Genomic DNA, 59,401 nt, shown 5'->3' with positions numbered 1-59,401 from the left:
AGCAGAGACATCAGAGAAGGCCACGGCATGCTCTCCAGCCAGGAGTCCCACAGGCAGCCCTGGTGAATCCAGCTCTCAGGAGGCTGGGCTGAGGCTGGACTCACAGGGCTGCTAAGAAGGAGAGAGAGGCAGCTGTGTCCTGCAGGGACTCTCTCCCCCAGCTCCTCCCTTTCCCTCTAACTGGGGTGGTCCTCCTGCAGGTGCCTCAGCCCCTCCTGAGCCTGCCAGTAAGTGCGTGTGAGCCTGGTGCTGTCCTCCCCATGTCTGAACCAAGTTACCACTTCTGTGTGCTAGACGTAGGACTAATATCAGTAGTAATGGCAACCGCTAACTTGTCTCTGTCACATCATGGTTTGCTCAGCACTATCACCAACAACACAATCACATGGACCCTCCCACCAACCCTGGTGAGGTTGCTATGGTTTGTTATTAATCCTGTTTGATAGAAAAACAAATTGACGGTAGGTGGAAATTCGAGCTGGAAACCACCCTCACGCCTAACCCTACATTGCTGCTTTAATTACTCAGCATGAAAACTAGCATTTGTTGATGCTCAACGATTTAATCAAGGGCCACATGCGTGACAGGCAATGCCCAATTCAACCTTCATTTTGCAGAAGAAGAAATTGAGGCTTACTAAAATGGAAATGTGGAAATGGAAGAACTGGTACTCGAACCCCTGGAGCTTATGATTCTGGAACCTGGGATCTTGCCTTCTGTGCTCTGTCTGGGAAAAATTAGGAAATTTGTTGACACCTTCTTTTCTATATGTCTTAGGCTTAAATAGGTTTTGCTTCAGTAACAAGTAAAAGCTCAAGGTTTAATCAAACGAAGTAGGTCAGACAGCCCCTTCCATCTGGTCACTAAGCCATCAGAGACACATGGACTCCCAGGTCACTGCAGCAGGAGTTGGAGGATCATGGGACCCATTTAGATAACAGGCCTGAAAGTGGCCTATTTCTAACCACATCCTACTGGCTAGAAGCAGGAGCAGTCTGCAGAGCCCAATTTTATTGCAAGGAATACTGGGAAATGCAATCTTCTTGGGTCTCCAGGAAAACAGTGACCACAGCACGGTCTTCTCTCCATCATCTCCTTTGTGATCGCTTCCCTTCTCCCCACCCCCCAATGCCCACCATCCCCACTGACAATTCCACACATCCTTCCATTGTGTGTTCTTTCTCAAAAAGCCTTGTTCTCATCAATTTGCCAATCAGCCTCCCAGAGGAATTAATAGTTAACATTCTAGGGAACTTCTTCTCTCAAGAGCATTTGCTTTTTAATCAAAAGCTATCCAAAACTAGGCCTTAAGCAGCCAAAGGAACCAATATATAAAAGTTGAAGTAGAGACCCAATAACACAGCACCAGATTTGAGAGACCTGCCCTGGCCTGCCCCAACGAAGCTTCAGCCTAAGGGGATCCTGGTCCCCCTCTTTCTCCTTCCTACTCCTAACCCTGGTCAAGATATTGGGCTATTGGATTTAGTGAAAGGTCATTTGCCATGAGGGAAGGATGTGGAGGCTGATGAAAGGGGACTTGGCATTCAACTCAAATACCCTTCCCAGAGCTACCTAGGTAGAGCTTCCCTTCCTCTCCCTGGAGTCAGATTCCACTGTTCTTTTTAGAAGCACAGCATCAGGCATTGGCTTATTGCAGTGTCCAACGCAGGGACCTGCATGAGGCCCTGCTCCCAGGCAGCTCCCCTTCCCTGCCTTGAGGAGAATGATTACCTGACATGCTGTGATCAAGAGTTGGCTGACCCCATCTCCATCGGAGGTGGAGGGATGGACACTTCTACTGAGGACAGGTCTTTTCACCTCAAGTCCCTGAAGGCCAGCATCGCTGAGGGCCATACCAGGGCCCATTCGCCTGTGGCCAGAGACCCGCCCATGTTCAAAGGACTCATCCCTGCTGTTTCTCCACCACCCACTCCCCAGGGTCAATCTCTGTCCTCTTCTCCCAATCCTAGCACCCTCAGAAACAGTGCATTTGGAAAAACTGAAACCTCCGAAAGCCACATCCCATCGGATGCATATACAGATCCACACGTACACGCATAGGCCTCTACACAGGGGTGCTCAAGCACACAGTGACGCATGAACACACTGATCAAATGCACAGATATGCATGCACATATATACATACACAGAGATTCAAGCATGTAAGGGCACACAGCTACACAGACATGCACATTCATAGGCGCACACATACAGATATACTCATGAATACACAGGTATGAAATGTATGTGCACTCAAACAACACAAATACACATTCATGCACATTCAAATATATAGACTGACATATACAGATACATATGTCTATAAAGGGTACCTCAAATATATACCAAAATAGATATGTACACATGTACATGGGCATGCACAGAAATACTCGTACGTCTTCCCCCAGAAAACACCTTTCTCCCTTTCTCTCTCTCTCTCTCTCTCTCTCTCTCTCTCTCTCTCTCTCTCTCTCTCTCTCTCTCTCTCTCTCTCTCTCTCCCTCTCATACACACACACACACACACACACACACACACACACTCATACACACACACTACCCTCTTAATACCCAGTCTGAGCTCTTAACTTTCTGCTTCATGGACTCTAAATCCTTCTTGGAGCACAGAGTCAAGGTCAAGGATGGTGTTTGCTCGCCATGTCCCCAGGGTCTTTTTTCTCAGAAAGTGGGTGAAGGAGAGAGACTGAGCCTGGGACTGTAGAACCTGGAATGGGAACCGTGCTGCCAGCAGACACCTTGCCTCTGGCTTCAAGGCCCCACTGGTGGGGAGCAGCTCCTTCCTAAGACTGGCCCCTCTGCAGAGACCCCCTCTCCATTGGGTTCTGAAAGGGCACAGAGATGGCTGGGAGAACCGGAAATGGGAGTGATTCTCAGAGGCCAAAGAGCGTAGGACTGGAGGTGCAGGCTGCCCAAGACGAGCTACTTTCTCCCCACATCCTCGTGTGGGATCTCGATATTCCACACCAACTCCTCCATCGGCCCTTCGCCTGCATTTTGGAAAGCCGCCCCGCCCCGCAGCTCACGGTGAATCCAAGCGAGGCGGGAGAGCGCGCTCCCCACCGGCACCAAAGGCAACCTGCGGGCTGCGGGGTGCCCGGCTCCTAGAGGCAAAGCCGGCTGAGGGCGCGCCTAGTCCCCGCTCCGCCTCCAGGTGGCGCTGCCGCGCAGCAGCTCCGCACCGCCGCCCGCATCCCTGCTCCGCCATCTTTCACATCCCCGCGGAGGGGAACGCTTCCAGGATTGTCCCAAACTGTGGAGTCCCCAGAAGGAGCAATGAAGAAAGGAGACTCAGGGGATGCTGTGAGAAGTCTGGATTTATGGCCAGGAGAGGCTGGGAGCAGAGTCCAGGGCCGAGAGTGGGGCAGAGCAGCCAGCGGGGTGGTGGGACTCCAAGGCTAGTTCACTGTGCCACTGATTCAGGAGGAGCAGACGAAGGGCAGGTGCCTTTTGCACGGAGTTCGTCGCCAGTGGCCACCTGGCAGTAGAGAGCACGGTGATGTCAGCTGCCTCTGTGGGTCTGGCCTGCGCCCCAGCCCTTCCCTCTTAGGTACCTTATATGTCCCCTTCCGCAGCCATCGTCATTAGGCACTGGCCATACTAGCTCACATTTACCAAGCCATACCATGACCTGGGCTGTGTGCTAAGTGCTGTCCTGGACTGTCACGTCCAGGCCTCACCTCGGCTCCAAGAGGCAGGTGCTATCATCATCCTTGTTCCACAAAGAGGAAACTGAGGCTTGATCGAGATCAATAAGAGATCAATAACTTGCCCGTACCCGGCTAGCAAGTGGCAGAGCCGGGAATGAGACTCGTGGCCCTCTTGCACCAGCACATATGGTCTTAGCCACTATACCAAACTCCCTCACATCTGTCACGCATGCTGTTGCCCACATCTGCTGTTCGAAGCTGGCGTCTTGTCTCTCAGCCGTCTCTAATTACCACGCCCTGCCTGCTCCTTCATTCACACCTTATATTCACATCTGTTGCTCTCATTTTCACTTTGACCACTTGAATCTGTTGCCCTCTTATCAGAGGAGTTAAGGACCCCTAGCCAGCTCCCTCACACTCAGAGCATCCCTGCCACCTGGTTTTATTCAAGGGCTGCCCATATCTCAGCCCTCCTCACGGATAAGTGATAGCTCACAAGTTTGGGGAAGATGTGAGCTTGAGGAGGTGTATCCAGGCCGCTCAAAGGGACAGCATCTGAGAATCCACTTTGTCCCCCCTTCTCCTTCCCCTAGGGCCCATTCCCCTCACCTCTAGTACATAGGGCCACACAGTGGCCTCCCCCATTCCCAGGTTGCCCTGAGGCCCAGTATCCAAAATTCCAGAGGCTTCCATCAGTCCAGCAAAACCTCTTCCACAGCCACTAGAGAAAAGATAAGGTAGATCAGAGGGCCGAGGTCTGGGAAGTCAGATTCAAGTACCCAGAGAATAGCTACTGCTGCCTCCTCTCTGTGCCCACCTGGCTAGGAGCCAGATACCCTTGCAACCCACTCCTGAAGCTTTGTGGGCAATGGCAACCATTTGTCCCAGCCATCCCGCAGAGCAGGTTGTAGGCTTCTACAACCACACTGGGGGATCTTGCTAAAATTCAGATTCTGATTCAGGAGGCCTGAGGTGGGGACCAACATTCTGTATATTTAACAACCTAGCAGATCATGCTGACAACTGCTGGTCCATGGACCACACCTTGAGTACCAAATATAATGGCATTTATTTGTCTACAAATAAGCCAACCCAAAATAAGAAGATCCAATTGTAGAGATGAAGAAGTTAAAGATCCCTAAAACTCTTCAGTTAGTGAGTGACCAACCTGAACCTGATTATGCTGATAAACATTTAAAAAACCAGCTCTGGGGAAGGGTGAGAAAATGGGAAGTAGGAAGGAGCCCGGATTTGTAATATGCCATTTTTGGATCTGAAATGTCCCACAAAAGCCCATGTTCTTATGGTTTGATCACCAGCCCATAGTGTGATTGGGAGATGGTGGAACTTTTAAGAGGTGGGGCCTAAGCCAAGTGCTGGGATATATGCCTGTGGTCCCAGCGACTCAGACTGAGGCAGGAGGATCACAAGTTGAGGCCGGCCTGGACATCTTGGTGAGATACTGTCTCAAAATAAAAAATAAGAAAGGTTGGGGATGTAGCCCAATGGCAGTTCATGATTGGGTTCAATCCCCAGTCCTGCAAAAACAAGAAAACAAACAAAAAGAGGTGGACCTCATTGGAAGCAGTTTGGTCAGGGTGGGTGTGCTCTTGAAGGGGATTTGGGGACCCTGGCCCATTTCTCTCTTCTTTTCTTCCCTGCCACAATGAGGTGAACAGATCTCCTCTGCCATACATTGCTGCAATGATGTTCTGTGCTGCCATGGGTCCAAAGAAACAGGGTCACGTGACCGTGGACTGAAACCTCTGAAACCGTGAGCCAAAATAAATCTTTCTTCCTTATCAGTTGAGTCTCACAGCTATTTTGTTGTGGTAATGAAAGACTGATGAACATATGACAAATGCCAATATCCTTGGTGAAACAGATACTCCATGTCTGATTTCAAAGTCACCAGTATGGAGTTCGGGAGAGATGTGTATAATCGGTTCTTTCAAGACTGCACAAGTCAGTTCTGGCACTTCATTGCTTTGCCACTCTGAGGACACATTATCTGTGCTAGGTCAAGGCTTGGCCCCAGCAGGCGCTCCCTTAAAACAATCAAAAAGAATTTCCTGTACCTGGTAACTGGCCTCTGACTTACCCAGCCCTTGAGGATGCCTCCAATCCAGATCTGGGCCTGGTTGATCTTACTGGCTAAACAATGAACACGAGAGTTGAAATTGTAGCTGTGAATGGAGACAAGGTTGCCTTGGTAGCATTTCCTGCAGACATTCTGCAGAGAGAAGAGGGGAGGTAGGAAATTCACTCTCTTGTTTCTCAAATTCCTGACTCTCCCGTCAAGACTCTTACAACCATCTTTAGGTTAGAAATAAGGGACCTACTTGTCTCCCTCAATACTCTCTTTTGCTCCTTAATCAATTGCCAGGACATTCTTGCAGGAAAAAAATAATAATAATACTTATTTATAGTCTCTATTTACTGTTAACTATGACTATCCCAAATGCATTATCTCAGTTAACCCTCACAACTCTAAGAGATTGGTACTGTTCAGTCAGCTTTCTGTATCTGTGGGTTTCTCAGTCACAGATTTAATCCACCACAAATCAAAAATTTTAAAATTGTGTCTGTACTAAACACATACAGACTTTTTTCTTGTCATTATTCTCTAAACAATGCACTATAACAGCTATTTACTTGGGATTTTTTCTGCATTAGATATTATAAGTAATCTAGAGATGATTTCAAGTACGTGGAGGGATGTGCACAGGCTCTATGAAAGTACTTTGCCATTTTTATATAAGGGTCTTGAGCACCTGAAGATTTTGGTATCTATGGGAGGGAGGTCCTGGGAATAAATACCCTGTGCATACTGAGGAACAACTCCATGAAGATACTGAAGCTCTGAAAGATGTGGTTACTTGACAGGTAACAAACCATGAAAAGTAGAAGGTGTATCTGATACACAAGATTTTGTCCAAATTAGTGGTTCTCAAAGTCGGTCCTTAGACCAACAGTATCATCACCACCTGGGAATTTGTTTTATAAATGTAGGTTCTCAGGCCCAGCCCCAGAAATTGTGGGAGTAAAGTCCCCAAATCTGTATTTTAACAAAACCTCCTGGTGATTCTGAAACTAAGGCTTGGGGACCACCAAGGTAAACAACTAGAGAACAGAAGTTTGAATCCACTCTCTTCTCCATGCCTCTGTCCCGCTCCCCACCCCATACAGGAGCTCCCCACCACTTACCTGAGCTTTATTAAACGTCTTGGGAGTTCGAACCAGCAGATAGCGACAGGTCTTACACCCAGAATCTCCCTGAATTTGAACAGTATCCTCTTGCCTGGGGCATAGCAAGTCCTGCTCTAAGGCATTCAGGCCTGACCCCACAGCCTCCTTGTCCTCAAAGTCTTCTTGATACTCTGAAGCCTTGACTTTGTCATCCTCTTCTTGAATCACCTCTTCAGTCAGGGCCGACTGTCCCTTCTGTCCCCCTGAGCCATCTGGATCCTGAACCAGGCTTGTCTCTGTCTTTGGGCTCTCCAAAGGGGGGGCATCATTCGCTAGGAAAAAGAGATTGCCTCACATCAGGGCTCCACATCACATCAGGGCTCCCTCCTTCCAGGACCATGGACAGCTCCAACAATCCGGCTCAAGCCATCTGGAGCCAGACCAAAGAAGGTCCTCCACATTGGGTGAGGAGAGATGTTTTGGGTCAGACTCACAAATGGATGAGTCTGATCCCTGACTGACACCATAGGTGTGTATTTGGGGGTGGGAGGAAGAAGCAAGTGTGAGACTCCTGGGACAGTCACCAGCCCTTCATCTTAACAGGTGGTTGCTTGCCCCTTATGAAGGAACCCTGACAGAAAATTCAGGTCCCAGCTCTAAGTTCAGGAAAAATCTCACCAGAGATGGGCCAGTTTAACTGAGGAGGAAAGATGGGCCCTGTCCCCGTGTGAGTGAAAATAAAGGAAGCGGGGCATAAAAAGAGGAGAAAGGAGAAAGGACGGATGAGAAGGGGAAGGGAGGACTTACCCAGATGAAGAGCAGAAACTGTCCCCAGCAAGAGAAGGGCCAGGAGCAGGTGGTGTTTCATATCTACTCAGTCTGGTAGCCGGATGCAATTCCACCTTCCTCTTTGGGGTGCTCAGTGTGTCTAGCACAGCCCTTGGCACATAGTATAGCTGCAATATTTGTTTAATTAATTGATTCAAGAATACAGTAGAGAGCTTTCTCCTCCTCCATTGGACAGACCCTGAACTGAAGAATCTGGGAAGGGAATGGGGGAGGAGCAACATAGGTACGAAAGACCCCTTACCTGAAATCTTCCTCTCTGCCTCCAGACCACACTCCAGACCCTGCAAGAACAGCACTGCTGATTTCCCTCGAGCTGGGGGAGGAGTGAGGGAGGATAGTGGCCATCACTGACCACCTCAGGACAGGTCTCCGAGGTGTCTTCCATCTGAGGTCTGGCTCCCGCCCAGGCTCTGGACCCCTCCTCCCTTAGCAGTGAGGAGAGTACTCACCTCCCAATCTGGCTCCTCCACGCTCAGTGCCTCTGGCTGCTGGGCCCCATGAGCACCTTTATGCTGAACTTTTGGGGAAGTGGGAAGAGGCCAGGATGATTGCCCCAGGCCAGGGCTGGCAGCAGTGAAACTGATAACAAAGTTGGCTCAATCTTCTCACCCCCAGGCCTTGCTTTCTGACGAAATTGCAGGACCCTGTCCTGTCCAGCCTGCTGCCCTGAAGGGAGCCCACACAAGCTGGCTTGCCCAGGTGTCATGCCTATTGTCCAGACATAATTATTATTAGCATCCCTTGAAGTTCTCCATCTAAACAGTACCCCTTAACTCAGGAGCAGCCTCCTGTGATCAGTATCCCAGGAGAAGTGGGAACCCCAGAAAGTAAGGAAGAGAGGCCTTAGCTCCCCTGTGCTCTTGCTTACCTCCACCAGGAATGTTGGACTATCCGTGCTCCACCATGTGAACAATGAGATGTGGAGGAACGTAACTTGTCAAGGTTACACGGCAAGGGAAGGAGCTTGGATTTCTAAGTCTCTCTAGCTCCAACTCTTCTCTCTCCCTCTCTCCCTCTCTTTCCATATTTAGTGTGTGGAAAACCTTGCTATTCCCCCCGTACTGAAAATCTAGATCAGGGATTCCTAACCTTTACACTATTTATATTTGGGGCCAATTAATAGTTGTGGGGGGGATGGTCCTGTGCATTGTGGAAAGCTCAACATCACCACTGATGTCTACTAGATGTCAGTAGCTGCTCCCTGGAGAACAACCAAAAATGTCTGCACACGTTTCCTAATGTCCTCTAGAATATCTTGGGATCACTGATCCAGAATATGCTATTTTGTCCACCCTCAAGACTATATATATCCAGGGCTGGCAAAAAGGCAGGCGCTAGAATGACAAGCTACATACAGAGTCTTCCAGACACTTTATAGATCACGTTCCCCACCCCACGTTTACCTCTTGTCTCCTACAAGAGGCTGATCAAAGAGTCCTGAGTCAGAACTAGGATCAGCTAAGTGAGGCCCTCATCTCAGAGGCACTAAAAAATTCAGTATGCAGGATAAATAATATTTTAATACAGTCTTTCTTAAAAGTCAAAATTAATACAAAACATCCTTGAGGAAAAAATATCAGAATTTTAACCAACCAAACATCAGCCAAATTCTTAGCAGTCCAAAGAGAAGTCAGCAAATGCTGAGCCCTGGTGGCCAGATTGCTCTGCCAAGATCCAGTGGACTGTGGAGTGGAGTAGGGGGGACTCAACTCCAGGGCTCCTACTGGGAAGCACTCATTTCTTGCCCACATTCCAGCCCAGGCCTCCAAGGCAGCAGGAACAGTATCCCAAGGGCCAGGAGGCCGGGATCCCTTCCCCTCCTCTGGTCTCCCAAGGGACATACAAATGGAGAAGTAATTGAGAGGTCATTTCTGGGCCTGATTGCAGAGTAACTGCCTTGCTCTTATCTCCCTGGTCCAACGAAGCAGACCTGCTTATCTAACTGATCGTGGGAGGATTGGCCAATTCCAGGGCCCAAAAGCCTAGTCCTGGGATTTCAAGCTTGGGACCTCCCTAATAAGACAGGAGGAGGATGGACTCCCTTTCTCATCCTTCTCCCTCGCCCAGGAGCCCAGGCCAGGGCTCCATTCTGCTTGTTGGTTTGGATGGCCCATTATCTTGGCTTTCTCAGGGGCAACACCACCATAAGCTGTACATGAGTTGCTTCATCTTAGAGATTAGGAAAGAGCATCTCAGAGAGCTCAAGAGCAAACAGCAAGTCAGAGACAGCCTACACCCACCCAGCAAGACGCCCCTCCTCTCCAAGCCCATCCCCTGCCTTTTTTTTTTTTTTCACATAAACTCCAGGCAAAGACATTCTAATGACTTCAACAATCTCATCAATGACTGTAGTGATGATGCCTGAGTTAAAACCAGACATGACTTTTTTTTTTTTTTTTCGTACATGGAATTGAACCCAGGGGCAGTCTAACACTGAGCTGCCTCCCAGTCCTTTTTATTTTTAAAGACACTGTTATGGTTTGGATGTGAGATGTCCCCCCCCCCCCCGAAAAAATCTCATGTGTGAAACAATGCGAGAAGGTTCAGACAAGAAATATTTGGGTTATGAGAGCCTTGAGCCAACCAGTGAATTAATCACCTGACAAGATTAGTTGAATGACAACTGAAGGCAGGTGGGGTGTGGCTGGAGGGGGTGGGTATTGGGGGCATGTCTTTGGGGTATATATTTGTATCTGGCAAGTGGAGATTTCTCTCTCTCTCTCTCTCTCTCTCTCTCTCTCTCTCTCTCTTTCTCTTTCTCTCTCTCTGCTTCCTAGTTATCAGGTGAGCTGCTTCCCTCTGCCACACTCTTCCACCATGATGTTCAACCTCACCTCAAGCCCCAAGGCATGGAGCCTGCTGTCTATGAATTGAGACCTCCAAAACCATGAGTCCTTAAATAAACTTTTCCTCCTCTACAATTGTGGGGATCCTTTAGTCTCAGCAGCCCCAAAGCTGACTAAAATAACAGGATCTTACAAAGTTGCCCGGGCTGGCCTCAAACTTGTGATCTTCCTGCCTCAGCCTCTTGGGATGCTGGGAGTACAGGCATGTGCCACCATGCCCAGTCCAAAAATGACACTTTTGAAGGTCCATCCCAGACCAGATCCTATAACTTCATCTTTTAAAACTCATCCTACAAATTGAGTATTGCCATCTCTACTCTACATTTTTACTACAAAGTTTAGAGAGGTTAAATGACCTGAGTTCACAAACTAGTAACAAGTGGTACATAGGATCCTCGTCTGTCTGACTCCCTAGTCCTTGTTTGATACTGGAGTGTGTTACACACGGGTGGCCCGTGGCACAAACATTTTCAGCATCCTTGGAAGGCCAAATCTCCAGCTCACTGTCTGCAGTGATGGTTATAGATTTAGTTCAGCCCCATACTACACAAAGGGTGGGTCTCACCATCTTTAAAGGCATGCGGTCCAGCTACTCAGGAGGCTGAGGCAGGAGGATCACAAGTTCAAGGCCAGCCTGGGTAACTTAGTGAGACCCTGTCTCAAAAGTAAAAAAATAAAAAAGGACTGGGGAGGTGGCTCTGTGGCAGAGTACTTGCCTTCCCTGTGTGGGGCTCTGGGTTCAATCCCCAGTACAAAAAAAAAAAAACAACTAAGTGCTTGGTGTGGTGTACAGTGAAATCACAAGGCCCAGAGTCAGTCACTCTGTTGCTCTGTTCCTCAGCCAGCTCATCTGTAAGGATATGAGAGGACCTTCCTCTAATGACATCAACTGAAGCGGACTCTCAGAACAGTACCTGGTTTCGGGGCTGGGGGTGGCTCCTGTCAGGAAACCAGAATCAGAAGAGTGCCCCTGTGTTGACTGAGCTCTTCCTCTGCTATTTGCCCCATGTGAGGAACTGCAGGCGTGCCATTCTGAAGCTGTGATCTTGGTTTCCCAGAGCTCAGTGAGATTTTTGTCAGAAAGGAAGAATGCACACTCATGTATGTTGGCATGCAAGGCAATTCTCCTTATTTCATGATCTTTACTTCAAAAACAAATCTTTTTATGGACAATAACATGGAGCTGTCATGTGCACTGGAGAGTGGACTGCGCGGGGGAGCTTTACAGTGGGCACAACTGTGTAACCACACCCAGAACAACATACAGGACAGGATGGGGAGCCCTGAACCTCCCTCCTGCCTTCTTCCTGACATTATCCCCCAGAGGGAATCTCCATGGCCTGGAAGTCAACATACACCCAACCAAAGAGACTTAGGAACAAGACAAAATCCACCTACCACTCGGATGGAGCCTAGCACATAGTAAGTGCCTAGCAAATGGGAGATTTTATTTAATTTCATGTGTGCAGCGGGGGCGGGGGGTGTCTTGCCAGGGATCCAACCCACAGCCTTGTACTTGCTAAGTAAGTGCTTTACCACCAAGCTACACCTGTAGCCCCTATTATTCTTTATTATACAAGGAAACAAAGCTTTGCCACATTAGAATACAAAGTCCACACGGGCAGGAGTGAAACTCTTTCAGCTACATCCTTACGGCATCCACAACTGTGCAGAACACATAGTACATGTTTCAGAATTTTGTCATCTATAAAATCAGCGCTGACATGGAGCAGTGTCTACAATGGACCTAAGTTTGAGTGCTGTCTCTCAACTTATTAGGCCACCCTGGACAGGCAGCTTCCCCACTCTGAGTCACACTCAAAACCTACAAGTTCTTGTTTTGTATGTCTCTGAGACCCCAGTCCCATGTTCTATGAATCTGAGGATTCTTGGAGGAAAAGGCCTCAGGGCATCGACCCCTTTTACTCTGCTAGCCTCCCTAGTGGAGAAGGAGTTTAGAATACCTTTGTTCTGATAGAAGCTTCCTCATCTCCAGCTGGGTTGAGTCCTATGCCCCCAAATGAACCCAGGAGTGAGGGAGAACAGCCAATGTCTCTGGCCATGGAGTCATAATGGTTAAAGAAACCGACTTAGGAATAGCTAGAGTCAAATCCCAGCACTGGATATGCTTACATATTCAGTCTTGGGCAAATCTTTTAACAAGTCACAACTTTTCTGAGTCTGCTTCCGCAAAGTGGGAATAAGAATGATCGTTTACACGAGGACCTTATGTAAAATCCCTGCTACAGCAGGGGGGTACTTTGTGGGTGCTCAAAAAGTGGTAGTAATGAGTGGCTTATTGAGCTTATGCTATAAACAAACAGATGAGCTGGGTGTGATAATGTGCACCTGTAACTTCAGCTACTCGGAGATGGAGGTGAAAAGATCACAAGTTCAAGGCCAACCTCAGCAAGTTAGCAAGATCCTATCTCAAAATTTAAAATAAAATGGATCTGAGGTGTAGCTCAGTGATTCCTAGGTTCAATCCCTGGTATCATGGAAAAAAATATGTGTATGTGCAGGTTCCCAAAAGATAAGAAATTGTGTCTCATATTCCCGGTCTTTATTTGGAGTCTGACACATAGCAAGGTGTTTTCTATTGGACTTCCCTGAAGCAGAGACTGAGATAAGGATTTGAGTGTAGGTACTATAGTAAATTTGGAAGTGCCGAGATACCAGTAGGGAAGCAGAGAATTCATCTGGGGAAAGTCAGGCAGCCGGTTATAACTTATGTTACAAGGCCAGTCACTTAATAGGTAACTGAGAAATGGTACCCAATACATGCCATGGATCTATTCCATTTAAGGGGCAGGGGGCTGGGGTGCTTATACATCCACTCCTGAGAGTTGTTCACTGTTCCCAGGGGTGTGTCAGTTTCCAATCACATCAAGCCCACAGAAGTTCTGGGGTTGGGAGGAATGAGTAGAAAATGCCCTTGGACACAGAGATACAAGCCACTGGGAGCCCACCTGAAGCCCCGGAAGTTCTGGAAGATAAAGCTGGGGTTCCTGGCCACACCTGCTACATAGGTGCCCAGTAATTGGATCTTCTGTTATGAGAGCCACCTGAGCCCATTCTGCTGTCACTGGAAGGTCCCACAGACCCTACCCCACCCTCCATCCTTGAGAAGCAGTAACTTCTAAACCCTCCCATGAAAGGTGTGGAGTGGGTTGGGATCGTAAGGCAGAAAGTCCAAGGTGAGGCTAAGCAGCGTGGACCAATGATCTCAGAAAAAAGGAACCTGTTTTGGTATAGCAATTTTATTGCAGGGAGGTAGCAGGAAGGGTGGCAGGCAGGAGAGGGGAGGCAGCCGCCCAGGGGGAGGCCAATTCCAGCTCCTGGCTAGGACCAGCTCAGTAGGAACAGATAAAGGGAAGTCTTTTTCTACAGTGAGCTCTACGCCAGCGGCCCCCTGAGAAGGCAGAACAAGAAGGAGCCTCAGCCTCTTGTCCACCCCTCCTTATCTCCCCAAGAAGATCCCAGCCCCCTGTCACCAGCCCCATGCCTCAGTGGAGATGGTATCCAAAGACCCAGGAGGCCTCTTCCTGGAGAGCCAAACTCGCCCGCTAGAGCTGCCTCCTTGTGCACCTCCCAGAACTTCCCATCATTCAGCCCCCAGCCCATCTCACCTCGGGTACACAGGGCCACACATCTGCCACCACAGGCCCAGGGCTGGCCGGCAGCCCAGTATGCAAAGTTCCAGGAGCTGCCATCCACCCAGCGGAAGCTTTTACAGTGGCCCTGGGGAAGGTAGGAGAAGTGGCCGGCTGAGGAGGGACAGAGGGAAGTGGAGAGACGGAGCTGGTGCTGACCTTACAACTCCTCCTGCTGCCTGCAGGGCCATTGGCCCTTGGCCACAATGGACATTGTCCTAGTCAACTTCATTGTTGATCCACAGTGGTCATAGACATTGCATTCTGGGAATCCCAGTGACATAATCACCCTTATGTCGACCCCGTCCTTGAGGTAAGGACAGTTCCACAGTCTTGCCCAGTTCATGAGACAAAGGCCAAGAGGAACGTGAACCCAAACCTCCTGATTCTAAGTCCTTGGCTCTTCCCAATGCCTGGGCAGCCCCTGGGTGCCTCATCCGGGTGTCCTTCCTTCCCCAGCCCTTCAGATGCTCCTAGAGCAGAAGCACAGACACACACACCCACAGCAAGCGGGGCTCCGGCTGGGTCTGCAGGGCTGACACTCCTCTTACCCTGCCCGCGATCCTGCCTCCGATCCAGACTTGACCCTGGTTGAGCCCCCTGACAGAGAACTGGATTCGGTAGTTGACGCTGAAGCTGTGGATGGAGGCAAGGTTGCCCCGGTAGCACCTCCGACAAACCAACTGCGGGGCAGAAAGAAAGAGGGAGAATACAGTGTCCTTCATACAGGAATTCCCGAGACCACAGCCTTGGATCTCCTAGTCTCCAAAACGTATGCCCTACCTCCCCCGCCACAACTATTTTGAAGACTAAAGAACAAAATACAGCATGGTACGTGTGAAGCCCTGGGTTCAAACCCCAGTATCACCACCACCACCAAAAAAAAAAAAAAAAAAAAAAAAAAAAAAAAATTTCAAATATATAAATACCAAGAATAAGGTCACATACAAAACGCATCAGGTTTCCACACGCCCCACCCCACTCCATCCTACCCCATACCCTCTGGAGGCCTCAGCCTCTCCTGACACCCAAGAACCCTCAAAAAGGAAAATAACCAGAGCCACAGAAGCTGAAGACGTGTCTCCTGCCTCCTCCCCTGCCCAGCCTCAGCCCCAGCCACTCACCTGAGCGTTATCAAACCGCTTGGCGCTCCTCACCAGGAGGTAACCGCAGGTCTTGCATCCAGGGCTGCCCTCCAGTTTGACTATGTCCTCTTCTTTAGGACACTGAAGGTTCTTGTCCACCACATCCAGGGCTGAGTCTGACTCCACAGCCTCCTCTTCCTCGGGGTCATCTTCGCTTCCAGAGCCTCCTTCTTCCTCTTCCTTTAGTGGCATCAGCTGCCCAGCAGGGGCCTCCTCAGCTTCTGGTTCTAGCACCTCCCCATTCTGAGGCAAGGCCTCATCTTCCAAGGGGCTACTGAAGTCAGGAGTTTCTGTCCCTGGCAAGAAGAAAGACCAAGGGTCCTTCCTTCACCTCTTCCCCCAGTTCCTCCTCAGAACCATGGACACCTCCTGCCTTGCCCTAGGCACCAAAGTCTTCTCAACTCTACCTGGAAAGAGAAATCTGCAACCAAGCTTCCATGAGGAAAACCCAGCCTGCCCCTTGAAGTCAAGGTGGTTAAGAGTAAGGACTTAGAGTCAGGCTCTCATTGGGTTCAATTCCTGGCTCCATCAACTACTTTGTGAAAATGATATACAGCACTACATACCTCATGGGGACGCTATGAGGATTCAAGGAGATAATGCCTACAAAATTCTCAGTAAGCTCAGAGTAAAAGGGATTGTAAGAACCACTAGCATTATGTAGACTGGACAAAATAGGGACTGTCACAGTAGATCCAAGACTGCAGTCAAAACAGATGCCTAGAACAGAGATTCTAAAATAGGGCACGATCAGACAAGGGAGTGAGTACGTGCTTCAGGCCCATCTACTACAGAAAAGAACAAAATAGAGAAAGGAAGATGGAAGGTAAAGACTTACTCAGATGAAGAGTAGAAACTGCCCCAACCAGAAGAGTCAGAAGTAGAGGGAGTTTCATCCTGGCTTTGTCCTGCAATGGAGAAACAGTTTGTCATTGACACACACAGAGCAGCCACACAATTAGGGAACTTCGGGAGAAAGGTGGGTAAAAAGGAGTCAAGAACAGAAGTCAAGATGAACCAGAAAAACTAGCGCTGAGTGAGCCCCACCCGGATGCTCCAGGGCGCTGGGAACCTCTGAAAGAACAAAGCAGACCATGAGGGACAGCTGGGGCAGCTTCCCCGTGCACCTGGAAGTGGGAAGAACATTATGTTCATTTATTTGTATTTAATGGAGCCCTCGGCACAAGAAAGGATGGAGCAGCAAAGGGCATTGGCTTTCCAGGCAACACACATACTTAGAGAATGTGTCCCCGCTCAGAGCTCAGATGCCATACATGCCTCTCACATCGTCATCTTCTGCCTCCCCCCAGCCAGAGAAAGAAGTCCCATCCGTGCTGGCACCCACGTAACCTGAAGGCCACTAGCAGTCCCTGCCAGCCCTCGGATGCTCTCAGCCCAGGCCAGGCTGCTCGCAGGAGCTATAACTGCCATGAGCACCAGCACAAGGGAGAAAAGCACCCACCTGCCCAGGGTCTTCCCTCGTCCACCGCGGAGTGGCATTTTATAGAGAGACCTTGGAGGAAGTGCCCCTGGGGAAGGAGGGTTTGCCTCAGCTGGAGGGAGATGAGAGGCCTGATTAAAAAACGTTTCCCACTTCCTGGGGAGCCCACCCGTCAGCTGCCAGGGTCTCTCCCCAAACCCCTTTCTGGCACCTAGGGCCATTCTGGTTCTGTTCTGGGATGAGAGTTCCCACCCTGTACTGCACTTCAGAATCTCCTAAGGAGCTCTTCCAAAATTCACAGCTTTCCTGTTTTCATGGTGGAGGCTGCGAATTGCCAAAGACATTTGGGGGACACAGCTTTGAATACCTATTAGAAATAAAAATGCACACTTGGTCATTTGACCCTATTCCCTCTTTGGAGACTACCTTTAAGACATCTGTAAGGAACATGGTTATGTATGGCTTGCCTGTAGAACCACAGACAACCTGGATATCCATCAACAAGACAGAGAATAAAACGTGTCCCCTCTATTCTAGAGAATGTCATGGGGCTATTAGAAGAGCTGAACCTGTACCTGTAAACCTGAGGAGATGCAGCTACTATGTTAGGAAGTGAAAGCAAGGTGCAGAGAAAAGCATTTAGTATAACAATAGTTTTACCAAAGGGGAAAAAAAAAAAAAAAAAAAAGCAGGTGCTTATATGTAAGTTTCCTTTATATGACCATTGAAAGCGCTAGAATGCTACAAAGGATTCACACCAGCCTGCTGACCTTGCTGGCCTCCACAGGAGCAAGTGGAGCGGGAGATTGTTCTTTTCCTTCTTTTTATAACTTTGCATTTCTTCAATGGTTATGATCAATGTGTGCTAAACCTATACTAGGAGAGGCTTTATTAAAGATTTAAAAACTATACAAAACCTTCACTGGAAAATTCTGGCTGGCTAGTAGATCCAGAGGGGAGGGCAGATGTCTTGCATTTTTGAGAAGTTTCCAGCTGACTCAGATGGGAAATCGGTCTGGGAATCACTGCTCCAAGGATGTCCAAGCACACAGGAAGTGTCCCCTGGTGTGCCTAACCACTTTGCTTTGGAACCTGATCACTCAGCTGGCCTTCATATTGGTAATATTTACTGCATATTTTTAAATGTTGTTCATGGCAAATATTGGCTCATTTAAATTTTAAGGAAATGTAGTGTGAGCCAGATGACTGAATATCCCCATTTTCCAGGTAACGAAACTAAGGCTTGTGACTCCTGACCCATCTTCCTCCACTGCCCACACTGGATCAGCTTCCTCTGTGTCCTTCTTGGAGAGCCATGGATTTTTCCATATTGTAGTTAGACATTTTTAGTTGTGTGTGTGTGTGTGTGTGAGAGAGAGAGAGAGAGAGAGAGAGAGAAAGAGTGTGTGCATGTGCATGGGTTTATCTGCTCAGTGGGTCACCATCTATTCTCCTCCGTCAATAAAAAGCTCTGTGATGACAGAGGCCACATCTCTTTACTCAGTTATATCATTGGTGTTGGACACAGTGCCTGGCACATAGTAGATTCTCAATAAATATGAATGAAAATGGTTAAGTCAATAGTCCAAGTAAATAGCAGAATTCAAGTCCAGTTTTCTCTGGCACCAAACTTCTCTCCCTTCCTGTGTGCCTGCTGTGTGTCACAAATGATGCTGTGCCATCAGAGTCAAAACCAGAGTGAGGCATAATCTGTGCCCTTGATTTGTGTATGGACTGAAGGATAAGATAAGATGCATACAGGTAAAGTGAGAGGACCCAGTTCAGGAGGAAGTCCATCCACAGCAGGATGGCAGAAAGGGCTCCCTGGAAATAAGGGTCTGGCCCTTGTCCAGATGGAAATGTGGTGAATAGAAGGGAAGGAAACGGAGGCATCTCAGGGAGAGGGAATAGCAAGAACATGGGTGAGCAGGCGGGGTGACCTCGGCAGTGGCACGGGACAGTGTTACTACCATCAAAACCGAAGTTAGCAGTATATTGGGAAGGGGTTGGAAAAGCAGGAAAAGAATGCATCCTGTCTGGAACCAAGCATGGAGATATCCTTCTTCCTCTCTGTTGATTTAAAAGGACAGGAGAAGGAATCAAGGGGACACTGGACAAGAGAACAGAGAGGAGCAATAAGCTGGCTCTGAGCACCCGTCCCCAGGCACCTGTCCTGCAGGAATAATGTGCACGTGGGACAGACCTACCACATTTAGAAAGTGACCAGTTGAAGCAGGTTCTTGGGAGCCAGTTGGCTCCTCAGGCACCCTGTCCTTGAAGGACGTCTGTCTTCTGTGTCACACCTTCAGGATCTGAAATCCACAGCTTAGTGATTCTGAGATCTCATCTCTTAACATCTGTGGGGGTGCAGAGCAGTGGCTGAGAGCGTGCACCCAGGAGTCAGGTGACCCAAGTCACAGTCAACCCAGGTCTACCACGTAATAGCCGTGTGACCCTGGGTGGTTTCCTGAACCTCTTTGTCCCTCATTATCATCATTTATAAAGTGGGGAGAACAATACCTACCTCACTGGACAGCCAGAAGGAAGGAATGAGATAAAGCATACATAGTAGAGAGAGTGTGAGCTGCCCAGCTACCTCACCCCTTCCTACATCCACATGGATTCCTCCTCCTATGGATCAGGGGTGGCATGTGATTATTGAGACAAATGTCAAGTAGATTCCCAGCCTTCTTTGTAGCTAAGGTGTATGTCTAGGCTCTATTGAATGTAAATATCATTTTAAGACTTTGAACCTGGAGCTAGTGACAGAAGAAATGGGAACCAGGAAGACCTGTGTCTGGCAATGGTGCAGGAGGACAAGGTCAGGTTTCCAGGCTACGGTGCCCACAGAGCTGGAGGGCGGATCCAGGGTCCAGCCCTACAACATCCTGGGTGCCTCAGAAGCAGCCCTGAGGCCCTCCCCAGACCCGTTCTGCAGTCTGATTCTTTATGAACTCTCCTATTTCTTTTCAATAAATTTGTTTTCCTGCTCAGCTCAGCCAGGGAGTTTCTCTATGACCTGCCACTAAGAACCTTGACGGATGCAGCATTTAGCACAGGAAATGGCATTTAGTTATCGCTTAATGAGTGAATGCTACTCATATTGTTAGGCTCAGAAGTGATCAGGTTGACACGCGTTAATAAAGTCCTCCAGAGACTAACGTCTACATCAGGTGCCAATGGCTTAAGGTAGACTGAGCTACACCCACGGGGGCCTGCTTACCTGAGCCCCTGAATCAGCACATCCTCTCCCTGTATCACAAGCTGCAGTGGGAGTAATAGATATGGATTTTGAATGAAAGCAAAAGGGCTGGAAGGCTTGGGGCCCAGTGCCTTTGAACAAGGAAAGCTAGTGCCTTCACCTCTACTTCAGCCTCATTAGGCCTGCCCCCTTTTCCAGGAGGGTTGGACCCATATTTCAGGACCCCGAGCCTTAGAAATTTCATCATTGGGCTTAAGTTAGTACAGAGTTTAGGGACTCCTAAACTCTCTGTCACCCATTTGACATCTGCACTCCCACAGAGGCCTGACAGATCGCCTCAGTAATGTTTCCTATGCTCACCCTTAGGGGGTCATCCTAGTGTTAGGCTTGTGGGAAGGTTTGCTGTAGCCCCCGGTGTAGCCTGACCAGAGCAGCCGGGGCCCTGAGGGCTCTGCCCTGGTACAGCGTGGGCTGCCATGCGAGGTGTATGTACCAGGCACTGAGAAGAGGTTGCCTTGACAGCAGTGGCCAGTGCCAAGAAACTCTGGCCTTCTTCTCTCCCACAAACCCCAACGCATGGCAGCCTGAAGGTAGGGAACTCCACGGCTCCAGATCCCAGCTCACGCCTTTTCATCTCATCCCTCCCTACATCCTGCACCAGGTTTCTCAACCCGGAAACTGTGAATAAAGCTCAAGGGGCCTTAGACCCTGCAATCAAAGGTAGTGTATGGTGAAGTTCCTGGGTGAGGGTCCAAACCTCCCACGAAGTTCTATGATCTCCCAAAAGGTTGAAGAACCTCTAACTTCACTGGGTGAGTCAGGAATGACCTCCAAAGAGCCTTGGGATAGGCAGAATCCTCAGATGTCCTCTCAGACTAACCCCACCTGCAGGATCCATAAATGTGGATTTTATTCATGTGGCTGTGTTATGTTACGTGGCACAAGTGACTTTAAGGAAGAGAGAGGGTCGTGGATGTAGCTCAGTGTTCAAGTGTGTGCCTAGCATGCATAAGGCCAGGGTTTGATCCCCAGCACCACAAAAGGAGGTAGAGGAGCAGGAGGAACAAGAGGAGAGGAGGAGGAGATATCTGAGGTGAGCCTGACCTAATCAGTTGAACCCTTAAAAGACACTGGGCAATTCCCGAAGTCAGAGGTTCCAAGCATGAAGAGATTCAACCTGAAGGACATGGCCCATTTCTGGATTTGAAAATGAAGGAGACCAAGAACAAAGAATGGGTACCTTTGAGAACCTGAGAGAGGGTCCCACTGACAGTAGGTAAGGAAGCAGGGCCCTCAGTCCTACAACCACAAGGAAAAGAGTTCTGCTACCACCACATGAGGACCCTGAATTCTAGGTGAGAATACAGCCCAGCAACGCCTGGATTTAGCCTTGTGAGATGCTGATCTGAAAACCCAGCCAGGACATCCAACATTTCTGGTCTACAGAGCAGTGAGTTGATAAATGTGTGTGGTTTGCAGTTGCTGAATGTGTTGTGATATGTTGTGCAGTGGAGACTAACGCAGCCGCAAGCCCCATGTCCTTCTCAGGGTGAAATGTGTAGTTGGTAGAGTTGGTGGAAGGATCAGCCTGGAGAAGGGTCCCAAAGAAATGGGCTTGAGGGCCATTCCCAGGCCTGGGACAGCAGAGCAGGCAGGGTGGACAGAGAACAAGAGGTTCCACTCAGGCTAGAAGTGCCCCACCCCTCCCTTCGGATCTCAAGGAGCCAGGGGCCTCTTCTAGTTCTGGCTTCTGCTCAGGGGGACTCCCCCCCCTCAAAGAAGGGAAGGATTCCAGGGGCCTGACTTCTAGAGCTTATCAGCTGCCTGTGACCGGGCGTGGCCAACATCACCACGGGGCAGATAAGAGGTGGTGAAAGGGCTGTCACCTTCCCAGGGCCAGTGGTCCAGGAGATAGGGACCTGGGCCGTTGCTCTGTGAAATCGGTCTCAACAGCAGCTCCTCTGACACTTCCCCATTCAGATGCCCTGATAACTGATATAGACTGAGGTGATTGACATGCGAGAGCTGAAAGCGCCCTTAGGGATGATCCAGTCGGGTCTCATGTCTCAGATGTGGAGGGACACCCTGGATTGGACCCAGCATCCCTGTTCCCAGTTCATTGCTCCTCCTGCTCCCTCATGAGATGGCCCTCCTTCCCCTCTAGACACCTCCTCTCGAGGCTGTGAGCAAGGCGTGGAGGAGGAACATTCCTTTGTGTTCAGCGCTTCTGCTGTCCAGCCTTCCACCTTCAATATATCTGAGTGGGTCCGCTTCTGTCTGTCTCTGCTAGTACCTTGCTGACCCACGCTACCATGTTTGATAACACATATCAAAACCCACGGGCCCCAGGCTTCCCATTAATGCACTAGCAGTTAACCCAAACTCACTGTCCCCACCTACAAGGTCGTCCACTGACAGGATCTTGTCTACTGGTCCAACCTCACTAGAGTGACTGAGCCTCATCATTCTGGCCCCAGCTCCCCTGGCAATGCTAAAATCTTTGCCCTCACTCCTTTTCCTCTGCCACGTCTCAGCTCAGAGCTAACCTCTTCAGAGAAGCCTTCTCTAAGAACTTGGTCTAAAGAAGCCCACCCACCCCACTCTCGTCTCCTCTCCCATCTCTTCCCTCTAAGCATTAGCCAAACTGATACCTTCTTTCTTAACATTTCTCATTTATTGTCTATCTCCTCCAGTAGGATATAAACTTCGCAGTGACAGGGACCTTGTCTATCTTTTTCACTGTCTAGAGCTCAGGTCATAGAAGTTTTTCAATTGCCTATTGAATTAATTCATCCATCAACTCATTAACTTGAACTTTACACCCTGGAGAAAGTCCAACTGAGTTCAGGTCAAAGTAGAAATCCATTTACTTTGATTCTACAAGTATTTTCAGACACTAACCCACTGTGTACACATCCTCAGCCTGACTCTGTCTCTGGATTGATCGTTCATTCATTCAACAAGTGCTCAGAAGTCGTCTCTGCTCTTGGGGAGGTTTAATGTAGAAGATAAAGATGAACGAAAGCAACGTATTAGTAAGACAAGGCACTGGACTGAGGGTATTTAGGAGTGTAGAACATACAAGAACAGGAAGGCGGAAACTTTCAGTGCTACAGGAGTCAGATAAATGTGAGGGAGAGCAGAGAGGGCAGAGGTGGCACTCGAACTGGGCTCTGAAGGACAACAGAGGAGAAGTGGGAGGTCGTTTCTAGGGGTCAAGCCATGGCCTGATGCTGCTGGAGTTTAAGCCAGGACATGGCTGATTTGGTGTTCCCTAGAGGTTAAAGAATAAAGTGATTTCTCTGTTGGCTTCCAGTGCGAGGTGTGGGTTTGCCTGCCTGTCCCTCCCCTCCTCCCCCTCCACAGCTTACTTTCTTACACCACAGTAAACTGGTTTCTGTCCTCCCAGTTGCTCCATCAAAAAGGCTCTGCTCCTACCCAGGCCCCTGCTGACCACCCAGTTGCCACACCCAACAGTCTTCGGTTCTTATCCTGCTTGACCTCCATAGCACAGGGCCATCTTCACTTCCTCCCTCAGCAAAGCTGTCCTGGCCACCTCCAGACATTCCCTCCTGGTTTCTGCTGGCAGGTGCCTTTCCTTCTGCAAAGCTGAATATTTGGGATCCCCTTGTTCCGCGGTGTCTTCTTCTCCTCACTTTGCATATGCTGTGCGGGTCATCTCATCTGCTCCGGTGGCTCAAGCTGCCAAGTATATCCTGACCTCTCCCACAACTTCAGATACCAACGAGCACCCCACGAGTTTCTCCTCTTGGGATTCCCACACACATCTCTCCTCTTCCTGTGGTCATTTTCTCAGTGGAAATCCTCCCCTTGCATTTAGATCCTTAAGCCAGGACACTGGGGCCATCCTGAACCCCCCAACTCTGTCACCTGCACAGCCATTAGCCATAGATGTCTTCCTCTCCCATCTCCTCTGCCCACCCGTCCCTATTTCCTCTGCCACTCGGCTAGTTGACTGCTGACCTTCCTTCACATGTATCATTTCAGTGACTCCCAATGGCTTTCCCTGCCTCCAGCCTTCCCTCCCTCACCCTGCCACCAATGCCTCCCCCACATGCTGCCTAAGAGCTTACTAAAACCCAGGGCTAATCACAATGGCACTTTTCAATCACTGCTTTTTGCTTGTGGGCAGATGGTCTCTTTCTGTTCTGGCCCCGACTTACCTCAACTGTGGCACTATTGACATTGGACTGGATAGTTCTTTGCCATGGGGGTGCTGTCCTGGGCCTTGTTGGGTGTTCAGCAGTATCCCCGTCCTCTATTAAAAGTACCTTCCTCCTCAGGCTATGACAATGAAATATGTCTCCCAACATTCCAAATGTCCATCTTTGACTCCACACACAAGTTCCCAGCACACTGAACATTCTGCTATTTTCCTAACATGCCATGATCTCTCTGTAATTTGCACCTGCCATTTCACCTGCCCAGTATACCCTTCCTCCCCAACCACCATGCTTATCTCAGCTAAGGATCACCTCCTCTGTGAAGTCTGCCTTGACTTTCCCAGAGAGGACTGGGCTTGAGTTCAGCCAAGGCCTTATACCACCTCATGGGTGACCACTGTCTTCTTGCAGCTTCCCTGGTACATCCTGAGCCTGGCTCTGCTTCCCTAGTACATCCTGAGCCTGGCTCTGCTTCCCTGGTGCATCCTCAGCCTAACTTTCTCCAGGTGCCAGCGTAGTGTCTCTGGAAACACAATAGGGGCTCAAGTCATGTTTGCTGAGTCAGTGAATCCATGATGAGAAGCAATTCTTATTTAAGTTTGACGCAGATTGAGCCAGGCAGATGCTCCTTGAAATGAGATCTCAGGCAGGAATTTTAATAACAACAGCAGCAGCTACAATTTAGGAATCGCTTTTCATGTGCTAAGGATTTTAAATATTTCTTACCATTTAATGTTCTAAACAACTCCAAGGCATGTACCATTGTTATACATAAATTACAGCCAAAAGGATTAGGGCTGGGAATGGTTAAGTTACTAGCCAGGCAAGCATCCAGGCAGGGGTTTGATCAGGAGCCTGCTCTCATTCTCCACGCCCTTGACCCGAGCACTCATGCCCATTCCCTAACACAAGAGGTACTCACTGCAGACCTCTAAGCACGTGGGAAGCACAAGAACATGTCCTCGGATTCTTCCTCTAATTATTTTTTTAATGGATGCATTATAATAGTCCCTGGCTTTAGAAAGACCCTGACTCCATTCCCGGCTCTGATATTTGTGAGCTGGGCCACTTCTACAGTTCCCTCACCTCCCAGTCACTCTTTGCCCATCTGTGAGTTAAGGACAACCACCTCCCAGGGTTTGGGGAGGTCTAACCAGGTAGACAGTGGGGCAAACTAATGGAAGCCACACATTAGTATTTTTAATAGTCTAGTCATACATTAAGCTGCAACTGTGACCAGCTCTATGCAGAGAGGTGTCCGTGCTATGAAAACCATGTAACAGACCAGAAAGGAGGGGACATATTGGGGCTGAGAGCTGAAGGAACAGCAGGAGTTAACTGCGGGTTGGGTGAGATGCATCCCCAGCAAGGAAATAAAACCAGGTCGCTTCTAAATACTGTACCTGACCTATAATGTGATTTTGTATCTATAATAAAAATTGATAGTGCCATTAATTTTGGACCTACTATGTGCCCAGGTCAAGTGCTTTCATGGGGCACCTGGCTGATCCCCACTATGCTCTGAGGTAAGCACTGTTCACCTCCATTGCCAAGCAAGGAAACAGAGGCAAGGAGAGACTCTATGATTGGTTCAAGGACAGCCGGCCTGAGAATGTGGGAATGAGACACAGGGCTGTCTCTCTTTCCCCAGAGCTCCGGAAGTAATAGACAGCCCTCCCCCTAGTAATTGACAGTTCTGAGCACTTGGATTTTCTGCATTGACTGCTGGAGAAACAAAAAGTAGCACAAAAATTGAATATGAAGATTGATATTTTTAATCGACTTTGGCTTAAGAGTTCGGGTAATTAGGAAGTCTTTGTTTTCTTTTGCCTTTGAAGTTTTCCTATTGCAAACAATAAGGGAGATGTTGCTTTTGTAGGCAGAAACAAGCTTAAGCAAATGTTCCGCGGGAGGGTTTTCATCCTGACCTAGAGTGGTGGCATCCAGGCCTCGACCAGGAGTGAAATGTGTTCACACCCCACTCCTCACTCTTCAATCCCCCAGGGCATTTCAGATGTCACGGTAACATCTGCAGTCACGGCCACACACAGCAGGGGTTTACACTGACCACACACTGTGCGCCAGGTCCTGTTTGAAGTGCTTGATGTTCATCAAGTCACTACCTTCTTACAGCTCCATAATGTATTCCTATTGTTACCTCACTTTACAGATGAAGAAATGGAAGCACCATGAATTTAAGTCTCAGAGCTTGCATGGGGAAGAACTGGAAGGTGGTCTCTGCCGGTCCAACTCCAGAGATCAAGCTGCTTCTCCTTCTGATACCCAAAGTTTCTTCCTAGTTCTTGCAACAAACCCCTGTGGCACTTATATCTCCATTACAGGTGGGGAAACAGGCTCCGTGTGGTAGGGGTTTCTTTAAGGTCCTGCAGCCAGTCAGTGCCTGCAAAGCCCAGAGCCTCCCCCATGCACCCTACTGCTCCAGCCTAACATTGGAACCAAGAAACAAAATGCTTAAGGACCAAGAGCAGATGTTTGGGATTAGAAAATAAAAAATCAAAACTCCTGGTGTGAACACAAGCCATGGGCCTGGGCTTAATCACTGTGCCTTATTCTGCTCTAATAGGGGCGGTGACCCAGGCCATGGTATGCCCAGGACAATCAGAGGCGACCACCTGTGTACTCCTTAGCACTGAAGGACTGAGCCTGTGCTTTTAAGCCTGGATCTGAAGTGTCCTTCTCAAAGGACATTAGGGAAGGGACTCCTTGCTGTGCCCCCAGGGTCACACCCAGACCCCTTTAGGAATCATCTCTCCCCCAAAGAGCTCCAGAACATCACCTCGGGATCCTTGCTCCAGGCTGGATTGGGGGCAGAGGATCAGGAGCTTGAGAGCACCAGCACCTTCAACTGAGCCACCAGATGACAGACAATGATTAAAAGATGGAACTTCCTTCTCTGGAAACTTCCAAGGTGACTGATGATAATAAGTGACAACACCTTGCCCCCTAAATTCTATTTTCACTGACACTCTCCAGTCTGCTACCTAGGCTGCCCTGTGAATTCCCTATCATCTGGGACCCCTGCACTGTCCACAGAGGGAACAGAAAGAGAATGGGGACACCAGAGAGTGTGTGAATGGGAAACCCCACAACAGGCTGAGTGGGGACAAATAAGAGGTGGCACAGCCATCAGACTGGGTTTGTAAGCAGCTGTTGTTGTTTGTTTGTGGCACTGGGGATTGAACCCAGGGGCGCTCTACCACTGAGCCGCACCCCCAGCCCTTTTTATTTTTTTATTCTGAGCCAAGGCCTCCCTGAGCTGCTGAGACTGTCCTTGAACCTACCATCCTCTTGCCTCAGCCTGCCAAACAGCTGGGCTTGAAAGGCTGGTCATTGTGCCTGAATAAGCAACGATTTGAAATCATTTTTTCGGTGACTATTTGGTGGTATAAAGAAAAGCTTATGAGATTTCAGTGAAAAGACTGGGAAGAAATAAATCAATGTGCTAACCCTGTTTATCTCAGAGCTGAGCTACAACATGCCGTTTCTTCTCCACGCAGTACTTTATTTTCTGGTCTGTTGTATAACAACCATGTTTCTTGGATAGGAATAAGTGTAGCCAAGCAGGGTGGCTATCGCCTGTCATCCCAGCAACTTGGAAGGTTGATGCAGGACGTTCACAGGTTGGAGGCCAGACTGGGCAACTTAGCAAGACCCTGTCTCAAAATAAAAATAAAAAGGGGTGTGGGTCATGTTATCTGGGACTCCTGTGGTGGCAGCAGAGGGAACAGAAAGAGAGTGGGGGGTATAATATTCCAAGTGAGTATGTGAATGGGAGACCCCACAACAGGGTGGAACGGTATTGGGGATTGAACCCAGAGATGCTCAGCGCTAGAGTCAGACCTGATGGAGATGCAGCAGGGCACCATGGGCATGCGGTAGGGGCCGTCACTGCCAGCCCTCTCTCCTGAGGCTGGTAGCACGAGACAAGTTCTGCACTGGAAGCCTGTTGCTAAGTCAAACCAAGACTTGTGAAACCCCTATTGCTTGCTTCCTCGTGGGACAGGACAGTTGGTCCTTTGTGGGGAAGAAGTTGTAGAAGCAGGAGGCTCTCTGCACATGGGTTGCTTCTCTTACTTCCTCCCTTCTTTCTTATATTCCCCAGAAATCCCCTGACTCAGGATATGAGTGTTCTCTGCATTTCCTGAGAAATCCAGGCATCTTTTTTTTTTAAATAGCAGCTTTACTGAAATATTATTCACATACCATACAATTCACCCATTTAAAGTGTAAAATTCAATGGTTTTTAGAATGGTGCAACCATTACCACCATCAATTTTAGGAGAGCACCATCCCCAAGAGAAATTCCTTACTCATTAGGCATCACTACCCATTCCTCCCCCTCCAGGTTTTGCCAATCACTCATCTACTTTCTGTCTCTATGGATTTGTCTACTCTGGGTATTTCACATATAAATAGGCAATCATTCTATCTGCGGTCTATTGTGACTGGTCCTTCCACTTAGCAGAATGTTCTCAAACTTTGTCCATTTTGTGACCTGTGTATTTTATTTGTCTTTATTGCCAAATAAGATTGCATTGTGTGGGTACATTTATTTTTCCCTTCACTTGCTCATAGACCTTAGACATATTTTGAGCCTCCCCATATTATCTGTAATGCTAGCTATTCATGATCTATTCGGTATCTACCATATGCCAGGTCCTTGACCCAATTTCTAGTCCTTTCAACAGCCCAGAGAGGCAAACCTATTTCTCTCATCATAATGATAAACTGAGATGTAGAGGTGAAGTGGCCCACCCAAGGTCACACTAGTAAGTGACAGAGCTGGGATTAAATAAAGAGTCCCTCCCACTGCACAGCATTTCATTTCACCTTTATAATTGGTCCTGAGGCAAAAACAAGAATCTACTCACATGACCATCATTAGCTATTCCACGAGCCTTAGCTGGCACCATGATGGTGGTGAGCATACAACCCTAACTGAACAGGTGAGACCCAGACCCCACTGCCTGGAGTTTGCTGCCCGGGGGAGGAGGCAGACACCTGTCACCAGGAAGAGTGTCATCAAGTGCTAGAGACATGGAGCTACTAAAGAGCCCACAGAAGGATTTTTAGAGGAGATGGCATTTTGAGCAGGACGGAAGCAGATCAGGTGGATTTCCCAAGCAGAGATGGAGCAAGCTGACCACATAGGAACTGGCCTATGCACAGATGAGAGACCAGACACCTTGGTTCATGGGGATGGGTTCTGTCCCCCTGGGGGTGGAAAGTGAAGAGGGCAAGGGATCACGCTGCTGAGAGTGTTAAGTGTCATGCCAGAGCCTGAGTTTTGTCTTGTGAGCCATTTTTGAGGAGGGTAACAAGGTCAAAGACACATCTTAGAATTCTGATGCCCATTTCAGACCCAGGTTCCTTAGCCACCAGAAATTACCCTTCAGCAACCCACAGGAAAAAGCAAGGGCTGTGCCTCATCATGTCCCCAGCACCCAGGACAGCTCCTGATACACCGCAGGTACTCAAGCAGAATGACTGAATGGATCTGCCTGCTGACCTCTCCCTTTCACCCTGTCCCCTTCCTGCTGCCCTTTCCCAGACTCTCTCAGGGCCAGGTGGAATAATAAAGCCATCTCCTCCACCTCCCACCTCCCTCCTGGTCCCTCGCCTCCCTCCTTGTCACTGTGCTGGTCCCAAGTAAGTAAAAGAGCACGCCTTTGCCTGGCAGATGCAATCACTTTACATTCTCACAATCGCCCAGGGGAGAGGGATGATTAGCTGCACTTTGCAGGTGAGGAGATTGTGACTCAGTGGTTAAGAGCCTTGGCCAGCTGCTGAGAGCAGAACTGAGGTCAAAACAGGAACTTCTCATTCCAACTAATGCTTTTAGCTTGCTGTGTGGAGTCGGGGGATCCCCTCGCAGCTGAAGCAGGAAGGACAAGGCTGGAGACTCTGAGCTCATGTCCCAGACCAGACCAGGGGTGGGTCCTAGTCTCGGGCTCCTGTCCCACCTCAGTGACAAGCTGCCATATGAGAGTGTGCTGCCTGATCCTCCACCTCCACTCACACACTCAGCCTCCCAGGTGGGGCCTCCTCAGGAACTCATGTGCACACACAGACACCAGCCCCAAGCCCACAGAAGTGGAAACAGCAGTGGTCTTAGACACAAAGTCTTTATTTTCTATAAAATTATCCCACATAGAAATGTTTTATAAAATGCCAAAAAAGTAAATAACTATCCCTCTTCCTGAAGAGGAAAACATCCCCAGAGGGTTCACCAGACAGCCTTCTGGTAAGGGGGTCAGCTGGTTCCTAAGGTCCGTGGGCAGCTGGACTCCCTGTCACTGTTCCTAAGACTTTCCAGGACATTAGCTCCAGAAAGAACCTAAACTCCAACACACTCTCATTTTACACATGGGAAAAGTGATGCTCAGACCCAAGAAGGGCAGCCCAAGCTCATCCAGCATGAGTGGCAGAGCCAGGACTTAGGCCCAGGGACCTCTGTCTGCTCCTCTTTCCCCTGAAGCTCATGGAGAGTTCTCCAACAAAGAAGTGTTTCAGAGGGAAAGCTAGGTCTGCTGCAGCACCTAAATGCCAGGTAGTAGGCCATGATGACCTCACGCTTTACCTGGAAATGTACCTGGCAGCAGAGGCTCCAACACAGGTAAGCTTCAGGACCAAACAGACCTAAAGAAGCAGGTGACAATCCCCCCTCCCCATATCACCTCTCTTGCTCTCGAGGGTCTGCCAAAGTCATGCAGAGAGTCAGTCACCTCCTGCTTTGAAACCAAGGAGAACATCCGTATGCCTTTGCCTTGGGTTTGTACACTATTGATCCACTGGCAACTGAGATTCTTTCCTTGCTGATCAGAAACCTGGTGAGCAGTTAAACATGTCTATCTTTCCCCCTCTTTTTTTTTTAGAAAAAAATTAATGATTACTTAATATAGTAGCCTGGGTAGGCAAAGTCCACAGCACAGGGTCCTCAAAGGCAGGGAAAGGTGAGGAAAAGCATCCTCAGGGCTGACAGGTGAGGGATTCTGAGCTCATGGTTTAGAGGGGTTTTCCTTCCAGGCTTGGCACTCCCGGTACACCAGGAAGGGGTGGACGAATGTCAGAAGAGTGGCAAGCAGCAGCACCACATTCACCTGCGGGGAGAGGAGGGAGACCAGTCCAGCAACTCTGAGCCACATCCTCAGACAGCAAAGGGGCCAGAAACCCCCTAGTTCATACTGTACTTTCCATCCACACACTGTGGCGCCCTGGAAGAAGGATTTCTGATTATTTTCCATTCTTCTCTGTGAAGTAGGGGAAATAAATAATTCTCACTTCACAGATTAAGACCCGGGACCTAGAGAGCATCCGATGATTGACAGCTCAAGGTCACCCGGGAAACTGGAGTGGCCCCCTGTTGGACCACTCACCTGAATGTTGAGTTAGATCCCCTAATTTCACAGCCAGGTAATTATCCTTAGTTTTTAAGTTGAGTCCTTCTTTTTCTCCCAGATTTAAACTCCCGTTTTACACTTTGCCAGCCTTTTTAAGATGCGGCGAACAGGCAGGCAAGGGACCCGAATACTGAATTCAGTGTTCTGAAAGACGTCTGTCCCTTAGCTGTGTACCTCGGAATATGTAAGTCCCTTAGAGCCACGGTTTCCACAGAGAACTACAGAGTCCTCCCACCTCTTAGGGTTGAGCCCGTGAGCATCCGCCAGCTGTGTGGACCCAGCGGGGTGAGTGCACAGCTCCTGCCCCTCAGGCCAACTAGAGTCCATGGTGCAGCCTGGGAAGGGGCCAGGATTGGCCTGCACTCACTTGAAGCGGGAAACACATTTGAAGACCCAGATTTTTCTTGAAATTTTGTGGGGATTTTGCATCCTACTCCAGGATACATCTATTTATCTCCACACCCATAAATAAAGTTCCCTCAAATCCCTGAGTAACACAGACTCTACAGAAGGTTGCACCATGGGACTCCTGTGGCTTCAGAGGCCCCCAGCACAAGCCAGGGCTTCTCCCACTGACCCTGATTTGAGAAGCAAGGCCAAGGAGGTAGCCATGTGCAGAACTGTCGCTACACTGCCTGTGCCCAGAGCCCTGGGCCAGCTCTGGGGCACCCCCTGCTGGGACCCCACAGGTCTCCCAGTCTGCACATCCCTGCTGGCCTAGGGCGAGTGCCTGCTCTGGACAGAGGACCCAGGAACCGCCCCTCCCCACAGTACTCACATATAAGGGGTTGTTCTGGAGGGGACCTTTGATGAGGGTGAAGATGGGGAACTGTAGCAGGGACACAATGGCCGACAGGGCCATCACCAGCCCAAAGAGCTTGCCAAAGTGCTCTGAAGGGAACCTGAGGAGAGAGAGTGGGGGCCAGTCAGCTTCAGGGCCCGGGCTCTGTGGGTTCTTGTCACCTGGGTCACCAACTCCTCCGTCCAGGCCTGTCCCTCTCCCACCCACACAGCCCTTCTCCCTTCCTCTGCGCCCAGGCATCCAGACCACAGAACACAGAGAAGGCCTGTGCTGGGCCCTGGGGAAACGGCAGGGATGCAGACACCAGCCATGCCCGGGGGCTCTTAAGGAAAAGGCGGAGGAGCGCACCATCAGAGAAAGCAGGAATGGAGCACCAAGGGCACGGGAAAGGGCAGGGGCTTTTTTTCCCCAATTCCCCCCAGGATGGATGGCATTGAAGGGTACGTAGGCATTCAGCAGGAGACAGGTAGATGGGCACAGTGGACACAAAGGCTCAAATATATGAATGCTTTCTCCTGCCCCTCGCCTCCACCTCCAGCATTGCCTGTTCCCAAATCCAGCTGTCTTCACCGGACAACTCCAGGACCACCCTCACCCCCCAGCTTCTTTACCTCCCACCTGCTTCCCTTTGCCCCAGCGTGTCCCCCGTCACAGAACACCCAAGCCCACTTACGCGAGAGTGAGGAAGGCAGCATTGCCCCCGTAGAGGAAGGAGCGGCTGATCACCTGCAGGAGGAACGTGACGTACTGGAGGGGGAGGACAGGGACGGAGGCACAGAGGGCAAAGCCCAGGCACAGCAGAGACGTCAGGGCCAGCGAAGGCACTGCAGAGGAGAGGGCCGCAGCTGCGGCGGAGGAACCTGTTCCGAGAGGAGACAGAGGCTGCCTGTAGGGGAACCCACTGGAGCGCAAGGAATGAGGAAGACCAGAGAGGGTGGGAGCAACATCCCCCTGACCGTCCAAGCAGAAATGTACAGGTCATCCCTGAATTCTCTTCAGCCACATGCCCTGCTGCCATCCCATGAACGACATTGATAATTTACCTCCTAAATACCTTCGGAATGTGTCCACTCTTCCCTGTCCCCATGTGCTCGCCTACTTTTAGGTCTCCAAGAACTCGCTCAGAGATTACTGCAATGGCTTCCAAACAATCCGGGTCTGCTTTTGCCCCCATGCCCTGACCAGCACAGCTGGTAACAAAGACTGGAAACAGCCCGAACAGCCCTCAGCCGGGGAGTGTGGCCCCAACTATGCCCCAGCCTCATAGTAGGGCAGAAGGCCGTGGGTGAGAGCAACCTCAGGGCAGAGTCACACAAAAAAGAAGCCCTAACAGTGTACAGCCTGTGTAGCCTGCTACCTTGTATCTAAGAGGGGCGTGTATACACATTTGTATAGACACATGCTTATAAAATGCTTGTATTTAAGAAGTAATAAAAATAGTTACTTTAAGAGGGAAGGAAAGGGATACGAGGAACAGTGAAGGAAGCTAAACTTTGAATATATAATATACTTTGTTCCACAGTTTTAGTTTTGGGGAAATGTAAATTTTTTTTTTGGGGGGGGGGGGGGGGGGGGGGAACTGAACCCAGGGAACTGAACAATACCCTCAACCCTTTTAAATTTCATCTTGAGACAAGGTCTTACTAAGTTGTCCCTACTGGCCTTGAATTTGTAATCATCCTGCCTCAGGCTCCTGAGTAGCTGGGATTACAAGTGTACACCACCATTCTCATGGCTTAAAAATGTAAATCCAGGCTGGAGATATAGTTCAGTTGGTAGAGTGCTTGCCTTGTGTGCACAAGGCCCTGGGTTCAATCCTTAGCACCATAAAAAAAAAAAAAAAAAAAGGAAATCCTTTTAAAATTCAATTAAATTAAAATAACTGGAGGGGGAAAAAAAAAAAAAAGAAGCAAAGCAATCCCAAAATACCAGAAACAAAATAAAATAAAACCAATGAACATAACTCTGTATCAAGTCGGTGACCCTTAAGTCAGTACTTTTACTGTACATCTCTAAAGGGATAGAGCCTAAGGCCAAAAAACGGAGAGAGGAAGGAAGTGTGGGGCAGGGGAAAGGAGAGAAAGAGGGGAGAAGGAAGAAGCAATAGCCTTTGGCAACTGCACTCTTCTTAATACTGATATTGCTAAAACCAGTGATCATATTTAAATATATATATGTAGTGATAGACTGACAGATCTGGCTCCATGAGAATGTTATAGGGCAGACTCTAAGGGAAATGACCTAACAGACTCCACTTTACTCTGAGACTCCATGTTATATAGGAAATAAGGTTCTCCCATGGGACACCCCGCCTCTGTACCCATCATCAGTTACTTAGTGTGACATGTTTAACAATACAAAATGACAATTTTTAGGTAATAAAAAATTGCTCTCTTTTGATCCCTATTGCTCCTAACCAATGTACCATGTAAACAGTAATTGTGTGGTTATTAGTAACCATTCTTCAGTTTGTGCCTAGATGACCCACTTCCCCCTCTGTTGATGAGCCCATGATGTTAGTTTGTAATTTCGAATCTTAGCAACAGACACTTATGATTGATGTGATTTTTGGTATAAGAACCCCTACAACCCTGAGGTTGGGGCTGTTCTCCCAACAGCCATTTTTTGGGGGGCATTGTGTGAGACAGTCAGTTGGCCAGCTTAATAAAGACTCTCAAATTTGGACTTCTCAATGGTGATCGGTCTGTTCTTAAGTTGCACCCCATAACAATGTGTTTATGTACATATATGTATGTACATGTGTATATATACATTATTGGGAACCAAGATTCTAAGAGGAAAAGAAAAGAGACACAGTGCAAAATAGAAGAAGTGAAATGTGAATGAAAATATCAGTATTATGTATTCATGGTATATTTTTTCTTCTGAAAATTTTTTATTTACTTTTTTTAAATTTATTTTTACTTATTACAACTCTAGCCAAGGCCTAAAAACCATGACAGCACAGGAGCAATTAGAAACCCTGGCATCTAGACTACTGTCTCTAAATACCATTTCCCATTAAAAGCACCCAGAATAGTTGGAGAAATGGCTAATTTCAGGTTGGGACAGGAAACACTTAAGAAAATGAACCAGAACACCCAACAACACTAAAAAGTAAAGACACTGTTATGGTTTGGATGTGAGGTGTCCCCCAAAAGTTCACGAGTGAGACAATGCAAGAAGGTTCAGAGGAGAAATGATTGGGTTGTGAGAGTCTTAACCCATCAGTGATTTAATCCCTGTAGGGATTAACTGAGTGGCAACTGAAGTGGTGGGATGTGGCTGGAGGAGGTGGAAGTTGGGGTGTGGCGTGGGTGTATATTTGCATCTGGCGAGTGGAGTCTCTCTGTTTCCTGATCATCATGTGAGCCATTTCTCTCTGCCACACTCTTCCACCATATTCTGCCTCACCTTGAGCCCAGAGGACTAGATCAGCCTTCAAGGGACTAAGACCTCTGAAACCGTGAGCCCTCAAGTACGTTTCCTCCCCATACAATTGTGCTGGTTGGGTCCTTCAGTCACAGCAGTGAAAAAGTTAACTAAAACAGACACTGTCTAAAACTAGTGGGATTACATCTCAAAGACACAGACACTAGATTGGTAAAGTTCCCAGTGGCCTAAGATGGTACCATTCAAGCATTAAGAACAGTGACGGAAGCCGGGCACAGTGGCATGCGCTTGTAATTCCAGCAGCTCAGGAGGCTGAGGCTGGAGGATTGTGAGTTCAAAGCCAGCCTCAGCAACTAAATGAGGCCCTGAGCAACTCAGCAAGACCCTGTCTCTAAACAAAATACAAAAAAGGGCTGGGGATGTGGCTCAATGGTTATGTGCCCCTAAATTCAATCCAAGGTACCAAAAAAAGAAAAAAGAAAAAAAAAAAAATAGTGAAGGAAGTTGACTGTGGAGGTGCTCACCTGTAATGCCAGTGACTCGGGAGGCTGAGCAGGAGGATCACAAGTTCAAAGGCCAGCCTCAGCAACTTAGCAACTTAGCGAAACCTTGTCTCAAAATAAAAAGGGCTGGGGATGTGGCTCAATGGTAAAGCACCTCAAGACCAAAACCAAACAAAACAAGAATGGCGAGGGTGTCTGGTGAAGCTCAGTGAAGAGTACTTGCCTAGCACTCATGAGGCCCCAGGTTCCAGTCCAGCACCAAAAAGAAAAACAAAAAAAAATAGGCGGGCGCAGGGGGACAGTAAAGAAGAAAGCGGCAACAGAACGGATCGAAACATGTCAAAATATTTTAAATGAGACTTTAAAACAGAAACAAGTAGTCATCCCCAGGGGTACTAAGACACAAACTCATTTCCCCGAAACAGCTTCAGAGGGGGGAAACCAAGCATTTATTTCAAGGGAAGAGAAGAGTAAGGAAAGTCTTTCTTTCTAGAGAAATTCCAGCTACAAAAAGCAGAAGGAAAGGTGGAAGTATAAAACCATCCTTTTACAGCCCTAATAAAATAATGAGTCTCAGCATCGATCAGCAGTGGCTGCTAAAATCATTAGGCAAAAGGTCAATGAGAAACTTTGTAACGGACGGGTCTGATGGACGGTGTCCGAAGCAGCTGATCAATCTTAACATCATCACGACAGACAACAGATACCAGGAGCCTGCTGACAGGAGAACAGAGGAAGACCACAGTTCCATCTCTGAATTATTCTTGCCAAAAAAATTAAACTGAGTCTCTGCCAAGCCTCTAATCTGCCTGTTTATAGGAAATACCCAATCAGAGGAACACTGAAATGACACCAAAAGGATGCCAAATCCAAAATGTGGGAAACACGACAGGACAAATAACCCAGTTCCTTCAACAAATAAACAACAAGGAAAAAGGCACAGGGCACACTGTTACAGATTTTTTTTTTTTTTTTTTTTTTTTTTTTTTGGTACCAGGGATTGAACTCAGCACTCAACCACTGAGCCACATCCCCAGTCCTATTTTGTATTTTATTCAGGGACAGGGTCTCACTGAGTTGCTGAGTGCCTCGCTTTTGCTGAGGCTGGCTTTGAACTCGCGATCCTCCTGCTTCAGCCTCCCAAGCCACTGGGATTACAGGGAGCCCAGCCTATTACGGATTTTAAAAGATAGAAAAGACACATCCACTGAATACAATTGTAGACCTTGGATCCCAATTTGAACAAACCAACCCTAAAGCTATCTGTGTGACAACTACGAAAATTTGAACCGTGACTGCATATTAGACAACATTAAGAAATTACTGTTACTTTTTTAGGGGTGACGATGATATCATGGTGATATTCACATAAAAGTGGCCTGATGTGTTAGAGATCCATGCTGAAGAACTTGAAGGTGAAATGATGTGCTAAGATTTTGCCCCTCCCCATTCCTGACCCCCACAGGGTGAAGTACCTCAGCAGCCCTGTGTCCTCTGATGCCCAAGGATCAAGTCCAATCTCTCGGGGGCGTGGTGAGCAGCCTGGCCCCCTCCCCTCATCTCCTCCCTTCTTACTCTTCCTTCAGTCTTAGCTTCGATGCCATTTCCTCCAGGAAGCCTTCCCTGACACCAACCCATCTTCACCCAGAACAGACTACAGGACCTTCTTTGTATCCCATTGTCCCCTGTGTGTTTACAGAGGCTCCTTGACTGATATGGGGTTATGATCCAGAAAGCTCATTAAAAGTTGCAAATACTATCAAGTTGAAATGCATTTCATATGCCTAACCCACTGAGCACCACGGCTTTGCCTAACCTACCTTAATGTGCTCAGAACATTCACATCAGCCTACAGGGGGCAAAATCATCTAACACAAAGCCTCTGTTCTAATAAGGCCCAGAATATCTCATGTAGTTTGTGGGATACTACACTGAAAGGGGGAGACCAGGATGGTTGTACTGGTCGGCTCTGTCACCATCAGAAAGTCAAAATCCTGTATTAGGGACCATCTGTGCGTGGAGTGTTGTAACTGACCGATTTCCTGTCTTGCTCTCCCTGCTAGATTGAGAACAGCTTGAGAAAAAAGGTGTCTCTGTCTCATCCACTGTTGAACCCCTGGCGTCTGGCCCTGTCACTGGCTCTTAATGATCACTCAGTGACCGGTGGCTGAATGAATGAATGAGCGCAGAAAGAAAAGGTTAATAGCAAAAAAAGACAGTGTGAGGTAAATGAGGCTCTCTGCTTTCCGGGTTCCTCAGTCCACCTTACCTGTCCTTTGCCCACCTTACCTGTCCTTTTTGCTTCCTTCTGGTACCTCTGTCTCAGCCGGTCCATGAGCAGGCCATTCCAGGGGGCACACAGCACTCCAAAGAACTGAGTGATGGCAAAGGCATTCGTGTACGTGCTGACTGCAAAGAGCAGAAAGGGGTGGGGTGGTAAGAAACTGCCAGGCCTGGTTTAAGGAGAGGAGGCCTGCACACTGCCCTTGTCCTGCCTGTCCCTCCAACTCTCCCCTGGAGCACAGAGCCCTGCCGAGCTGACTCCCATGCCCCCGGACCCTCAGGGTTCCAAGTTTCCAGCTGACACATGCAGATGGGCCGCCTCCCCGTCCCACCACACACCCTGCGTCCTGTCCCTGCCCGCCAAGTTGGTCAGCAGAGAGTTGAGCGTGCCAATGAAGAGGTAGTGCCACAGCTGAATCACAGACAGCCACACCATGTGCCAGGCGAACCGCCGAGAGAAAGCGTAGCTCCAGAAAGAACGGAGTTTCTGCTGCTGCCCGGGTCCTGAGCTCTCTGATGGGGGAAAACGACAGGGAAAGTGGACGGGTAGGGCAGGCCAGCGGGTGCCTTTCCAGGACAGCCTCAGGTCCCAGTTCGCCTGCTAGCCAGTGTCCGGGACTCATCCACGTGCCCTGTGAGCTGCCTATAGCTCGCACACCCCCACGGCCTTGCTTGGTCATCCTGGGCCTACCACCTTGAATGACCCTCCTTGAGTTCCTCTGTCTATTGAAATGTGATCTATCTCTCACAGTGTGCTTAATAACACTTCTTGCAATAATACTTTCCTGATCTTTCTCAGCCACAAAGGTAAAAAGAAAGACAAAGGAGAGGAGAGAGAGCCAACGTGAAGACCTCTGGTGGACAGCTATTGTGTTGTTCTGGTCTGCTCCATATCACATCCCTTGCTTTTGGTCCCAGCATCCTCAGCTTCTTTGGGGAATCTCTCCTGCCCTATTCTTCATGGCCCAGATGGGACTATGAGCTAAAGGTTCTGTTCCTCACCCAGGATTGATCAATTAGCTCATTCTGCTGAAGGGGCCAGTTGGCTGGGATTTTAGACCAAAATGCCCAGAGGTGTCCTGGTTCTACACCTCCAGGAGCCTGGCAAGGAAAAATTTCCTCTTGATTTTATGAGCTTCCCAGAGTCCTATTATTCTTTCTTGTTAAAATAAATTTTTATTGTGTATATTTAAGGTATGCAACATGATGTCATGGGATACATATAGATAGTGAAATGGTTACTATAGTGAAGCAAATTAACATATCCATCATCTCACATGGTTATCCACTTTTTTTTTTTTTTAAATCAAGAACAGCTAAAATCTATTCCTCTAGCAAAAATCTCAAATACAATACAATTGTATTAGCCATAGTCCTTGTGTGTATATTCTCTCTCTAGGATTCATCACCCTACGTATCTGCTATCTTATAGCCTTTGACTACAGCTCTCCTCCCACCCCGACCCCATTTCCTCCTTTCAACTCTTATTTTTATTTCTAGGGTAGCCAGCAGTGGCTGGTTTGTGATATTTGTAACCAAAGAGCCAAAACAGAGAGAGGAGGGAAAGGAGGCAGCAATGGAGACGGGGCCATGAGAGGGCAGAGCCAGGAGACTTGCAGATAAGGGGACCAACGTCAGGGCACTGGTCCAGAGTAGGGGGTGGGGAGGAAACCAAGGAAGGCAGACTTCCCTGGGGGCAGGATGAGCTGAGGAGAGAAAAGAGGAACACAGAAAAGGAACACAAAAGGGACACAAGTCCTGCCCTCTCTAATCCCTCTATAAAGTGAGGGGACAGAGAAGGTCCTTTCTCCACCCATCCTGTCCTGACTCAGTCCCTGGGGGGCTTCTGAGGGGAGGGGTCAGGTGAGTGGCAGGAGAGGTTCTGGAGGGAGATGGGCTAACCACAGGGCTCACCTCCCTTTGGTGACAGACACTCGCTTGACTGCAGCTCCCTGTTTTCGGGCTCAGCTGTTTTCTTCTCTTCCTTTCTGGAACCACGCCCAGAACACAGGCTGTAGAAACAGAAGCCCCAGCAGCCAGGCCAAGGACTGTGAGCTGCACCCAAGACTCAGACTTGGAGGAACAGTGCAGTGGAGCCCCACTACACTGCACAATGGAACCACCTCTGAACATCCCCAACGTCCAGGCAGCAGCACGGATGGATCGGATCAGAATGTCTGGGGGTGAAGATCAGGCTCCCATTGTTCAGAACTAGTCTCCAAATAATTCTAGTGATTCTGACATGCAGGAAAGTATGGGAAGCACTGGCAGCCTGGAAAGAGGACCACCTGGGTTCCCATCTCAGCCCTGCCTCTTCCCAGCTACAGGAAGACAGTCAGACCTGCCCCGTATCAGCCTCATTTGTCCCATTTGGAAGATGGAGGTAAGAACATCTACCTAAGAAGACTGTCATGAGAATGAAATCAAAGGGCACCTAGAGAATGACAAAGAGGGAATGAGCAGCAAACAAATGCCCTGTCTGCTCCTCGCATCTGAGTGCAAAAGTTGTCACCCTCTGCAACTCCACCTGTGCAATGGGATTTTGCAGCTGATTCTCATCCTCTGAATCTGAGCTGGTCTTGTGAACTGCTTCAGTCAAGAGAATGGAGCAAAAGCAAGGTGACAGTTCCAAGTCTAAATCTCAAGAGAACTCCAGCATTTCTGCTCTCTCTCCCTCGGAACCCCAACACCACCCCATGAGCAAGCCCAGCCTAATCTGCTGGAGGATGAACAAGCGACCCAAACATCCCTGTCACTCCAAACCCCCATGTGAGGGACACCAGGCTAGACTAGCCTACCCTCAGGTAGCACATCAAATGATCAGAAGCATAAACAATGCCATCAAGATCATCTAGATCTGGCCCTGGTCAGTAGAACTAGTCAGCTATCCAAAGTGTGAAAAAGAATAAATGCTCATTATTTTAGGCCAATGAGTTTTAGGTGGTTTGTTACACAGCAATAGCTAACTGATACACTCTGGTTCCCATTGTCCTCCCCTGGGACAGGTTTGCTCTTTCATATCTGTTGTACTCTCTGCTTTCTACTCTAGATCAGATAGTGTTTGGCCCACAGTCCTTACCCGTAGCTGTAGTTGGGGGGCAGTGGGTAGGGGATGTGCCCCCGGGGCATCAGGAGGAAAGTACGCCCAACATGCCAGACACTGCATGCAGACAGGAAGATGAAGGAGGCCCTAAGGCTGATGTCCTGTTCATAAAGAAGCTACCAAAAAAAAAAAAAAAAAAAAGGGAAAGAAAGTCAGAGAAACCCCCACATTCATAGCAGCATTATTGATCCACATGTCCATCATTATGTGAATGGAGAAGCAAAATGTGGTCAATCTATTCAATGGAATATTATTCATTCTTAAACAAGAAAATTCTGACACATGCTAAATATGGTTGATCTTGAGGATAAGTTATCCAGTGAAACAAGTCAGTCACAAAAGGACAAATTCTGTATGATTCCACTTACATGAAATACCTAGGGCATGCAAATTCATAGACAGGAAGTAGAATCATGGGACTGGTAGGCAGGGAGTGGGGTGGGAAGGGTTCTAACCGGTACAGAGTTCCCATTTTAGAGTTCTGGAGACAGTGGTCACACACTGTGAATGAGCTGCCTGCCACCAGCTGTAAATGATGGTTAAGATGGCAAATTTTATGTCAGTGTAGCTCAGTGGTAGAGCATGCTTAGCATGCACAAGGCCCTGGGTTCAATTCCTAGCACCAAAATAAACAAAGAAAAAAGAAAAAAGAAAAGTCAACATGGGCAACAGGGGCTAGAACCAGTTTCCTAGGAGGAGTCTTAGCAGGCCACTCGCTTACCCCCTGGAAGCTGAACAAGGACACCCAGTCCCCATCTTCCCTCACCCCAGGGCCCAGCCAGCTGCAGGGGGCCATCCTGTCGCCCACCATCACAGTCTTGTGGGGTCTCCTAGTGTGGCTTGTAGAGCTCTTCTAGCCCAGTGCTTCCCACACATACCAACAGCAGGGCAGTCTTTTTGTTCAAACAAAATTTTATCCAAAAACTCAACTTAGCGAACACATCTGTGGGAACCTGCCAAGTCATCCTCCCCCGCATTCTCCTTGGTGACCAACAGCACATCAAAGGGAACCCCTAAGTTCCTCAACACCAGTTCAAAAACCACAGACCGAGCCCCGCCTCCTCCTCCCTTTGCAGAGAGTGACGGAGGTCCATGATGTACAAATGGCCCAACGTCAGAGGACACAGCCAAGTTGGATTAAACTAAGAATTCCAGCTCCTCTCCAGCCTTCTCCCCTCCCACCTCTGGAGGGGAGGGACAGAGCCTGGAAAGTGGCTTCGCACCAGGGGCAGAAAGGCCTGAGTGCCCCAGAGGTTCAGTCTCTGGGTGATCCACCAAGACAAGGTGCTTATGGGACTAAGTGAGGTTCACAGCTGGGTAGTGACCTCCAGAGACCCTCCTCTAACACAAACCCCAGCGTGGGACTCACACTCTTTCACTCCTCTCCCTCAGCCATCTGTAGCATGTTGGCTTCTGTCCTCTAGCCTGCTGCCTCCTAATCAAAACATGGCGGCCACAACTCCAGCCATCACATCCTCCCAAGGCAACATTCAAAGAGGAAAGGTAAGAAGAGAGACCAAGGAGGAGGGTTTTCATTTTATTCCACTCCCATTTTCCTTCAGGGAAGAAATGCCCTCTCAAGTTTTCCAAGACACACCCTCATTTCATTAAGAAGGGCTCAATCATATGCCCACCTTTGCCAATCACTGGTTGAGGGGAAAGAGATGCCATGGTTGGCTTAAATCAGTCAGGGTTCATCCCCTGGGCTGGGAAGGTTAGCAATGTTAAACAATTAAAATCGTTAGCGGAAGAGTTGTTGTGGGGCCACTAACACCACCGGCAACAGTGCATCCTTCTGACACCCACCATCAGCCCCTAGAGAGTCACACAGACCCTGTATCTGCCTCTCTTGTCTTCCAGCCTCCTCCCACCTCCTCATCCACACTAGAGGCTCATATCAGCACACACCCCATTCCAAGGGGCTCCCAGCCTCTGCCAACGCTGGCCCATGCATAACTTGCCCACGCCTTCCCTTAGCTTCTGCGTAAAAAGTCCAGGTAAGGGCGAAGAAGGGGCTTCAAGATTACGGCTCGGGCTCTAGAACCAGAAAGGCCCAGGTGCAGGTTCCAGGATGGCTACTAACTGTGGAACTGTCGGTGAAGCACCTTAACCTCCCTGAGACTCACGTGCTTCATCTGTAAGATGGGAGCCAAACAGTGCCTACTTCAGAGAGTTGACAGAAATCACGCAAAGTTCATGGGACAAGAGTCCAGCGTATATAACATCAAGTACTGCTATTATTTACCTTGATGATGAGAAAGACTGCAGAGGAAGAGTCAAACGCTCCATTGTAGAGGGTGATGATGGTAGAACGGTGTTTGCCAAATAGGTTCCCAATCTAGAGAAGACACAACCAGCCTGGGTCACCTGTCGAGTCACGAAACCACCCTATCTTGAGAGTCCAGCATGTACCAGGCACACACAGTACCTACGCCCACCCTCCACCCTGAGAGCTCCCACCCTGGCTTAGGCTGACCCCATCAGAAGCAGCCAGCTGCAGAAAAGTGCCTCTCCTTCCCTCGCCCCAACCCTCTGTCAAGTGCCTGAGACAGGCGCAGACCCACACCTGCAGGTTGGTGATGAGAAACAGGATTCCCCCGATGGTGAGCGCGGGCATGGCCAGGAAGAGCAGCCAAGCTGAGCCTGGAACCGTCAAAGTCAGAGGTGAGCTGATGCTGTGGCAACCGAATATGACCCCAAATGCCAGCACACACTCCCCTCTCCTCCAGGAAGCCCTAGATCCCACCTACTCCAAAGTCCCAACAACCCTGGGATCAAGACCCCAGCCTTCGAGCATCCTTCCAGGGTCTCAGGATATGGGTCAAGGTTCTCCAGCTGTGCCTGCAGAGTCATCTTCTTCCCACTAAAGATGGGTTTGGGTCTGTGACAGACCACAAGCACCTCCTCCTACTCCCCCCTACGCTGTGAGGGAAGAAGAGGCCAGACTCAGCCCCCAAGACCAGCCTCTAATTCACTGTGTGACCACAACCTGGAGCTATTTTCTGGGTCTGTGCCTCAGTCACCTCATCTGTTCAATGGGAACAATGGTCTCTACTTTTCTTGCCTCGTGAGGGTGCTAAGAGATCTGATCGAGAAAACAGCGGTGGTCTTTCCTTTGTTCACGAACTTAAAGCTATTCCTTCATGTCAGGCCTGGTGCCTGGCACTGGAAGTGCGGGGCTGTAAAACCTGCCTCTTGCACTTGAAAAGACATGCAAGCAAATTGCTACCACAGGTCCTGTAAGTGTTGGGTAATTGCTCAACAACTCCAAGGCAGGGCTGAGGGAGTTCTTGGTAAATTAGTCTTTCCCAAACCACACACTCTGCCCTCCTTCATGATCTTGGCCATAAACTCTGCCTGTCCTATTATCTGTAAAAATGTTTTCTTTAGGGGCTGGGGGAGGGTAGAGCCCATGCTTAGCCTGAGCAATACCCAGGGCTCCATTCCCAGTGCCAAAAGAAAGAAACAATTTTCTTTAATTTGACTCACTTTGATCAGAAAGAAAATCACTTAAAGAGACACTCTGTATCACTATTGTAAACAGAGACCCTTGCTCAGTGGTCATGAATGGAGAGTAAATGCAAACTTAAATATAAGGAAGAGAAACAATGTTACTAAATTGTAGCTGGGCTCGCAGTTCCCTGGCCTGCTCTTGTCAATCAGTGTGTTACACTAGCCCCACTTCAACTGGAACTTTCATGAAATCAAAAGGACTGAAAGAGAAATAAAATCACTTTTCCAGCAGGTGAAGTTATCCTAATGTCTGAGTGTGTGTGGTGTGTGTGGTATGCTGGGGCTAATATCCTTTTGAGTAACTACTGTTGTGTAACTTGAGAAGCCCGGACAGGGCTAATTTTAGAGCATTCACACTGTTTACCATTCAATATCTGTACTTAAAAACAGTCCATGTCTCTTAATAAACTAAAGGTTGGTGGAAACTGCCTTCACAAGAGAGTCATTGTGGCTTGGAGGCCTTTTCCAGAACAAAAGCCCTTTGGAGGAAGAGCGGGAGTCTTGCTCAAACGTTTCACAATGGCAGATCAAACACCAGCCAGCCACATTTGACCACTTGAAAATCACTGACGGGCTGTCAATTAGATGAGGCCCGTTTGATAGGGAGGATGGTTTTGAAGTTCTTGGCCTGAGCGGTCAGGCTATCTCACCAGATCTCTTTGGATCTCCAACTTTTCTGGGCATGAATGGAGACCGCACAATGACATCATCTCCAGTACAGCATCAATTATGTGCTATACTTTGAATTCCTGACCCCAAAATTGAGCTACTCCATCTGACTCGGGAGGAATGGTCCGAGGTGTCTCTCAGTCAGAATAACCAGGAGGATCAGGAGCTGCCCAGCTCCCAGGCCCACCTCCTGCCAAATCTGGAGCACTGGGCAAGTCTTTGCAAAGGGTCCCTCTCCAGCCTCAGTTGGCTCTCCTACATAATGGAAGCAGGGTGGATAAACCAGGTTGGAATTCAAAGACATTTATAAATGGGAAGTATTTGAAAACACAACTTTTGAGTATAATAGACTTGTCAACTTTTATCCTGCTAAGTAAGAATCCTTCCAAACAGTCATTCATTTGATTTTTTAAAACAGAAAAAGAACATTTGAACACATACAATAAGGAAATAATCACTTGAATAAATCCTTTCTGTAGCCGCCCATTTCCACTGTCCTTCCTTCTCACATTTTCTCAGAAGACTAAACTGTGTTCACAGACCAGCAGAAACTTCAATATTGCTCAGGGATTCTCTCAAGCTGATCTCTGAATAACCACGGGGTGCTTGTATTCTGGCTGACACCTTCTGCACCTGCCCATCTATCAGTACCCCTCATCTTGGTCCTCCTACCACCTGACACCACTCACCTGCAGAGGTGAAGGCTATTGTCAGAGTGGCGCTGGTGTAGAAAAATCTGAAATACAGAAAAGAATACTGTCTAGAAAGGAGAAACCTCAGAAACAAATCAGGCCTCTGCTCCCCTGCCCTCCAGGTCCAGAAGCATGCTACATCCTCTACCTGGGGATTCAGTTTTGGGAATTCATGGGGCACCGATGTCTCATTGGAGACTCAGTACCAGATATGAGGAACCTGGTGAGAAGATGTGTCCTGACTCACAGATTGTACATAGGAAGTCTTGAATAATGAATTCAGTTGAGAATAGGATGGGCTCAGAACTTAACCAGGAGCAGAATAGACAAAGCCCAGGCTCTCCCACCTGGAAGTTCCAAGAGCCAAACCCTTGGAAAAGGGGATGAGTGATTAGTCTGCAAATCAACACCTTGAGTTCTAACTCCTCTTTGCTGTGTGACTTTGGGTGAGCTGCTTTCCTTCTCTGGGCCTCAGTAGTCTCTTCTGCAAAGGGCAAGAATTAGACTGATCTAGACTCCAAGCTTAAAGTTCTAGAGTGCAATGATTCCAGAATATCAATTCCAAGGTTATAGGGATACCTTAGCAGTTGAAGGTCTTCTAAGGAATGAAATAATAAAAAGTAGAACCCTAAAGATAGAGAAGGAGGGAAGGGCAAAGGAAGAGGGATGGGGAAGAAGAGGAGATGGAGAGTCAAAGACCAAGGAAAACTAAAATGCAGTCTTTACTTATCCAAAGGCTTAAAGTGAACAGGGCTTGCTTTCTTCTCTGGCTATGTGCTGGCCCAGGTCCAGTCAACTCTCCCATCCTTCTCTTTAACAGCTGATCTCACACATGCCTCCCTGGGGACACCTGCTCTGGGTTATATCAGCCCCCAGCAGGCCACGGCTTATCGTTGAACCTGGCCATAGCACAGCGATCAGGACACAGAAGCCAATGGTGGGAGCAAAATCCATTCCTTTCCCTCTGACCCACCTGCCACCTGCAAGGGAGACCCCACTCCCATTTCCCTCCAGTCAGAAAGGACCTGAAGTCCCACCACTGCAGATACCCTGAAAACCTTATCAGCTAGGCCCTGCACAGTGATGGGGTGAGGAGGATGCAGATCAAGGCTGAGTGACCTGGTTGGGAGGTCTTCTAGGAGATGAGCCCCAGGGTCCCTGGAGTGAAGGAAGGCACAGAGGAGCAATCTTGGGTGTGCTAATTTTGTAACCCTGGCCCCAGGCCAGACCTCACAGGAAGTCAGCCTGGGTTCCTGCTCAATTCTGTATGTGATAAGAAGGCTCCCTGTGCTGGGGAGCAGGGGAAGGAGGTGAGGAAAGGCTAGAGAGCGTGCAGGAAGAGGGCGGGCTTAGAGACACATCCTGCCAGCCAGCTGTTGCTTGGGAGCCTGGCAAGGCTGTCCAGTCACCTGACCTAGGTTTCCCTCCCAGCTAGGCAGCTGCTTGAAGAATTCCTCTTACTTGCCTCTACCCAGACTGGGCATTTGGACTTACATGGCTAAGAGGCGAGCCACAGTGGTCTTAAAACGGTCAAAGATGTAGCCAGTGGGGAACGTCATGAAGTTGTTCATGAAGGATGCCAGGGTGAAGATGAGAGAGAATCTCTCGTCCTGGGCTTTGCAGTCTGGAAGACAGAACGGTTCTCAGAAACCCAGGGTACATAGACCAAACGCCCATCACCCTAGCCTCCTGCCAAGTGAGTGCCCAATTCAGGCTCCCCTCCACCTTGGACAGCTTGCCTGGTAGAAAGCTCTTCCTCAAGTTGTGTTAATGTGCAGGTGTCCCTAAAGATTCCTGGCCCAAGACACCCCTTGGAAGCTGGTACTTCCCTACCCTGCATCTCCTAGACAAGAGGGGAACTTGCTGACACTCCCCTTGCCACAGGCTGGCAAGGTGCAAGAGTTACAACCTTCCCTACCCCTTCCCACTTCCTGGGGACCTGGCTTAGCTTCCTTGGAAAAGCCAGTGCTGCCCTTACCAGCTTGCCCTGTGGTGTTGCTCAGGAGCCCAGCTTCTGGTTCACATAGCTCCTCAAAGTAATGCTCTGTTTTGAAGACAAACACTAGCGAAGCCCAGCCAAAGAGGACACCGGCAAAGCCAAGGCATTCCAGCAGCCCGGTCAGAAGGGTGGCCACACGGAGGGGCAGGCCCGGCCCTGCCATGGCCCCAGGTGGAGCAAATCCTCAAGTCCCACTTTGTCCTCCCGGACTGACCACAGGAGCCGCAGGTCCTGGTGTGAACCCACTTGGAAAATTCCTTTGGCAGGCCCTTTCCTTCAAGGAGCTCTCTGGTTCCAACTGTTTGGGGCTTGGGCAAAACCCAACAGAGGGTGATTCTCTGGATCCTGAAAAACAAGGAAGGTAGAGGCTGCCTGGAATAGGAGGCTCATGGGAAAGGTAGAGGTGGACAGAGGGTGGAGGAAGAGGCAGAATGATTATGACCACCGGCAGGAAATTTCGGGAGTAAATACTTTCACACATTCGCTGGGGTATGTCGTTCGGGGTAGAGGGCTTGTCTGGTGGGTGCAAGGTTCAATTCCCAGCACCACAAGCAAAAGGGAAAACAAATAAATAAATAAGCCTTTCACACAGCATCTCATTCACTGCATTTGAATAAGAACCTGACGGTGGAGGAGGCAGAGCTGAATGGCATCCCGGAGTCACAGATGGAAGTCAATGCCTCACCCAAAGCAGCCCAAGCAGGAACTCCTGGGCTCATTCCGAGTAGCGTCCACCAAGACAGTGACAGCCCCTGGGGACCAGGTGCAGGGGACTTTACACAGAGCCTACAAATTCTCACCGCCACCCGCAGAGCTGAAGGTTCGTTATCTTCAGTGTACGGGCACCAAAGTTTCAGGGGACTTCGTGAACTTGTCCAAGGTCACAGGGCTGTTAGTCACAGCGCAGGCCACACGAACGCCCAGAATACCCCGGCTCCCGACACGAGCCTTGCCTCGGGCTCCCACGCCTGGTCCCCGCCGCCCTCCGCACACCTGTCAACTTGCACGGAGCCCCGCGGCCACTCCCGACCCCGAGCGCTCACCCTCCCCGCAGAGGCGCCGCCCGCCGCTTCCCGCCGCCCTCGGCCCCGCCCGGCCCGCGTCGTACCCACGCGCACCGCGCCCGCCGGCTGTTCCCGCTCTGCGCTCGCGGTCGGGAGTCGCGCCTCGCTCCGCCCCTCCCAGGCCTTTGCCGGCCTCCGCCCGCGCCGCCCGGAAGGGGCTGGGACAGGCCACCCGGTCTCCATCACTTCCTTCTCGCTTTTGACCCCCGCTTGGATCCTCTCCTCCTTCTCCCTCTGTGGCCCTGCAGCACGACTGCATCGCTTGCCTCTCTTCTCGCTTTTACCCCCGCAGCTCCCTCGTCCCTTCCTCCCCTAACCAACTTAGTTTTCCTGCTGCTCCAAGCACAGGTCCACCAGGGAGATGAGACACGCATGCAGGGCAGGCAGCTCCACGCAAGCACGCGGACACGCGCGCCGTATTCACGCATGTGCCTTACCATGACCACTTGGACCGCTGGGGTGGGCATGGAACATCCTGTTCCTCATTTGCAAACCAGTTCAATCCCCTTCCCCCACCCGCACCTCCAACTCACACACCCCCCCCCACCCCACCCCCCGTCGAACTGTCTGGAAATCCCCCATCACAGAATCAGAGAGCCAAGAATTAAGACTGAGGGGCTTTTCAGAAACCTGGATGGGGGCCCTGCCTTTCACCCCAAGGACCCCTGTGATTACTCCCTGCTTCACTCCCAGCCCGGGCTCTGAAAGAGCCTTCCCACCAGACTGCATTGATTAACTATTCATTCATTGCCCCATTTTTTATTAATCAAAGACATATATAATTGCCCATCGGAGCTTGTGATCAGCATGAGATAGCCAGCCTAGGCAGCTGGTTGCTATCTTTCTAGCACAGAGCAAGTGAGTTGATGTCTTCTTTGGCCTGTATGACCGTGTCCTGTCAAAAGCTCCATTTGAGGGAGAGCTTCTTGCCTTTTAGATGCAATCTGCAGGCCCTTTGCCCAGATTCCTGGATTCCCAGGAATTCAAGCTATTCCAAGCCCAACCCTCTTTTTAAAGAAGCAACAGAGGTTAGGATAGTGGAAGGTCAGAACCAGGAAGTGTTTTCCAGATCTCTACCCAAACACAAAAGATAAAGAAACCCTAGCCAAAGTGGCTTGGAGGCATGAGGGAAGGGCAGAGGTGGTCCTGCACCCCAAGCACCTGAGGCAGGCCTTTTTACCGCCCCATCTGTAAAATGAGGACAGTATCACCTTAATTACAGAAACCCTCGTGTAAGAAGTATTGATTGGGTGTGTGGCGCTGGTGCAGTAGGCTGCAGGGTCCTGGGTTTCCTGTTTGCAGTACGTAGACGGAGACAGAGAAGCAGCTTTAGGAGATCTCAAAGCAATTTACCCACGGTCTCTCTACAAAGTGGCCACTCAGCTCATCTCCCAAGTCTGTGTTCCCAGTCTTAACAACAGATACTTGGAAATCACAGAAAACAAGGCTTCCGGAAGAGGAAGAAGAGGAAGAAGGAGGAAAGGAAGAAGATCTAAATTTATGGGGTGGGGGGCAGAATATAGCAACCCAGGACAAACAGGACTTAAGATGCAAGATTTTCTTTTCTTACTGCAAGACACAAAGATACAGAAATTAATGCAAGCCTTAGCTTTTGCACTGGCTTACATTTTGCTCTCCTGAGGACCTGGGGGATAAGAAAGTGGAAGTAGCAAGGAAAGAACAGAAAAAGTCAAAGCCAGGAGAGAAAGATTTTAGAATGTAAATTGGCAGGAGCCGTCAGAAGGCCCAGCTCACGGGCTATCTGTGCATCCAGGACTGGAGCACAGGACTTGGGTCAGGCCACCCTGGACTCTGACCACTTTATTTTATTACCTCTCTCTGGACTCTCAGTGGCCCCACCCCAGACCTTAGTCGTGTCTACGAAAGGCACCAACCACCTCTATTAATGTGGAAGTCCTGCTAAAACTGTTGGCACAGAATATTAGAATATTCTCTGACCATTCCCATCTTATCTGGTTCGAGTTCCAGCAGCCAGAAGAGGCAGATGCTATTCTGATCACTCTTCCGCCTTGCTCCAATGAGGATTAATGTGTAACATCAGAGAGAGGAAGGATTAGAATAAGGTCTGACGGCTCACCCGATGTCTTCATCCCTTCTCTTTGCTTCCAACCCCTTCGCCTCCCATTCTTTTATTCATAGCTTGTGGCTCCACAAATACACGTGAAGCACCCAGCTCTGTGCCTGGTACTGCAGTTCAGAGAGAGGAGATTGAGCACCTTCCCTCAAGCAGCTAATTCTCTAGTGGGGGAGAAAGAGAGACCATGAAAACCTTCCAGGCAGAAACCAACATAATGCATTCAAAGACATGGAGCATCAACAGAGCAGGAATATTCAAGAACCAGCTGGACAGAGACTGGCAAAGGGAGTGGCAAGATTTGAGACCAGAGCAGACTAAGTGAAGGCACTTGAATTCCAGCCTTATCAACCAGTCAGGTCCCATTGACTCCATTCCTTAGTTTCTCTCCTGCGCATCCCTGGCCACTGCTGTATTCAGAGGCTTGACCCTCTGGCAGAGCCTGAACAAGCAGGGCAGCTGTGAAGGTCCCAGCCCTGGATCTCTGTATTCTTACTTGAGAGGATTCCAGGTATGAAACAGGACTTAGTAAAAGAATAGCAAAGTTTATTAGAAGGAGTGGGAAAAGGGGACACTCTCAAAGAGATAGTGGATTCTCTCAGAGAGAAAGATGGCATGCCCTTCCTGCTCTCCAGTTTTATGTGGGGTCCTAATGAAGTTTTCAGAGAACCCTGCCCAGGTCCACCTTTTGACTTTTGACTGACAGCAGGATTGCTTCAAACTTCCAGGTCCCCACTGAGCAAGATAAAAGTCCAGGGCAATTCTAGGTCACTTTGGCCCATGCTGACAGGTTCTAATTGGAACTTGTTCTTATAAATCTTATGGTTAGGGAGAACTATCCTTATCTCCCTGAATCCTGGAACCTGGAACCCCTACCCCCGCCACGGCCCGCCCACCAGCCTTTCACGGTGACTTGAGTTAGTGATAGCTGCATTGCTCTCAGTTGCAGATAGCTTGTTTGCTGGGGGATGCAGCACATCCTATTGACTTAAGCCAGGCAAAGCTGCAGTTAAATTGCTTTAAAAGAAAGCATGTGGGGTTCAGACTGGTTATCCCCTTAACCTCGTGATCTCACTGCTCATATCTGTCTGTGCCCTATCACACATCACTTCTCAGGTGGGCTTCACCTGAGTCCAGACCTTTGCCATTCTACTGCAAGAGTTTATTTCCATGATTCCCATATGATGATACTACTTGGCTGCTCAAAACCTGTTAGAAGCCAACCAGCTGGTAAAGGCTAGTCCAAGTTCTGGGGATACCAGTCATTGGATGCTGCTGCATTGTGGGGAAGAGAAAGCATAGAACTGGGTCTCTTGCATCCCACACAAGTACTGGTGCAGGGGATTTTTCCTTCCCATCACAAATGTCTGGATATCCAGTCTCCACCCTATGGGCGTTTTTATGGCAAAGGTAAGAAGTTACATTTATTTATTTAGGTCAGGGAAGAACAGTTTGCCAAACAGGGCAGTAGGAATGAGCTGCACCAAATCACACCCCTGGCACAAGCAACAACTCAGTGGGGCACCTTCCAGTGCAGCTCCTACCTCCCCTGACCTCGCTCCTCAAGGATCCTTCAAGTAGTAATCTCAAGCAGGCTCCTCTCCCCCCAGCCCACTGCCACCCTCTGGGTAGGATTTACATATTCTTACCTCCCCCTCCCCCTCCATCTCTTTCCACATTTTTATGTGTGCATAAACTGTGAGCCATTCACATAAAGGACTTTGATTTCTGATATTGCCAAGCATAAAAACAAACCAAATATAAATTTTCTTTCCTTTCAAAATCTGGGTTGTGCAAATCAGAATGTTTGGTTTTCCCACCTGCAGTCTTAAAAGGGGCTTCAAGAGCCTATTTTGGAAGTCAAAAAGCAAAAGGTAAATGAAATATTTTCTCTTTCATTTCGACTAGGAAAAAAATTCCAATCATCAGAGGCAATGCCAAAAAGAAGAAAAAGAAAGGGAAGGAGAAGGAGAAGCAGGAGAACATTGACCCAGGGCTAATTACTCATCTCTCTGAGCTTCCCTCTTCTCATGTATAAAATTGGAGTCGAGTTGTTGTATGGATTAAGGATAATGCATGAAAATTGCCAATTAGTGCACTGGCTGATTAATAAATAGCCACTATTGTTGTTAACAAGAATTATTTCATTACTAGGAAACCTAATCAAAAAGAGGAAATGAAGTTATATCTGAGGATTGCCAAGCCCTCCTAAGCTTAAAAAAGGAAATAAGTGAGAAAAATACCACTGTGTCACAGGTTGGCTCAGTCACAGACTTAAGGACCCCCATCCTAGGGAGCTAACCTCCATGTGAAAAAGATGCACATCACTGTCATCTCAGGGGACCTTGGCTATTGTACTGTGAACTCTCTGAAGGAAATTCCTTCATGGACACTGTAAACAGGAAGGGGAGGGAGGCTTAGAACTGGACTCTTCAGAGTGTCTCCTAGTGTGTTCAAAGCGGTTCTGATGAGGGTACAGCATGACCAAGGGCCCTGAGCCAAGAGGGGGCCACTCTGCTCTGCAAGGAGCTTTCTCTTTAATGGAGGGTGAATAGTAAAGTCTGACCAAAGAGGCCCTGGAAGCAGGGGGCTGCTCTGGCTGGTCCCATGAGCCAGCTCAGCCCTGGGAGATACTGCTACACCAGCTGCATCCATATCCCTCCCATCCTTGCAGAGGATGGGGTTCCCTGGCCAGCCACAGGGAACTTTGGGCCCCACTCTCAGAATGGAAATGGGAGCCCCCTTTCTACCACCTTCCCTACCCCTGGCTCTGCTTCTGTGTTCATCACACAGCCATTTACAGGTAACTGGGCTTCCCGGTGGCTTTGCTAGAATGGAACACGCTCTCGGTGTACTAACAACGTCTCCACCGAGATGAACTCCAAGGACCAGGCTGGGGCAAGGCCCGCCCCACCTGAGGAGATACAGAACAAGTGTCAGCGCTACCTGCCTCTCACTGAGCACTGACCCTGTGCTAGGGTTTGGATGTCGAATGTCCTCCAAGGGTCCATAGGCTAAAGGCATGGTCCTCAGGGTGGTGCTGTCGGAAAGCACTTGGACTTTAAGGGGGCGCTTTTAGGGCTTTGCAGAAGAGGCTTAGGTCATTGGGGGCCTGTCCATCAAGAGGATTGTGGGACCCTGGCCTCCTCCTATTTACTGTTTGCTCCCTGACCAGGAGGTGAGCAGTCGCAGTGGACGCCTTTGCCATCTGGCACCCCCACCAGAGGCCTAATGCAATGGGTCTGAAACTTCAACCTGTGTGCCAAAATGCATTTTCTCCTTCTAAGTTAATTATCCAAGGTATTCTGTCATAGTGATGGAAGACTGACATGCCATGTATTGGGCCCTATTTGAAGGACTTCATGCTCATTCTCTCACTGGATCTCTACCAGGATGAATTGTTCTCAGCAGCCATTACTGGACCAACTGAGGCCCAGGGACATTGAGTAACTCCCCCGAGATCACATGCATAGTAACTTGCCAGGCTGGGATATAAACTGGGATGCTCTGGCTTCAGCCAATAAATTTTTTTGGTGGTGCCAAGGCCTCGTGCATGCTAAGCAAGTGTTCTGCCACTAAGCCACATCTACAGCCCTCAGCCATTTTTAAAAACATGTATAATTAGTTTTTAATTGGTGCATTACAATTATACATAACAGTGGGGTTCATTATGGCATAGTCATAACGGCACATAAAATAATTTGGTTAGTTTCAGTCCCCATTTTCCCGTTTCCCTCCCTCCCCCACCTCTATGGGGTCCCCTCCCTTTACTCTACTGGTCTCCCTTCTATTTTCATGAGATCTGCTCCCCTCTTTTTTTTTTTCTTTTTTCTCTCTAGCTTCTACATATAAAAGAACACATGGGGTGAGGGGGATACTGGGGATTGAACCCAGGGGTGTTTTACCACTGAGCTACATGCCCAGTTCTTTTTTTTTTTTTAAATAAATGGAGTACAACTTTTCATTTCTCTGGTCCCAGTCCTTTTTATTATTTATTTTGAGACAGCTCTAAGTTGCTGGCCTCCAACCTGTAATCCTTATGCCTCAGCCTCCTAAGACACTGAGATTACAGGTATGTACTACCTCCAGACCCTTGACTTTTTAAAGTCTGGCTTTATTTTGCTTAACATAATGCTTTCAGATTATATTCATTTTCCTGCAAATGACACAATTTTGTTCTTTATGCCTGAATAAAACTCCATTATGTACATAAACCACATTTTCTTTATTCATCTGTTGACAGGTACCTAGGCTGATTCCATAACTACTTGTCTACTGTGAATTGTGCTGCTATAAACATGGGTATGTATTGATTACTACAGTATGCTGACTTTAATTCTTTAAGATAAATACCAAGGAGTGGGATAACTGGGTCATAGGGCGGTTTCATTCCTAGTCTTATGAGGAACCCCCATACTGATTTCTGGAGTGGATGAACTAATTTACAATCCCACCAACAGTGCCAAAGTGATCCTTTTTCTCCACATCCTCTCCAGCATTTATTATTTGTATTCTTGATGACGCCATTCTAACTGGGGTCAGGTGAGATTTCATTATAGTTTTGATTTGCATTTCCCTGATTGCTAAAGATGTTGAACATTTTTCATGTGTCTGTTCTTAACTTCTACCCTCCCTGCCTCTCTGACCCCCACCCTGCACCAAGCACTGGATGGACATGAGCTTGAAATTGAGTTGATAGAGGCTTATCAGTAATAGGAATGAGCATGGGTACTCCTTTCTGAAGGAATGATTGATTCAAACAAGAGAGAAGTGCTGCCTCCTCTCTTCAGCCATGGGCCTGTGTCTTCCAGCCACCCACCATCACCTGCATGCACTCTCATGAAAAGAGGAAATGGATCCTAAAGAGGAGACAGGATTCCTGAGTGAAAATAAAAGGACTTTTCACATGACTAGTTCCTCCAAGAGAAAAAGAACAGGATAGCTGGAGCCAGCGGAATCTTCCATTTTTGTTAAGGGAAAAGGCAAATGGAAGCAAGGAGAGACTGAGCAGCTTCCATGTGCTACAGGGGTCTGCCGGTAGGAATCAGGGATCAACAGGGAGGAGGAGGAGGAATCTGGGAGAAGAGGGAAGCTCCACTTGCCAGGGGGGCACAGGTAGGATGGAAGCTCCAGAACATCCTCCAGGCATACCTGCCCAACCCTTCCTATCGCTCCTCCCTGTGTTGTCCTTCAGACCAGAAGCAGGTGTGTGCTCAAATCAAGGATGACCTGGCAGGGTTCTTAGGCAGAGCACTGAACAAGGAAGCAGGAGGCCCAGGGTCTAGTCCCAGCTCCAGAGCTCCCTAGCTGGGCCATCTGAGCATCTTTCCTTCTTGGAGCCTCAGGTCCTTCCTCTGTGAAGTGAAAGCTGAACACCTGTCAGCCCCCACTGGCTGGAACTCTGGGACTCCGGAGAAGAGGTTGACATGGTGCAGAGTCTGTCCCCAAGGGGTGCTGCAGGCTGCCTCCAGACACCGCCCTCCCCTCCCCACACAGGGGAGGGCAAAATAGGCCTATATGATGAGCCCACCCTGGGAGCTTCCGCTTGGAAGCTGAAATGATCTGATAGTGACTCAGAAACCACGGAAGTTCCCGGGGATGATGGGTTCATGTAGATAGTACACACAGCTCTCCTCGTGAGCTGCAAAACCCCAGGACACTTTCAAAGAAGGAGCCCTATGCTGTAAAGAATATTCTGCCCTCTACATCTTGAAGCAAACAGACTCAACGCTCATTCCCTTTGAGACAAAATTGCCTCTGGGATGGAGGCCTCAAACATGTCCTTCTAGAATTTTCCTCAGTGAGACCACCCTTTGGTGTTCTCCATTTCCACCCTGTGGTCATGATGCCAGCTTCAAAGATGAAGAGCATGAGGCCAAGAGAGAGGAAGCAACCTGGCCCAGCCACTCGGCCAGCGAGTGGGAAGAGACAGACTTTCAACTCAGGTAGGAGGCGCCAGGGTCTGTGTTCTAACCATTGTGCCGAAGTCCTTCTCTTCCTGTGGCCACATCATCCTCCTTCAAGAAGTCCTCCCTATTGTCCCTTTTCCCCAAACACAAGTCCTCTCGCTGGCCTCTAGTCTCACAACCTACCTTTTCATACCCTTCTCTGGCCATCACTCTTATGCTACCCTGAAGGTGAGCCCTGCCTAATCTCTCTCCTCCCTGGAAGTTTAGTTATTGTGATTAGGTGTAGAGGAAATGACCCCCACTGTACAAACTCGCATGAGACGGATTGATGAACCTGAAATGCAATTTATTAATTTACACTGAGAAGTGAAACCACCCAGCAGACGGGAATCCTGAGGTTGACTGGTCAGCACAATCTCTTTCAGGAAGGATAGACTTTTGGGAAAGGAAATCAATACCAGAAGGTTCTTTGCTCAGTGCAAAGTCAAAGTAGAGGGAGTTGATGGATTGACACCCAGGTGAAGCCTGACATACCTCTTAAGTCTCCCACCTGCAAAGGACCAGAATATCCAAGACAGGGAGCCATCTGGGCAGCTCTGGATTTTTCTAGATCCTATGGGGATCCTACCTGCATTTATCAGGATCACTACTAACTTTTTTGCTTATTGTTTGTTTAGATTAATTTCTGCAATTTAATGGAACCAAAAAGCAAATTCCCACCAAGACCCATCGAGGAAGAAGAATTGGCACATCCTGCTTTCCTACCCTGGGCAGAGCCTTCACGCCCACGTTATCATTTTATCCTGGTGCTTCTCTATGATGGAAGGTCAGAGATGGTGAAAAACATGGGCTTGGAAACCACAGTGCCTGGGTGGAAGTCCTGGCTTTGCTATTTATAAGCTCTGAAATCTTGGACACATTATCAAAGTCAGTTTCCCCTTCTCTAAATTGGAGTTAATGATAGCACCCACCTCAACATTGACAGAGAGAATTCAACCAGCGAGTACATGCAAAGTGCTTCCAACAGTGTCTGGCCTCTAGTAAGCAATCAATATTTGTTAGCAATGATTAATAATTCATCTCATAGCTGAAGATACCGAAGCCCAGAGAGATAGCAAGTCAACTAAGATCCTATAGCCAGTAACCCAGGAAGGCACAACTCAAAATCAAACTGACTCTCTCCTCAAATCGGATTCTTTGTTATTAAGACATTAATTGTACCTATTAAAGGGATTCAGTGTGATGTTTCCATACATGCACACTGCACATTGATCAGATCTGTCTACCTTTCCTCCACCCTTGTCCCCTCCCCCACTTCCCTGTCCCCAGTAATCACTAATCCCTATCCCACTTTCAGGTTCACTTTGGGGAGTTGGCTCTTTTCTCTTTTCCTTTTCTTTTTCTTTTTTTTTTTTTTTTTTCTTTTTTTCCCATTTCCACACATGAGAGAGAACATGTGGTACATGTCTTTCTGCCTGGCTTATTTCATTCAACATGATGTCCTCCAGTTCCATCCAATTTGCTGCAAATGACAGAATTTCATTTTTCTTTATGGCTCAAATCAGTTTCTTATCCCTTAGTGTTCATAAGAAGCTAAAGAGGACATTGTTTTAAAATGCAGATAGTGATGGGATATATCTCAGTGGAGGGGCACTTGCCTGCTATGCTCAAGACCCCAGGTTCAAACCCCAGCACTGCAATAAATAAGCAGATATCCCTACACCTATCCAAATAGGTAAACATAAAATAATGAAAATACCAAGGTAGGGTGAGGGTGCA

At 48.8% G+C, this 59,401-nt stretch overlaps 3 protein-coding genes and 1 long non-coding RNA gene across 9 annotated transcripts; 1 reads left to right on the top strand and 3 right to left on the bottom strand.

The window, feature by feature from the left end:
* Positions 1-3,323: 3,323 nt before the first annotated feature.
* Positions 3,324-7,893, bottom strand: PRG3 (proteoglycan 3, pro eosinophil major basic protein 2). Its single transcript, XM_079102602.1, has 5 exons — positions 7,664-7,893; positions 6,875-7,188; positions 5,769-5,900; positions 4,277-4,388; positions 3,324-3,495 (listed from the first exon to the last, which is right to left on the bottom strand). Exons 1-5 carry the CDS (start codon positions 7,722-7,724, stop codon positions 3,437-3,439), a joined length of 678 nt encoding a protein of 225 aa, XP_078958728.1. The 5' UTR covers positions 7,725-7,893; the 3' UTR covers positions 3,324-3,436.
* Positions 7,894-13,822: 5,929 nt separating this feature from the next.
* On the bottom strand, positions 13,823-16,303 carry PRG2 (proteoglycan 2, pro eosinophil major basic protein). The gene is made up of 5 exons (XM_079102603.1): positions 16,188-16,303; positions 15,329-15,645; positions 14,756-14,887; positions 14,181-14,292; positions 13,823-13,963 (listed from the first exon to the last, which is right to left on the bottom strand). Exons 1-5 carry the CDS (start codon positions 16,243-16,245, stop codon positions 13,905-13,907), a joined length of 678 nt encoding a protein of 225 aa, XP_078958729.1. The 5' UTR covers positions 16,246-16,303; the 3' UTR covers positions 13,823-13,904.
* Positions 16,304-30,303: 14,000 nt separating this feature from the next.
* On the bottom strand, positions 30,304-49,752 carry SLC43A3 (solute carrier family 43 member 3). Of its 6 annotated transcripts, none has more exons than XM_079102304.1 (13): positions 49,663-49,752; positions 48,534-48,899; positions 48,050-48,179; positions 46,553-46,599; positions 44,248-44,324; positions 43,927-44,019; positions 41,658-41,797; positions 40,493-40,590; positions 38,918-39,091; positions 38,585-38,704; positions 33,073-33,259; positions 32,376-32,499; positions 30,304-31,297 (listed from the first exon to the last, which is right to left on the bottom strand). In XM_079102304.1, exons 2-13 carry the CDS (start codon positions 48,715-48,717, stop codon positions 31,196-31,198), a joined length of 1,476 nt encoding a protein of 491 aa, XP_078958430.1. In that variant the 5' UTR covers positions 48,718-48,899; positions 49,663-49,752; the 3' UTR covers positions 30,304-31,195. The 6 variants fall into 6 exon arrangements, with proteins under 6 accessions (XP_078958430.1, XP_078958432.1, XP_078958431.1 ...); XM_079102306.1 differs by having other exon boundaries at positions 49,673-49,694; XM_079102305.1 differs by having other exon boundaries at positions 49,548-49,666.
* A 5,162-nt stretch (positions 49,753-54,914) lies between these two features.
* On the top strand, positions 54,915-58,838 carry LOC306639259. Its single transcript, XR_013757583.1, has 3 exons — positions 54,915-55,185; positions 55,716-55,785; positions 58,300-58,838. It is a non-coding gene; the product is annotated as an uncharacterized lncRNA (long non-coding RNA).
* Positions 58,839-59,401: the final 563 nt, after the last annotated feature.

This window comes from Sciurus vulgaris (assembly GCF_902686455.1).
Source record: "Sciurus vulgaris genome assembly, chromosome: 11".
Classification (NCBI taxonomy): Eukaryota; Metazoa; Chordata; class Mammalia; order Rodentia; family Sciuridae; genus Sciurus; species Sciurus vulgaris.
Note: the sequence above shows the minus strand (reverse complement) of the source record. Positions and strands in the feature narration are given on the sequence as shown.

Coding starts and splice junctions, on each gene's coding strand:
- PRG3 (XM_079102602.1), bottom strand. CDS start 7,724: ATGAAACACCACCTGCTCCTGGCCCTTCTCTTGCTGGGGACAGTTTCT. Junction 7,189..7,663: donor AGTTTCTGCTCTTCATCTGG/GTAAGTCCTCCC, acceptor TCTTTTTCCTAG/CGAATGATGCCCCCCCTTTG. Junction 5,901..6,874: donor AGACGTTTAATAAAGCTCAG/GTAAGTGGTGGG, acceptor TTCTCTCTGCAG/AATGTCTGCAGGAAATGCTA.
- PRG2 (XM_079102603.1), bottom strand. CDS start 16,245: ATGAAACTCCCTCTACTTCTGACTCTTCTGGTTGGGGCAGTTTCTACT. Junction 15,646..16,187: donor AGTTTCTACTCTTCATCTGA/GTAAGTCTTTAC, acceptor TCTTCTTGCCAG/GGACAGAAACTCCTGACTTC. Junction 14,888..15,328: donor AGCGGTTTGATAACGCTCAG/GTGAGTGGCTGG, acceptor TCTGCCCCGCAG/TTGGTTTGTCGGAGGTGCTA.
- SLC43A3 (XM_079102304.1), bottom strand. CDS start 48,717: ATGGCAGGGCCGGGCCTGCCCCTCCGTGTGGCCACCCTTCTGACCGGG. Junction 41,798..43,926: donor CAGTCTTTCTCATCATCAAG/GTAAATAATAGC, acceptor TTTTTTTGGTAG/CTTCTTTATGAACAGGACAT. Junction 38,705..38,917: donor GGGCAGGGACAGGACGCAGG/GTGTGTGGTGGG, acceptor TGCTCTTTGCAG/TCAGCACGTACACGAATGCC.